Source organism: Homarus americanus, unplaced genomic scaffold (genome assembly GCF_018991925.1).
Source record: "Homarus americanus isolate GMGI-L3 unplaced genomic scaffold, GMGI_Hamer_2.0 scaffold16712, whole genome shotgun sequence".
In the NCBI taxonomy this organism is placed as follows: Eukaryota; Metazoa; Arthropoda; class Malacostraca; order Decapoda; family Nephropidae; genus Homarus; species Homarus americanus.
Genome location: NW_024757794.1, coordinates 10,119,700 through 10,191,788, shown reverse-complemented (window position 1 = coordinate 10,191,788; position 72,089 = coordinate 10,119,700). Strand labels below are relative to the sequence as shown.

Below are 72,089 nucleotides of genomic sequence, written 5' to 3'. Positions count from 1 at the left end.
GAAATATTTATGCTTTCTGGGAAAGTTGGTTATCTACCTATCATAGAAAACGGGAAATTTGTATCATAGAAAATGGGAAATATCTACTTTCCGGGAAAGTTGGTTATCTACTTTCCCGAAAAGTAGATAATCTACTTTTCAAGAAAGTAGATTTTCGACTTTTCGTGGAGGTAGATTATCGACTTTTTGGGAGATATTAACATATTTTCCAAAGCAGATTATCATAGAAAACGGGAAATTTGTATCATAAATGAAATATTTATACTTCCTGGGAAAGTTGGTTATCTACTTATCATGGAAAACAGGAAATTTGTATGCACTAGAAATGGGAAACATCTACTTTCCGGGAAAGTTGGTTATCTACTTTCCCGAAAAGTAGATAATCTATTTTCAGGAAAGAAGTAGATTTTCGACTTTCATGGAAGCATATTAACGACACGGGAAATGTTGCATATTTTCAAAGTAGATTATCTGAAAACAGGAAATTTGTATCTGAAAATGTGAAATATTTATGCTTTCTGGGAAAGTTGGTTATCTACCTATCATAGAAAACGGGAAATTTGTATCATAGAAAATGGGAAATATCTACTTTCCGGGAAAGTTGGTTATCTACTTTCCCGAAAAGTAGATAATCTACTTTTCAAGAAAGTAGATTTTCGACTTTTCGTGGAGGTAGATTATCGACTTTTTGGGAGATATTAACATATTTTCCAAAGCAGATTATCATAGAAAACGGGAAATTTGTATCACAGAAAATGTGAAATATTTATACTTTCTGGGAAAGTTGGTTATCTACCTATCATAGAAAACGGGAAATTTGTATCATAGAAAATGGGAAATATCTACTTTCCGGGAAAGTTGGCTATCTACTTTCCCGAAAAGTAGATTATCTACTTTTCAAGAAAGTAGATTTTCGACTTTTCGTGGAGGTAGATTATCGACTTTTTGGGAGATATTAACATATTTTCCAAAACAGATTATCATAGAAAACGGGAAATTTGTATCATAGAAAATGTGAAATATTTATACTTCCTGGGAAAGTTGGTTATCTACTTATCATGGAAAACGGGAAATTTGTATCATAGAAAATGGGAAATATCTACTTTCCGGGAAAGTTGGTTATCTACTTTCCCGAAAAGTAGATAATCTATTTTTCGGGAAAGTAGATTTTCGACTTTTCATGGAAGCATATTAGCGACTTTTTGGGATATTTACATATTTTCCAAAGTAGATTATCATAGAAAACGGGAAATTTGTATCACAGAAAATGTGAAATATTTATACTTTCTGGGAAAGTTGGTTATCTACCTATCATAGAAAACGGGAAATTTGTATCATAGAAAATGGGAAATATCTACTTTCCGGGAAAGTTGGTTATCTACTTTCCCGAAAAGTAGATTATCTACTTTTCAAGAAAGTAGATTTTCGACTTTTCGTGGAGGTAGATTATCGACTTTTTGGGAGATATTAACATATTTCCCAAAACAGATTATCATAGAAAACGGGAAATTTGTATCATAGAAAATGTGAAATATTTATACTTCCTGGGAAAGTTGGTTATCTACTTATCATGGAAAACGGGAAATTTGTATCATAGAAAATGGGAAATATCTACTTTACGGGAAAGTTGGTTATCTACTTTCCCGAAAAGTAGATAATCTATTTTTCGGGAAAGTAGATTTTCGACTTTTCATGGAAGCATATTAGCGACTTTTTGGGAGATATTTACATATTTTCCAAAGCAGATTATCATAGAAAACGGGAAATTTGTATCACAGAAAATGTGAAATATTTATACTTTCTGGGAAAGTTGGTTATCTACCTATCATAGAAAACGGGAAATTTGTCTAATAGAAAATGGGAAATATCTACTTTCCGGGAAAGTTGGTTATCTACTTTCCCGAAAAGTAGATTATCTACTTTTCAAGAAAGTAGATTTTCGACTTTTCGTGGAGGTAGATTATCGACTTTTTGGGAGATTGTGGGGTAAAGGATGTTTGGTTCACACTCAGGATGGAATGGAGAAAGGAAACTCACAATGTGCTCTCTTATACATGTTGTATTGGATGTACAATGCAGCTTGGTGCTGGGAAGGCAGCATGGTTACAAGCGTGATGTAGAGAGAGCTGGTTGGTGAGGATGCTCAGAGAAGGACAGCTTGTGGGTCGCCATGCTCGCCGGCGGGAGCGAGGACCGCCAGGCAGCGGCGGAGGAGCGAGGGCCGCCAGGCAGCGGCGGAGGAGCGAGGGCCGCCAGGCAGCGGCGGAGGAGGTGTTGCTGGCTGCAGCTGTAGGTAGAAAGAGGCAGGTCACCACGAGGTCAGGTCTTAAATAGCGGGGGTAGGCGTGGCTTAGTAGTTGACCCCCGCTGCGTGATGTATGGCGGCGCTGGTTGACCTAGACCACGAGGCATACACTGGGGAATTGGTGGGGTCGGCTACTCAGCGACAAACAGCGTTTGTAGGGGAGAAATCCACTACAAGATATTAACATTTTCCAAAGCAGATTATCATAGAAAACGGGAAATTTGTATCATAGAAAATGGGAAATATCTACTTTCCGGGAAAGTTGGTTATCTACTTTCCCGAAAAGTAGATAATCTATTTTTCGGGAAGTAGATTTTCGACTTTTCATGGAAGCATATTAGCGACATTTTGGGAGACATTAGCATATTTTCCAAAGCAGATTATCATAGAAAACGGGAAATTTGTATCACAGAGGATGTGAAATATTTATACTTCCTGGGAAAGTTGGTTATCTACTTATCATAGAAAAAGGGAAATTTGTCTAATTGAAAATGGGAAATATCTACTTTCCGGGAAAGTTGGTTATCTACTTTCCCGAAAAGTAGATTATCTACTTTTCGAGAAAGTAGATTTTCGACTTTTCGTGGAGGTAGATTATCGACTTTTTGGGAGACATTAGCATATTTTCCAAAGCAGATTATCATAGAAAACGGGAAATTTGTATCATAGAGGATGTGAAATATTTATATTTCCTGGGAAAGTTGGTTATCTACTCATCAGAGAAAAAGGGAAATTTGTATCACAGAAAATGGGAAATATCTACTTTTCGAGAAAGTTGATTTTCGACTTTTCGTGGAGGTAGATTATCGACTTTTTGGGAGATATTAACATATTTTCCAAAGCAGATTATCATAGAAAATGTGAAATATTTATACTTCCTGGGAAAGTTGGTTATCTACTTATCATAGAAAACGAAATTTGTATCATAGGAAATGGGAAATATATACTTTCTGGGAAAGTTGTTTATCTACTTTGCCGAAAAGTAGATTATCTACTATTCGAGAAAGTAGATTTTCGACTTTTTGGGATATTAACATATTTTCCAAAGTAATACAAATTTCCGTTTTCTATGATAATCTGCTTTGGAAAATATAATATCTCCCAAAAAGACGATAATCTACTTCCACGAAAAGTCGAAAATCTACTTTCCCGAAAAGTAGATAATCTACTTTTCGGGAAAGTAGATAACCAACTTTCCCGGAAAGTAAATATTTCCCATTTTCTATTAGACAAATTTCGCCCTTTCCCAAGAAAAATTTCACATTCTGTGACCACAAATTCATATTTCAGCTCTATAACCAACTTTTCCATTAAGTAGAAATATTTTACATTTTCTATGATATAAATTTCCCATTTTCTATGATAAGTAGCTTTCCCAGAAAGTATAGATAGCCAACTTTTCCAGAAAGAAATATTTCACATTTCTTGTAATACAAATTTCCCGTTTTCTATGATAATTTACCTTGGAAAGCGTGTTAATATCTCCCAAAAAGTCGATAATCTACTTCCACGAAAAGTCGAAAATCTACTTTCCCGAAAAGTAGATTATCTACTTTTTGGGAAAGTAGATAACCAACTTTCCCGGAAAGTAGATATTTCCCATTTTCTATGATAAAAATTTCCCGTTTTCTATGATAAATAGATAACCAATTTTCCCGGAAGTAGATATTTCTCATTTTCTATGAAGCAAAATATAATGTGCCTAACTATTTAAGTACATCCAGAATACTACACAAGCGCTAAGAAATGACCTCGAAAACCCATAAGTGGCGAGTAATTAGCATTGCAAAAGTAATTAAAATTTTCTAAAAATCATTCGAACAAGCAATAATCCAGATATCAAATTTTGGTTAATAGATCCTTAAGCAGCATGCTCATGAGTATCTATACAGAGATTTTGAACAAAATCTATTTTTGGACGAAATGCCCAAAATACTTTTTCTCTCAGAAGTAAAATTTATTGTGCCTAACTACTTAAGTATATCCAGAATAATACCCAAGGGAGGCGGCGGCGACGCAAATGGCTCTCGTTAGTGGAAGCAGTGCCTCCCAAGGCCCTCATGGGGGAAAAGGTACCCCCAGGGGCCCTCGCAGGGGTGGTGATGCCAGAAGGGCCCCTTCCAGGGGCGACGGCGCTCCCAGAGGCCATCCCGGTGGCGGCGGCGCTCCCAGGGACCTTCCTAGGGTCATAGGTACCCTCAGGGGCCCTTGATTTCGAATATAAGGTCCGCGATTCGACTGCGGGGTAATTATTGGTTGTAATGACGCTTGGAAAATTTAATGGGTTTCCTAAGTGCAATTTTGGTGTTAATGTGTTTTTCTGTAAGTACGTAATTAGATAAACCCCTTAAATTTTAATTCTGAGAGAAAAGTATATTCTGGTCGAAAAATTACTAAGGTGTAAGACTTACATTTTCGACAGTTTTGGCCCAAAATTAGATTTTGTTGAAAATCACATTATAGGTACTCCTGAGCATGGTGATGTCGAATATATGGCCCACGATTCGATTGGGGGGGGGGGGTTAGATTAGGGTCGGCGTTGGTTCCAGGGGCCCTACCAGGGCTGTGGCTCCCCCCAGCGGCCCTCCCAAGGGCATCACGCCCATGAGCCCAAATAGAGAAGGCGGCGCCCGAAGGGGGCCCTCTTAAGCCCGGCAGGGCCCCCAACGGGCTCACCTTAGGGGTGGCGGCGCTGCCACAGGTTCTTCTATGGGAGGCGGCGCTCAAAGATAAATACTGCATATAATTTTTATTTATTATTATTTTTTTTTTACGGGGAATAGCCCGCCCGGGCACAGGTCCTCGACCCACAACGGGGCCTAGGGGGCAAAAAAATATGAGTAAAAATAAATTTAAAATAGAAAAGAAAAATATTATATCAATATACACCACGAAGATGCCGGAAAACCAGCTTTTTAAAGTGAAACAGATTGTATGAGTATGGAAACACAGAAGAAGGCAGAACATTCCACAGTTTGGCTGTGTGAGGAAGGGTGCACTATAACGGGTTATTTTAGTGTGACCGACATCCACAGATAAACGGTGGGCACCGCGGGCAAGACGTGTGTTACGAGCCCACGGCCTTGCTGGTGGTACACAGGATGCCAAATCCACTGAACATTGCCCGTTAAAATACCTGTAAAAGAAAGAGTAAAGCAACATTGCGGCGAAGAGAAAGGGAAGAAAGTTTATCAACTAAAGGAGGAGAGCTAATAAGATGAAATGCCTTTGATTCCACCCTATCTAGCAGTTGGACAGAAGAAGAGACACCTCAGATATGAGAGCAGTACACCAAGTTAGGACGAATGAATCCCTTACGTACTTTAAGTAACTGCTCAGGAATGAAGTAGCTACGACAATCTGTACTCGTACAGCATTGCCAGCTTTTGGGAGGCAACTTTAGCAATGTAGAGGATGTGTGGCTTCCATGACATATAAGAGGAAATGGTGAGGCATAGCATATCTACTTTAGAATTTGGCAGAATGATTTCATTCTGAAATGTGATTGGTGGGAGGTCATCTAATTTGAAAAGTGTATTTGGTATAGGCTGAGTTTTTTTTACTATTAAATTTAACCAAGTTTCTACCTCCCCATTCGGAGTTTGAAAATTAGGGGGAAGGGGAAAATGTGAAGAAGAGGGAAGAGTAGAATCATTAGCGTAAGAATGGATAGAATTAGTTGCCGTGTGAAATAAATCATTGATAACAAGAAGGAAGAGAGTAGGTGAAAGAACAGAACCCGGTGGGACCACCACTATTGGTAGAGAAAGAGCGAGATATCGATCCCTTGACAACAACTGTCATGGATCGGTTCTCAAAGAAGCTGGAGATTAGAGAACAAAGTGGGGAAGAGAAACCATAAGAGGGACGTTTAGAAAGCAAAGACTTTAGCCATAAGAACATAAGAATGGGGGAAACTGCAGCGGGCCTATTGGCCCATACTGGGCAGTCCCGTTTACACCCAACCCCTATTGCTCATATAAGCATCCAACCTATGTTTGAAGCTATTCAGCGTATTCGAGTTAATGATGATATTTGGTAACTTGTTCCATTCATCCATTACTCTGTTTCCAAACCAGTGTTTACCTATTTCGCGCCTAAATCTAAATTTGTCTAATTTAAAAGCATTGTTACGAGTTCGCTCCTGGTTAGATAGTTTGAATACCTTTGTAATGTCCCCTTTGTTTAGCCCTGACTTCCATTTACAGTATACACCTCTATCAGGTCGCCCTCGCTCTACGTCTCTCGAGGGAGTGCAAATTAAGATGCTTTAACCTGTCTCTATACTCAAGGTTCCTAATGCCCGGGATTAGTCTTGTCATTCTCCTTTGAATTCTTTCCAAGGATTCTATATCCATTCTGTAATACGGTGACCAGAACTGAACTGCGTAACCCAGGTGTAGTCTCACAAGCGCAAGATACAGTTTTAGGATGACCTCGCTAGTCTTGTAACTAACACTCCTTTGTATGAATCCAAGTACTTTATTAGCCTTGTTACGAGCAAAAACACATTGTTTACTTGGCTTAAGGTTCCTACTTATCATTACTCCTAAATCTCTCTCGCAGTCGGATTTCTCTATGGCATCGTTGTTTATCTGGTTTCCCTGTTTACATCTCCTATACTGAGTACTTTACATTTGTCCACGTCCACCCTATCAAATGCTTTGGAGATGTCGAGGGCCACGACAAACGTTTTCCCATAATCCCTAAGAGAGGATGACCAAAGATGGGTGCACTAAGAGAGATCACCAGTAGATCTCGCCTGGCGAAAGCCATACTAGTGATCCGGCAAAAGAGAATGGGCCTCAGGGTGACGGAGAAAATGAGAGTGCCATCCTCAAGTCAGAAGGTTGGGCCCACCACTCCAACTATACTCTACCAGCCCTCCCAGCCTCACCCTTCCCTTATTTCTCCTATTTTTTATTTTATCCGCTGATATATCTACCAGTACCTTCAATTCTCTAATCATTTCCTCAGCCTAGAAGTATTCATGGGGAGCGGTAGCCGAGTGAATAGAGTGCTCGTTCTTGTATTAAGGGTTCGCTGGTTAGATTCCAAGCCACCCCAGTCCACCCAGCTGTAAATGGGTGCCTAATTGTACAGTTGAAGAAATTAATTAATGCGGGTAGTCACGCCTATGGGACCCTCTTTGACTGTTGAACCTCAGTCCCCTGTGTTTAAGACAATGACCTGCCAGGCAATAGCGAACACAAAAAGTACAGTACATCACTCCTTAGCTGGAAACAAGAGAACGCAGCTGATTAGGGAGAATAATTTGTGTGTGGGATTCTGACACTCACTTTGCTGCACATGTATTTTGGAGGCGCAAGTGCAGAAACTGGTAGGGCAGTGCGCAGCCTCGGGCCACCATACCCTTGAGCAGACCGCCACCTTCAACACAGAGTCACAGACTGTCAGACAGAAAGCTGCCACCACACAGACCAGAAGGCCGTCACACAACTGTTAGCGTACTACGTGATGGACTGAAGCACCAGGCTGCAGGGCGTCGAGGCAAGATGAAGTGTGGAATAGTGCTGGTGTTGGTGCTGTTCGTCCAGGCCCAGGGCGTCTGTAAGTTGTGACGTCTTACTTTGATATTGATGGAATTGTTTATCATTAGTAGTGTGACTGTTAGTGGTATCTTAACTACTGATGGTGCGTCTGTTGACTGTAAGTAATATGTCAACTGTTGCTGGTGTGTCTGTTGACTGTTAACTGTTGCTGGTGTGTCTTAACTGTTGCTGGTGTGTCTGTTGACTGTTAACTGTTGGTGGTGTGTCTGTAGACTATAAGTAATATGTTAACTGTTGCTCGTGTGTCTGTTGACTGTTGACTGTTGCTGGTGTGTCTGTTGACTGTTGCTGGTGTGTCTGTTGACTGTTGCTGGTGTGTCTGTTGACTGTTAACTGTTGCTGGTGTGTCTTAACTGTTGCTGGTGTGTCTGTTGACTGTTAACTGTTGGTGGTGTGTCTGTAGACTATAAGTAATATGTTAACTGTTGCTCGTGTGTCTGTTGACTGTTGACTGTTGCTGGTGTGTCTGTTGACTGTTGCTGGTGTGTCTGTTGACTGTTAACTGTTGCTGGTGTGTCTTAACTGTTGCTGGTGTGTCTGTTGACTGTTACCTGTTGCTGGTGTGTCTGTTGACTGTTAACTGTTGCTGGTGTGTCTGTTGACTGTTAACTGTTGCTGGTGTGTCTTAACTGTTGCTGGTGTGTCTGTTGACTGTTAACTGTTGCTGGTGTGTCTGTTGACTGTTACCTGTTGCTGGTGTGTCTGTTGACTGTTAACTGTTGCTGGTGTGCTTGTTGACTGCTGGTGGTGACTTAACTCCAGTAATAGTACGGTACCGGTGTCTCTTGTTCGCTGCCTAACTTAACCCTACCTGACCTAATCCTACCTGACCTAACCTAACCCTACCTAACTTAACCCTACCTAACTTAACCCAACCTGACCTAATCCTACCTGACTTAACCTAACCCTACCTAACTTAACCCTACCTAACTTAACCCTACCAACCTAACCCTGCCTGACCTAATCCTACCTAACCTAACCCTACCTAACCTGACCTGGCCTAACCATCGCTAATTTGACAGTTTCCTTAATTCGATCTTGATTTCTTGTCTTTTGATATTTACACTGAAAATATTCAATAAAAGAAAAAAATAGATAAAGTACATAAAAAAATGGAGACTTGAAGATTAGCCCTCTAGCTTATTTCACCTATCGTTGCTTGGTGGAGGGGTAGGTTAAGTGAAATTTGATTAGGTTTGGTTATGTTATGCGTGAACAATTTTAGTCAAGAAGTACAGGACATGTATGAAGTATTGGTGTTCAATAGTTTCACAGCGTATAACAACAACCCCACATTGTGTCCTAACTCTTACCTACCCTGATTTTGATGTTATAATGTGTGACTCCTCTTCAACATTAATAAGGGATTCGAGTGTGTGTTGTAGATTAGTAAATATACAAGTCATCGACAATAAAATTCTTTAAGACATTGACTTACGCTATACGCACTTTTAGTCCTTAAAAATTTATGGTAGTTCGTTAATTTACTTAATGAATTACTTAATGAACAAAGGCGTACGTTACTAAAGGTGAGAGAAGGGCGGATCAGCAATCTAGCTTAAGGTCCCCGTAGGTAACAATCCTACAAATGAAAAAAAAAAGTAATCTTGATTATCTGTTCAACTTTGTCTTCGGCGGTAAAAATATAAAAATAAAATCTTAATTTTAATGTAAGCTTCAGGGAAAAAGTCTTGGAAAATTTGCACGGCCATGAACGAAATCTACCCTATCGAAGGCTATTGGTCAATAGGAATACAGGGCTACTCGCGAGTAGCTCTTTACTGCAACAATAAATTGTGTGTACATTAATTTGCTGTCAAATGAGGCCCAACAATCTATGCTCATTTAAGAGGCATTCATAAATTCTTGTGTGATTGTGCAATCAACTACTGATGTTCACTTTAATTAAGAGCATAAATCACGGGTGACACCTCCCGTTGGGCTGACCTATGCAGTACCTCCCAGTAATGAGTCCACCAACATTTAGGTTGGTTTACTTAGTGTCTGGAACCGATTCCAATTTACAACAGACTGAATTTACTCATAGCTCCTGAAGAAACTGTGTAATGCTTACGCTTCCGGCCTGTTCGTAAAACAGGAAAATAAGGCACACTTACAGTATATATTAGTATTGTACATTGCTTTCGGCCGAGTTTGACACTTCATATCAGTCTTGTTGACTCAGTGAAATTACACACGACACGAGACCTCTTTCATTAATGGTAATTACTATTTGCTCATGTTTCGTTTGCATGAACACTTTATACCTTTATCCAGATGCGATAGTTACAATTAATAGCATGATTTCTTGGTGCTGTGCTGTAAGTCATTAATAAAATGAATGTGTTTATCAGATAAAACTATGCTCCTGAATCAAATTTGAAAATGATGACCTAGTTAGGAGACATCACTTATAATGAGCGTTGGGTAAATATGTTTTTAGCGCAATACGTAGCACGCTTAATGGTGGCTTCTATTATTCGGTATTCTCACCAGGCCGCTAATGTTCAGCTTATCCCTGCAGTTTTTGGCCCATAACTTTCTGCAACTTTTTTCCACTACTTCCTATACTGTCAATTAGCCGGAACGCTGCAGCTGGTGGCGCAGAGGCCGTATTATACGGTACTTAATGCATATAATTTTTATTTTTATTTTATTTTTTCATTACACTCCCAGAAGGTTTGCAGTCTTTCATAATATATATACAGAGAGAGACAGAGAGAGAGAGAGAGATCGTTATTAAACATACGAACCGTAAAAGGAACATTTCCTTGGACTTCAGTAATACTGTACTGTATAGATTAAATGTATATTTGTGAAGGTCTTATCCATTAGACATCAAACTTTATCTTCTTTGCTCACTTTTTGGTTTATACTGCATGAAACTAACAGAGGAGTGATAGATAACTGTGTTCAGCTGACTAGTACTGAAAATTTCGATTCTGCTCTAGATATATTGGCCTAGGCTTATATTTATTGAAATTTTCAAGATAATTCACGCGCACACACACACTAATCACCATCCCAACACTAACATCTCACTAGGTGTCTCGTGTTCCAGGGTCGATATATTGCGAACGCGGTAAGGTTTTAGCTGACCTGAGTGACTGTAAGTGGTACTTGAAGTGTGAAGATGGACACTGGGTACAGGAGGAGTGTGAAGGAGGACAGAACTTCAACCCCATCACCGGCCAGTGTAGTAACGCCTACAATTGCAACAGTAAGTAACGTTGTTTAATAAACTTCATCTAACTCTTCATAGTGTTGCATAAACTACCCATAGCTAACACATGAAGCAGATGACTCTCCCATTTGAACATAACTGAAAAGAATAATCCTTGCAGTTAATAACGATTATATCTCTATTAACCGGGTACAGTATTGAGCTTTGTCTGTTTGTGATTATTATTTTTTTTTTACATTTATGCTCTTTATTACTGCAAACCAAATTTATTCTGATCGACACTGCACGATAACGAACACTGAAAGTCCCCTCCCCCCCCCCCACCCCCTCATTATTCGTAAACACCCATTAAACAGTGACATTGTTCAAAGATACATATTGGACTGTATTATTTTATAATACTCGAGAACTTAAGAGCCAAATCCTGGTGCTGACCCTACAATCTCTGGTGATAGCTACCTCGACACGACATGATCATCCATGAACATTCATATAGGCCTATAATGCCCCATGGCCCTCAACGTCCAGGCAAACCAAAAAATAAATAAATAAAATACAGCAATATGTTCGACTATACGGGCACAGAGGCCGTGTGGAGACAACGTTCGCCCTCTGTCCTTACGGGTCACTGGTTTGCTCCCGGGCACACCCAGTCCACTCAACTGTGAATGGGTACCGGGTAATCAACTTTATATCTGGGAATTGAAGACGGTCGAATGCAGCGCCAGCGATACTATCTCCTTGTATACAGGGAAAAAAAAAGAGGCTTAGTCTACAGTGTGTTGTACCAGGACTGCCCCAAACATTATCCCCACAGGACAAAATTCCGTCATCATAATAATATAGTTGGCTCAAGTTTCTTAACATCACAATACCTTAGTTTAGTGTAAGTTAGTGATATTTTGCCCTACAACTCGCACTACCATTCACCGAGTCTCTCTTCTTGCAGGTGACTCATGCAACCCTACTGATCCAAAGAAAGAGTCTGGGTACTGCAACAGATACTGGAGCTGCAGCGACACTCAGCGTTGGGAGATGGAACTGTGTGATGAAGACCAAAACTTTGACCTAATCAATGAAACTTGTAGCAGCACCTCCAGTTGTGACAGTGAGTGACAAAATTTCATGAATGGGAAGTAAGGCGTTGTATATTAAAGCCTTAAAGGATTTTTGGCCAAAAATACTTTTTCTCTCTGAACTAAAATTTAATGTGCCTAACTATTTAAGTACATCCAGAATAATACACAAGCACCAAGAAATAACCTCGAAAACCCATAAGTGGCGAGTAATTAGCATTGCAAAAGTAATTAAAATATTCTAAAAATCATTTGAACATTTTCTAAAAGCTATTTGAACAAGTTATAATCAAGATATCAAATTTTGGTTAACAGATCCTTAAGCAGCACATTCAGGAGTACCTATACTGAAATTTTGAACAAAATCCATTTTTGGCCGAAAATGACAAAAATTGTAAGTCTAAAGCCTTAAAGGATTTTTGGCCAAAAATACTTTTTCTCTGAACTAAAATTTAATGTGCCTAACTATTTAAGTACATCCAGAATAATACACAAGCACCAAGAAATGACCTCGAAAACCCATAAGTGGCGAGTAATTAGCATTGCAAAAGTAATTAAAATATTCTAAAAATCATTTGAACATTTTCTAAAAGCCATTTGAACAAGTTATAATCAAGATATCAAATTTTGGTTAACAGATCCTTAAGCAGCACATTCAGGAGTACCTATACTGAAATTTTGAACAAAATCCATTTTTTGGCCGAAAATGACAAAAATTGTAAGCCTAAAGCCTTAAAGGATTTTAGGCCAAAAATACTTATTCTCTCTGAACTAAAATTTAATGTGCCTAACTATTTAAGTACATCCAGAATAATACACAAGTACCAATAAATGACCTCGAAAACCCATAAGTGGCGAGTAATTAGCATTGCAAAAGTAATTAAAATATTCTAAAAATCATTTGAACATTTTCTAAAAGCCATTTGAACAAGTTATAATCAAGATATCAATTTTTGGTTAACAGATCCTTAAGCAGCACATTCAGGAGTACCTATACTGAAATTTTGAACAAAATCCATTTTTTGGCCGAAAATGACAAAAATTGTAAGTCTAAAGCCTTAAAGGATTTTTGGCCAAAAATACTTTTTCTCTCTGAACTAAAATTTAATGTGCCTAACTATTTAAGTACATCCAGAATAATACACAAGCACCAAGAAATGACCTCGAAAACCCATAAGTGGCGAGTAATTAGCATTGCAAAAGTAATTAAAATATTCTAAAAATCATTTGAACATTTTCTAAAAGCCATTTGAACAAGTTATAATCAAGATATCAAATTTTGGTTAACAGATCCTTAAGCAGCACATTCAGGAGTACCTATACTGAAATTTTGAACAAAATCCATTTTTGGCCGAAAATGACAAAAATTGTAAGCCTAAAGCCTTAAAGGATTTTAGGCCAAAAATACTTATTCTCTCTGAACTAAAATTTAATGTGCCTAACTATTTAAGTACATCCAGAATAATACACAAGTACCAATAAATGACCTCGAAAACCCATAAGTGGCGAGTAATTAGCATTGCAAAAGTAATTAAAATATTCTAAAAATCATTTGAGCATTTTCTAAAAGCCATTTGAACAAGTTATAATCAAGATATCAAATTTTGGTTAACAGATCCTTAAGCAGCACATTCAGGAGTACCTATACTGAAATTTTGAACAAAATCCATTTTTTGGCCGAAATGATTGTAAGTCTATAGCCTTAAAGGATTTTTGGCCAAAAATACGTTTTCTCTCTGAACTAAAATTTAATGTGCCTAACTATTTAAGTACATCCAGAATAATACACAAGCACCAAGAAATGACCTCGAAAACCCATAAGTGGCGAGTAATTAGCATTGCAAAAGTAATTAAAATATTCTAAAAATCATTTGAACATTTTCTAAAAGCCATTTGAACAAGTTATAATCAAGATATCAAATTTTGGTTAACAGATCCTTAAGCAGCACATTCAGGAGTACCTATACTGAAATTTTGAACAAAATCCATTTTTTGGCCGAAATGACAAAAATTGTAAGTCTATAGCCTTAAAGGATTTTTGGCCAAAAATACTTTTTCTCTCTGAACTAAAATTTAATGTGCCTAACTATTTAAGTACATCCAGAATAATACACAAGCACCAAGAAATGACCTCGAAAACCCATAAGTGGCGAGTAATTAGCATTGCAAAAGTAATTAAAATATTCTAAAAATCATTTGAACATTTTCTAAAAGCCATTTGAACAAGTTATAATCAAGATATCAAATTTTGGTTAACAGATCCTTAAGCAGCACATTCAGGAGTACCTATACTGAAATTTTGAACAAAATCCATTTTTTGGCCGAAATGACAAAAATTGTAAGTCTAAAGCCTTAAAGGATTTTTGGCCAAAAATACTTTTTCTCTCTGAACTAAAATTTAATGTGCCTAACTATTTAAGTACATCCAGAATAATACACAAGCACCAAGAAATGACCTCGAAAACCCATAAGTGGCGAGTAATTAGCATTGCAAAAGTAATTAAAATATTCTAAAAATCATTTGAACATTTTCTAAAAGCCATTTGAACAAGTTATAATCAAGATATCAAATTTTGGTTAACAGATCCTTAAGCAGCACATTCAGGAGTACCTATACTGAAATTTTGAACAAAATCCATTTTTTGGCCGAAAATGATAAAAATTGTAAGTCTAAAGCCTTAAAGGATTTTTGGCCAAAAATACTTTTCTCTCTGAACTAAAATTTAATGTGCCTAACTATTTAAGTACATCCAGAATAATACACAAGCACCAAGAAATGACCTCGAAAACCCATAAGTGGCGAGTAATTAGCATTGCAAAAGTAATTAAAATATTCTAAAAATCATTTGAACATTTTCTAAAAGCCGGTTGAATAAATTATAATCAAGATATCAAATTTTGGTTAACAGATCCTTAAGCAGCACATTCAGGAGTACCTATACTGAGATTTTGAATAAAATCTATTTTTTGGCCGAAATTGACAACATTTTTAGTGTTTTAAATGTTTCAGTTAACCTTTGCAATTTATAAATTAGTGATAATAGTTGCTGCGGAATGCGCCCTTGCTTTATTGTTTATACAGTTCGTCGTATTGGCAGTGAAGTCGTAAAATATTAAAGATAAACTTATTCTTTGGTACAATAATATTTATTTTGTCTTTAAGAGCCCTTACATTTGTCAGAAAATTTTAATAGCTTAAATTAATTACACTGTTCCGACTAACATATAATTAGGGTCTTCACTTGATAAAATCAATTTCGCATTCATATGAACTTTTAATAAGATGAAACACCTTGTTATGACCTATGTCAGAGCGGGGAGCATTTTTTGCTGTTCTACTTCTCTCTCCTATCTATATATTTTTCAGTAATTGCAAATCACATTCTCTGCACACTGTACTTCTTAATGCTTAAATCAAGTGTTCAGTCGCCTGCACTTTTACCTGATACAGTGGCTGGTGCGTTCTGGGAATGATTGCGACGTTTTCAATCTTGCCCCCAGGAGGATGGCTATGCACTCCAGACGAGATATCAAGCGACATTCAAGAGTGCAACACGTTCAGTGAGTGCAGTGATTCCGGCCGCTGGTCTAAGGAAAAGTGTCATGTAGGCATATTTGACCCAGGGACGATGGGATGTGGTTCCTACAGAGATTGTGAATGTGAGTAAATTTTCCATCTTTGAGAAATAGTTTCTTGTTATACAGCCAACATTAACAATATTCATAATCCATAGTGAACAATATTTTTGTGATACCAGCTTACAGTTTACAGCCGCACAGCGTAATTGACTTTTTTTTAAATATTCTAAATATCTTTAATTGTTTCAAAGGTCATTAATTTACACTAATGACTCGAATTTTTTATTTGTGAACCTAGATCCTTAATCAGCATGTTAAGTAGTACGTTTGTATGACCATGGTGTGACCCCAAATGCTGAAATCTAAGGTAATAGGTCAGGATTATTACTGACGTCAAACGACATTTTTGGGAAAGTGAAAACTAACGCGCTTATATAATAAAGATAAGTGTATATTTTTAAGAAAATTTATGTAAAGGTGATTTACAACTTAGGGGCACAGTTTACTCATGTAATGGTGTTGAAAGAGGGTGCAGCGGATAAGTGGACACAGCACTCGTCTCCTTTAAAGAAGCACGTGCTGCGTCCACATAGCCATCATCACTACTCTAGAACACATTTGATCACTCTAATATTATATAAACATTACTTATCTACCTCATAATAACATACCCATCATAAACATTAGTATATTATATAAATAGGCCAATTGGAGAGAAATTAACACCAGTTTACATTCTGAATCTTCATATCCATAAAAGAAATGTATAATCACACATGAAAAATCAGTTACCAATATCATGAGTTAAAGCACAGTTGAGCCGTGCGTTACACCAGGCGAGCAAGAGGTGTTTTGGGAAGACTGTAAAGTCTACAGAGTTTGCTGGCATACGAATGTTTGGGTGTACAGGAAATGTCCCAGCCACTACCACTACTATGGGATGCTGATGGGCTGTGTACCCTCTTCACTGTATCCGTGTCTACGTGAGTATTTTGAAGGGCTGTGTTCCTTCATAAGTGTATCAGCGTCTGTGTGAGTAGTTTGATGTTCAGTGTGTCTTCATATAAATTTTAGTGAGTATATAGGGTCTGTAGTGCCTTCCTATGAATTCAACTTTTCGGATAAATTTGACAACTCCTTCTTAATTTATCAATGTATTTTTTTCTTGCCGGATGTATTTAGTTTTGAGATGTGTTCAATGAAAACCTTAAATACTCTTGGTACCAACGACCAGTAGCGTAATATTAATTCGTGATGACAACATTCTACAGGCGACCAATATATACTCTTATCTCTGACAGATAAAGCACCGACGACAACACCAAAGGTGACAACAACACCACAAATGACATCAACAACAACAAAACCACAGATGTCATCAACAACCTCACCACAGGTGACATCAACAACTTCACCACAGGTGACATCATCAACATCACCACAAGTAACATCAACATCACAGGTGACATCAACACCACCACAGGTGCCATCAACAACACCACAGGTGACATCATCAACATCACCACAAGTAACATCAACATCACAAGTGACATCAACAACACCACCACAGGTGCCATCAACATCGCCACAGGTGACATCAACAACACCACACGTGACATCAACACAGGTGACATCAGTAACATCAACAACACCAGAGGTGACATCAACACCAGGTGTGACATCAACAACACCAGAGGTAACATCCACACCAGGTGTGACATCAACATCAACAACACCAGAGGTAACATCAACACCAGGTGTGACATCAACATCAACAACACCAGAGGTAACATCAACACCCGGTGTGACAGCAACAACACCACAGGTAGCATCAACACCAAGTGTGACATTAACAGGGGCAACATCAGCAACAGAAACGACAGCTACGCAGGTGACATTAACAACATCAACGCCAGAGATGACATCGATAACAGATGGATCATCAACATCACCAATAACAGAAGCGACATCAACCTCAACAGTAACAATAACAGAAAGTACATCAACACCAATAAAAACGACATCTTTAATAACAGACACGACATTATCATCAACGACAAAGGTGACATTAACAAAAGAGGCGTCATCAATAACAGAAGCATCATCAACAACAGAGATACCATCAACAGTAACAATAACAGAGGTACCACCATCATCAACAACAGGGGTTACATCAACAACAGAAGTAGTCACATCATCACCAGAGCAAACGTCAACAGAAACATCGTCCCAGACATCAACAACAACGGCAGGTGGGAAATACTGAGAGGCCAAGTTTTCATGGTGCTGGGGGGTCTTAAGTAAGGTAGGGGTCTTAAGCAAGCTGTGGTCTTAAGCTAGCTGGGGTTTTAAGCTAGCTGGAGTCTTAAGCAAGCTGGGGATCTTAAGCAACCCTGGGGTCTTAAGCAACCCTGGGGTCTTAAGCAGCCTCGGGTCTGAAGCAAGTTGGGGTTTAATATAAGCTGAGATTTTAAGCTGAGACAATACCTAAAGTAAGTTGGGATATTAAACCGATGTCTTAAGTAAGCTGGCATCTAAAATAAATCCCTGGTCTTCAGAATGCAATCCCTAAAATAAGTTGGTCTTAAGTAAACCGAGAACTTAAATAAGCTGATACATTCCCTTAAATAATTTAGACCTTAAGTAAACTGGGGCCTTCAGTAAGCCAGGACCTTAAGCAGGGTGAAGTCAGGTCTTCAGCGTGCTGGGGGTCTTCATCGGTGTGTATAACTGTAGGGGACAAGGTTTATGGATTACTGTATAAAGATTCTAGGGTACTCAAAGTTCTAGGAATTTCGAAGTTCTCAGGGTTCTGGGTATATCACGATTGTAGGAAACTCAAAATGGAAGGGATCTGAAGTGAGGCTCCTCGAGGGTTTAGGAACCTTTTTACTATTAAATGTAAAGTAAATTAAAATTTCTAATAAATATTTGTTTAGCTTACAGTTGCCCTTGTATCTGACGTCATCAAACATAATCACCGTATACATCAACAGTGTGTGGTGGTCCTGTGCTATGCAGTGCGGTTAACCAGACAGATAAGGTGTGGAAAGTTGGCGATAAGTTGTTAGTAAACTGTTCTAGCGACCGAAACCAAGGTGGAACTCGATGTACTGCTACTTGTACCGTGGATGGTTGGAGTATTCCGTCACTGTGCCAAGGTATGCTCATTACCTGCTTTTCCTGCTGTTTTATTCTAATTATGTTTTAATGTGTTCCTTGCTATCTAAAATATCTTCCAACCATTACCTATTTTTTGCCGTGTTATTGAAAGTAAGCTCCTCACTCGATGTCCATTTTTTACCCATTGTCAATGAAAAAATTTGGAAGAGTGAGACGAGGAGGTTGAGTCAATGGTAAGTTGAACAACATGATGGCGTTCACGGGAAAAGCTCCGTGTATACAGTACTGTATATGTTTTTCCCCCACTGGTGAGTTCAGCAAAAAGGCTCTATGGCTGTTCGGTTATTTCATATTAAAGCTATATATATATATATATAACACTGTGGGGTTATGAGATATTGGTTCACACTCAGGATGGGATGGAGAAAGGTGTAGGTGTATCGAGATATTAATGTTGTCTAGCACTCAGGATGGAAGGAAACTCTAATGTGGTTTTCTTATATAATATAAGTTATATGATAGACAGTCTGGTGCTGGAGGTGCCGTGTGGTGAGGAGCTGCTCAGTAGAAGACGTTCGGTGAGTAGCGTGTTGAAGGAGGTAGATGTGCAGGAGCTTCGTTAGAGAAGATGTTGCCTGTTGCTGGCCTCCTGGTTGAATGAATGCTATCAGCGTGGCGCTTGCTGGAGGAGGTGTTGCTTGTTCAGGAAGATGGGCAGAATGAATCTCAATGGAGAGACAGAGCTTATATACCCAGCAGCAGCCGCCAGTCCTCTATGAATCGTGTTGGAAAAACCCAGAAAGTTGCCGGTGACTAGTTTCGTTGCTAGGCAACCGTACCATCTGGCGTCAGCTCTCACTTGGTTGCTAGGAGACGGGAGCGCGTCGGAATGCGATATGTAGTTGTAGGGGAGACGTCCACTACAAAGGAAACTCACAATGTGCTCACTGTATACATATTGTATTGGATGTACAATGCAGCTTGTTGCTGGGTAGGTAGCATGGTAATAAGCGTTGAGTATAGAGAGCTGGGTGGTGAGGGTGCCCAGAGGAGGGACACACGGCTTGAGAGACGCCAAGGTCGCTGGCGGGAACGGCAGCTGCCAGGCTGGCGCGGAGGAGGTGTTACTTGCTTGTGGCACTGTGTAGAAAAGAAGAGGGCGGTCACAGCGGTGTCAGGCCTTATAAGGCGGGGGTAGGCGTGGGTAGATAGTTGACCCCCGCTCCGTGGGCGGCGCTGGAGGCGTAGGCTGGGGAATTCGAGAAGGTTCGGTGCTTGTAGGGGAGGAATCCACTACAACACTGCTGTAGGTGGTACCAAAGCGAACAACTACTGTAGTAGCTTTACGTCATATACAGTAATCAAATCTCCATAAACATACATACAATCCTGTCAGTGTTTTTTTATGAGTTACTTTCTTAAAAAAAAAAAAAAAAATTACAGTCCTAGACATTAGCACTTTGTTTTCTCCCAAGTGAGCTCAAATAGTTTAGTTAATATAAACGGTACTTGACAATGTAGTTTGATGAAGTGGGCCTACAGTATGCTTAGAATGGCGTGAATATAAAAGGCAATAAATTTATCTACAGTATATTATACTTCCCGCAAAATATTCATACAGTACCACTTTAATTTTTTAACGCAATGAAAATAGTATCTACCAACACTGCATGCAGTTTCCTTAAAAATTGGAATGACTGATTTTCTGATTTTAATAAATCTTAGATAAAAAAAACCTTCCATCCGTTGTTCTAGTTTTTTAAATACGTTTCTTATATAATATATATATATATATATATATATATATATATATATATATATATATATATATATATATATATATATATATATATATATATATATATATATATATATATATATATATATATCTTGATAAAATCACACAGGGAAAAGGGAAACAATGGAGCACAGAGAGAGGCTTAAGTACACAGGGTGTGATTTTATCAAGATTTATCTAATCCACGTTTTCATTGTGGATCTACATTATATATATATATATATATATATATATATATATATATATATATATATATATATATATATATATATATATATATATATATATATATATATATACCGGTACTGTATTCCATACTTTATTAAGTATGGTACTTTTGTATCTTAAACCTTTGTACTTGCATAAATATAGTCCAATTCTGAAAATACTCATGAATATAGTTTCCTGTTTCCTACAGCTTTGTTTCCCGGAATTCAAAATTTTACCTGTAAAGTCTTCTATATTTTGTCTAATTTCTAATGCCCTATCACTTCTGCCTATTCCGTTTACCTCTTACTGGAAGGGTTCGAAAGTGATGAAAATAATGTGGTATGAATGTTAATTCAGCATTATATTTGTTCATGTGTAGCTAGAGTGGCAGCGATACTGTGTGTGAATGGGTGTAAATGTTGCAAATTTAGCTTATCAAAGAAATAACTTATAAACTGTGACTGAAAGATATATACTGCATATTTGTTAAAATAAAAGCTAAGATGACAGTTGTTTCTTTTTTTCCTTAAAATTATAAAAAGACGACTTCCAATATAACTACTGGGCCCAGTATTACACAAATACAAATTTAACAAGACTTAATTGTGTAAATTATTAATATATTCATAAATAAATTATTTACGACTACCACTTGATATCCCATTTTATGACCAAGAACACTAAATCCACGGGGAACCCAGGCACAACGTAATACATCAGAGGCCGGGAGTAATTAGTTATGCTGACCCGCCACAAGCAAGTACAATTACTGTACGTGCAGGTCTTCAGAACCGAGCCATCAATTTTCAAAGTTTCAAACGACTTTCCTGCTAGGCTGTTACCCATTTTGAGGTACAGGAGAGATGCTGAGTTGCTAGGTTCCGGTGTATGCGTAATAACTTTCGTAAACGCGGGCTAAAAGCTCCCCCAAACCCCAATTACTGTAGGTGAGTGTAACAGAGGACAGTTCGTCCGCCCTACTTTTTACTTTTATCCTCTTCGCCACTGATCGGCTCGTTAGCCGCTTGGGCGATCGGTCACGTCTTTGATTACTTTTCCTTTTCATTTATCCTCTTCACCAAAAGATCGGCTCGCTAGCCGCCCGGGCGATCGGTCACGTCTCTGTCACGCACTGTTGGCAAATACTGGGCATGCACCGGCTCCTGAATGTACCTGAACCCGCTCCAGTGTTGGTCAAGTCTTGTCTTGAAAGAGCTCGCACTCGGTGCCATCACAACACTTTCTGGTAGATTATTCCAAGAGTTTACAACCCTTACTCCGAAAAAGTTTGCCCTCACAGTTTTCTGGACTTGCGGCTTCTTCAATCTTGAGCTGTGACCCCTTGTGGGGCGAGCGTCCGCCAGCTCCAAGTAAGGACACTCGACTGAGTAGTGCCCCCTGAGATGCTTATACACCTTAACTAGGTCACCCCTTGCCCGTCTGTAATATAAGCTAGGCAAGTTCAGGCGCTCCAATCTCTCAGGGTAGCTGAGGTGCCGAAGTGCAGGCACCAGTCTGGTGGCCCTCCTTTGAACATTTTCAACCAACTGACAGTCCCTAGCATATCTCGGGGAATAGACGGGGTGACAGTACTCCTGATGGGGAAGCACTTCACTCTTGAAGATTGTTACGAGGGACGGACCGTCTAGATATCTGAACGACCTTCTTATAAGGCCCAATAATTTATTTGCCTGGTTTACCTTCTTCTCGCAATGGTCCGAGAACTTCAGCTCATTGTCAACATACACACCTAGGTCCTTCTCACATTCCGTCTCAACTAGTGCAGTTTCTTCATCCCGTTGGGACATATGATACGCCTCCTTACCGTTGGTACGCCCCAGGTGCATCCTCTTACACTTCGTGATATTGAATCTCAGCAGCCATTCCTTCGACCATTCCTGGAGCCCACAGAGGTCCTTCTGCAGCTCTTCACAGTCAGCTTGGTTCTTAATTTCCCAAAATAACTTAGCGTCATCGGCAAACATTTGTATGGAGAAGTGTACAACGTCAGGCATGTCATTTATGAAACAAACAAACAACAGCGGGCCCAATGCACTGCCCTGTGGTACCCCACTTGTGACAGGTACGGATGACGATTTCGTGCCATAAATCGCCACACACTGCTTGCGGTCATGTAGAAAGTCTTCTATCCATGCAAGGACATTTCCCCGAATTCTGTACCCTTCAAGTTTGATTTTCAGCCTTTCATGGGGTACACTGTCGAAAGCCTTGGCAAAATCTAGGTAAATATTGTCGATATTACCACCCTGTTCCAGAATATGGGTCCAAATATCCAATACCTTGAGCAATTGTGTTAAGCAGGAGCGCCCCGGCATAAAACTGTGTTGGCAATCCTTTACAAGATTGTTTCGTATTAGATGTTCCATTGCGGCATCTCTGATAATACTCTCAAAGTACCTTACATATTATGCTGGTCAGGCTCACTGGTCTATAGTTGTTCGTGGAGTGCCGATCGCCCTTCTTGAAGATAGGACTCACATAAGCCACTTTCCATTCACTGGGGACCATTCGTTCATCCAGGCATTTACAAAACAGAATGTTCAGGGGCTCTGCAAGCTCGTTGCACAACTCTCTTTGCACTCTAGGATGCTACCCTAACGAGCCCAATGGCGAAGGGAAAGTTTGATACACTTGATGTAGCTTTTATATTTGTATATAATATTGTCCTGTATCTAAAAATATACTAAATAAAGCGATCTTGTACTTTAAGTGTTTAAATTAAATAAAGCCTGTTATCGCCACGCCCAATTGTGCGCGCCGGCCACATGTTAGGTGAAGAGACTGTTTACAACTCAGATAGCTTACTAAGCGAGATGGAGCTTTTGACTTTACTTTTATCCTCTTCGCCACTGATCGGCTCGTTAGCCGCTTGGGCAATCGGTCACGTCTCTGTTACGCACTTTTGACAAGTACTAGTCATGTACTGGCTCTCTGTTACGCACTGTTGGCAGGCACTGGGCATGCACTGGCTCCTGAATGTACCTGAACCTGCTCCAGTGTTGGTCAAGTCTGGTCTTGAAAGAACTCACACTCGGTGCCGTCACAACACTTTCTGGCAGATTGTTTCAAGAGTAGCTGGTGTGATCGCCTGTGGGGCAGACTATCGCCCTCTACTGTAGAGGCAACATCTAGATTCTCGTCAGCCAACATCTGCCTGCAGGACATTATATTTGTTCTCGTTGGTTTAACCCTAGACCCGAAAACGTTTTGACAGAATTATACTCATCGCGTCAACGACGAGGTTTATTGTCCTGCACAGCCACAATTGCTCCAATGAGCGATTACAGTCAAAACGTGGGATAGGACCATCGTGGGAGATGCCGAGGATCACGCCATCGTATGGAGCGGTAGGAAGAGGACCCATGTCAGAAAAGACTGGACTTCATGTCAATATTGTTCGGACGATCGCGCGAGTGTTAGTGTTCATTGCGGATAGCCGCACTGGCAACCACGAGAACTGCTGTCAGAAAAGACTGGTCTCGGTGACTGTCAATTCGCCGAACAATTGTCTCGGGGATAATATTGAGCAGTTAATAGCCAAGCAAGCATTCACTTTCTCGACATTCTCTGTGGCACTTGATGAAAGTACTGACACTACTCTGTGTAAACTGCGGCCCGAGGGCCACATGCGGCCATTGAAGCCTGTCAGTGCGGCCCACTTCTGAAATTACCATGAACCCTGTCTGCAGCCCCCCACACCCAAGGCTTAACATTCAATACATTGGCCTGCAGGATCACATCTACAACCTGTAAACTTGGAACAATTCTCACTCCGAAAACGTTTTGCCCTGACAGTTTTCTGGACTTATGGATTCTTCAACCTGAAGCTGTTATCTCTAGTGGGGTGGGCACCAGCCAGTTCCAGGTATGAACACTCTACTGAATAATAATGCCGTTGAGATGTTTATACTTCTAATAAGTCACCTCTTGCCCGCCTGTGTCAGGATAACCATTGTCCATTGAAATAATCTAGACATCTAATATGCAGGACTGCAATTATAAAACATACAATACTTACTTTTACCTTTTTTATGCTTTTATCCTCTTCGTCGGCTTTTTAGCCGCTTGGGCGATCGGTCACGTCTCTGTTGGCAAGTACTGGGCATGCGCTGGCTCCTGACTGTATCTGAACCTGCTCCGGTGCTGGTTAAGTCTGGTCTTGAAAAAGCTCACTCGGTGCCATCACAACACTCTCTGGCAGGTTGTTCCAAGAGTTCACAATAGTTATTGTACAGTCACCCAAATAAGTCCTGTAGCCTCTCATCCTGAACCACGAACCCTGAGATTCAGACTCGTGAACCCGAAGCAGTAGACACTGATACATTATTGTCCATAAATGCTTCGGATTCAAGAGTCTGAATTTCGGGGTTCATGGTTCAGGATGAGAGGCGACATGACTTTTTTCGGTGACTTAAACAAAAATTCTTCCGTCACCGCTTCCAACTCGTTTACACCACTCATATACAAGCTTCCCAAGGTCAGCATCTAGCTTCATTCACGGTTCAACACTTCGCAATGCCTTTACTTGAGTCATCCAGTTAAAAGTTTAACAGGTTTTCGAGTTACACAGTAACACCACAACTCTCCCTTAAGTTCTGCACAAGCTGTCTTGTCTATGAAGAATTTAAACTTTTTCGGTAATGTTAAGCATAACATGCTTCCTTTACGCATCACTGCTTTCAGCACTACCACTTGAACTCAATAATAATGACAGAATAAGATCAGTATCAATAGAAGTATATGAGTAGCACAGAGCTTAATCACCTTGTATTCAAAATGGTAAACACTGCAACTCGCTGTCAGTAGTCTTGTCACTTTTAGTCGTTAGACGACTGAAGTTTCTAGAGCGAGTGAGTGAGCACCGATTTTCATCGTTGGGAACTACCGCAAAAAATTGTGAATGTGCTGACATTCGAATTATATATATATATATATATATATATATATATATATATATATATATATATATATATATATATATATATATATATATATACAGTATATATATAAACTCCTGATTTCTGATTTACACCAGCAACGTTCAGGGATCAAGGGGGGAATAAGCAAAGAACTATTCCATCACTTGTGGAAGGAGGCAGCATAGGTGGACATGGCTTATGGAAGCTACCTCATCACTGTCAGAATATTTCTCATCCTCGCAAAGAAAGTCACTATCTTCACTTACATATACAGTACAATTGTCACTATGCCGGGAAGGTTATCCTTGTCTTCAGAATCAAATATAATGGCATCACTTTCCTCTTGCTTGGGGTGCCACTCAAAAGCAGATATACCCTGTAATATAGTACTGTATATATTGCCATGGCCATGGTCCATCTATTACAGTACTGTGTTATTAATGGGCATGAGACCTACACCACCTAGTTATCAGAAGTCTCTACAACGATCAAAGATGCTTAACCTACACAAAACAAACAATTTGGGCCCACAAGACATATATAACAACAGTTGTGTAAGATGTCCAGAATAGTGTGACCCTTTGTACCACAAGTGCTGTAGGAAATGTTTGCCAAGGGTTATGATATTAATGCAGCACTGTATATCTAATCTTAAGATAAATTTTTGATGGTCTCCAAAGTTTTTAATACTGTACTGTACTACTGTCAGGAAATAAATCAAGTCAAACATGTTGCAAAAAACATGTTTAAACACACCCATGCACACATTACTTACGTATTCTTGGTCTTCCTTACTGTCCCTGTGTTGTGTATGCATACAATACTGTACTCTAAAACCCACTTCTGCATTGTTTTGCATAGTGTCTCCTTTTGGCCAAATATTTCAAGCCAATACTGTACCTAAGCAACACCAAGATGCCATTGCACAGCTCTGTGGTTTTACCAAGGGTTACATAAGGTACAGTATAGTTAATGAATAAAGATGTCTGATATATCATAGCTTGGGTTGTTTTAAATAAAATGTTAATATCCCTACTTGAAAAATATTTTGCAAGAAATGTAATTGAACAGGCATGTTGTACACATTCAGGTTACATGAATAGAATCCTGTATATTCCATAAGTTAATTTAATTTGTTTATTATTTTCACAACTTTGAGACATTTTTATACTGAACCACAAAGATGTGTAGTACCACTGTGCCTCTAAACATCTGCCTAAGAAAAATAATCACTGGTTCCAGTTACAAAATGAAGCTGTCATTGGCCAGTTGTGAGAGCCAATGAGGCTGAAAATTTCATGTGGATTTGCAGATTCTTGGCTTATCATAGGACTAAATACAGTATTTAAAATAAACAACAAAACATTCTTCCCATCCCTTATCTAAATTGGAGCCCACATGCCCAGCACATGAGAATATAATTATATTGTATACCCATTTTGAGTTTTACACTACTGTTGTGTGATCAGAGGATTCACTCTCACTTACTATCCATGAAGTGCATGCTTGCATTTAGCCTAGGTATATCCTATTGATCTTATGACAATCTAATTGAGTCTGATTACAAATAAGAATACAGTCTGAATGTGAATTACTGAATAGCTATTAAAAAGGCAGTACAGTACAGTACATCTAAACCATTTATGTGCACATTCTTGATTAACATTACTGTAGTATATACGGTACCTGTACTGTATATGGTTTCTATGTTAATTTTGTATGCACATCATTTTTGGAATTGGTTTTATGTCTTTGTACTTCCAAGAATCACATATTTCAGCATTTATGATGGGAAAATATATTGTTATTTGATTTTAATAATGCTTGACATACCCGGTATGTAGATACTGTACAAAGTTATGACCAAGAATTATATGCAAATACATGTACAGTAGAAGTTTACATCCTTTTTTTTTTATTTACAAACCAATATTTCTTTTCTTTTTTTCAAGTATAAACATCTGTGGTCAGTTCAGGAGTTTCACATTACCATAAAATATATTAATGTAAATTTATTAACTTACATTCATGTACACAAGTCATTAAAATAATTTGTATAATCAATGACAGATCCCATTTCCAGCCAGCCAAAAGAATTATTTTATTGTTTTGTACTGTTATTTTACGAGGTAAATATTGGCCTATTTACTTGTAATTTACAGGTGATATAATCTAGCACATACAGTAGAGTTACAAAGATATACAGTATAGTACAGTATAATTGGTGAAAAGTTTTGGGACACATATGTGGGTTTTTTGTAACACCGAATTTACATCAATTTATATTTACTGTATATATTTGTGTGCATGTGAATACTTTATTAATAATAACAGCTTAACATCTCAGGATACTTGGAGGTTTCCTTGTACAAGGCCACAAAAATCAATTGAACTGATCCATCATTAGTCACAATGAGAATTAAGAGTATCCATGATAGCAACTAAGTGATAACATCCCCATCACATCCTGAGAGGATGTAGGCAAGCAGCCTGCAGGGGCCTTGCAGTATTGAAGGGGGAGTTATGAATGGTAAGGCTGCTAGAGCGGATGTACTCACTGTGGAAATATTATAGATTGAGTGTGGAAGAGTGGTAATGTACAATGAATGACAAGAGTGCATAAACTATGCATGACAAGTTAGCAACCCCCCAAAAAAAAAGCATGTGAGCATATATAGTTCCCTGTATAAAGGGAAAGGTGATTGGAATGAATGCAAAAATTTGAGGAAAAAGCCTGTTGAATACACCAGGAAAGATGTGTGGTTGAGATCATTACTGAGAAAAATACTGAAAATACAAAGCAAATTAGGGGAAGAGCAGTGTGGGTTAAGAAACGAAAGAGGATATGTGGTTCAAGTGTTTGTATTAAAGAACATGAGTGAGAAGTTTTTGAACATGGGAAAGTGTTTGTTTGTAGCATTAATGACTCTATACAAAGCAATTGATGAAGGATGATAGAATTGTTTATGTGAAGGGCATAAAAATGATATAGGATAAATGAAAATTGTTGAATACAGTACAGGTATTTAGTTTTTACAGTTAGAGTGAGTACTGTATATGTTTACCTCATGAAGAAGGCTGGTTCTTGATGAAAGTTGGCCTATGTCATGGATGTGTAATGTCACCATGGTTGCTCACTATTTCCATTGATGGTATAGTAAAGGAAGTGAAGACAAGAATAGTGGAGAGAGGAGCAAATTTGGTAAATAGGAATACAGGATGTACTTGGCAATTACCAGTACAGGGGTATTAGAGAATTGAGTTGGGGTGAGTGTGGACTAGGACAAAGTTAAGTGACAGTGACCAAGAGTAAGGTTATGAAAACAATAGAGAAGGGAGAAAGGGAGAATTAATATTACTTAAAATAAAGATAGAATGGAGGGAGTGAGGCATTTCATGTATCTTGGAGTGGAGGTGTCAGCAAATGGAACAAAGAGCAATGAACTGAATTATTGAGTAGCAATCCTGTGTCACAAGAGGAAAGTCTACAGAGGAATTTTTCAGCCAACATTATTGTACAGAAGTGAAGCATAGATTCTCAATGCAAGAGGAAGAAGCAACTGAAATGATATGTTTGAGGGCAATATGTGGAATTCATTAGGTTGTAAAGAATAAGTATATAATAAGAGAAATCAGAGATGTAGAAATTACAAGTGTGTTGCGAGAGCTGGACAAATATTGCAAAGGTAGTATGGACTTATTGAAAAACTGGAAAAACTGTACAGTACTACACATGTACGTATATGTAATTCAAGGGTAGGTGGTGAAGTACAGCACTTGAAATGAGAGGGCTGGACATCCAAAAAGCAGAAGTGCATGAGAATTATAGAGAGCGCATGGCACTGAGTGGTTTATAAGGAGATTTTGCTTGTCCTGAAAATTTTAGGCCATGGGACCGTGGACTGCCCAGGTCACCAGTATACAACCCTAAACCCATAGTTTTATTTCACAGAATTATGCTTATATCAGAAATGATTATGGCAATCTAAAAGTCAGAAATCTAGACTAGTCTGGAAAAAACTTCATGTCTGCAATTGGTGAATGAAGACAGAGACTAAGGCTGCTCTTGATTCTGTCCATCCCACAGCCTAACAGAAAAAAGGTTAGGAAAAAAGAATAGGACTTGATTTTAAGATTTTTTTCTACCTCATGAACATAACCTTCCCACATATTTCCCATTGTCAATTTACTACAGTACTCAATGTTGTGAAAAATGTATTATGCCTTATTAACTGTAAGTGCAATCTAATACAATATGGTTAAGTATTATTTTTGGATCTGTTTGTCAATATAATACCTCCTGAATTATCTCTTATTAATTTCTATTTTCCAAGTACAGTAGTTTCCTGTGTCCAAATAAAAATCCAATCATGAGTGGCTAAAACTTTGTGTAGTACAGTATACATATTATTTTTGTGTCTGTTGACAGCCAGGTAGGTGTACAGTATTTGTGTTTTATGTTAAACAAACTCACACAATTGGATAATAATCATAAGTTCTGTGGTACCAGGCATGATTACCAAGTAGGACCCTCAATACCAATATTGTATCTATCAATGTTCCATCTAAATGCAAATAAAAAATTCATTAGTCATAAATAGAAGCTAAATTAAGAAAAATGAAGTATCATCACAAACAACTGCTTTAGTTGATCTTCATCTCTGAACTCACTTCAGTGATCTTCAAAATACATTGTACAACTATCATGATCACAGTAACATGACTATCTATTTGTGGATCTTTATTTTTTCATCATTACATCATATTGCATTGACCTGGTATATAATGAAAAATCCCATACAAATTGCAAAACATCTAAACTACAACACTCTTGACTCTTCATACAAACAATTTATTTCTTTGACTTCACAAAAATCATAACTAAACAAATAATTCTGAAATGCTATATATGAACCTTCCTTTTTTTGTACAGGTATGGGATAGTTTAACCGGCGTCCGGGTATCTGGAACATTCCCAAAACCAGCTACTGTATACTGTAATGTATTGTAGAACAAATTACTTAAAATGAGCGTCAAAAATAACTCTTGGGCCATGCGGGAATACTTCCAACTGTTCCCCACCTGTCAGCTGCATGTTATGTTATGCTTATTTTTCAACTCGCAATTTTCAAATTTTATTTCAGGTAGTTACACATAATTTTATTTATTTATTTTTTTTTTACTCAGTTACATGCACACATAATCCTGCAAACAGAAAGTGCAAAAGGAAATAATTATCATAAGGTAAAACTTTTATGTATCTACGGGTTTCCACTGTCAAGCTGTGGCGAGTGTGTGGAGGTCAGAGGGTCTGCGGTGGAGCACCGTTGCCAAGGCGAATATCAAGGGTGACTGCGACTTTTTATACTTTCATTATTAATGTGTCTATTTATATGCTTTTGTTATTGCTGTTTATATGCCTATCATTATAAGTTTTAATGTTACAGTGTACAGTTAAAGCTAATTTTAGGGGTGACTCTAGTGATTTAAAAAGAGGTTTCACAGCCAGTCACAGAGGGTCTGTTGTACATTCAAAGCCTGGCGCTCCAAATTCTGGAAAAAAAAAAACTCCGGTAACCCCCAGGTCCCAAGTATGCCAGATAAGTGGTCCCATACCTGTATATGTTTAAAATATTGCAATATATTCAAGGTTGGAAAAAAAGAAGAAAGACTAGTTAGTTATAAGTCAGACCTATACATACGTTGTCAATATCAAATGTTGTATACAGCCTCTGAATCATTACAACTTGTCTCCAAAGGTGGCAAACTGCATTTTCTGACTAAAACAGTTAACTGCTTTGGTAATGGAAGAAAAAGAGAATCTGTGGGAATGTGCAGAGAGTGTAGTGGGGGGCCTGTATGAGTGAACCAGCTACAGGGTAAAGGACATTTCACACAAATATATATTGTACAGTAGACTGGCAACTTATGCGAATTTTTCTTACGTGGTTTCAACTATACACGGATTACCCCGGGGGTTAGGTTAAAATTTCCAATTTCAAGCTCAAAACTTTCAAAATGGGTCTCAAACCTGCCAAAAGCACTCCCCCTCCCTCCGCCGCCATCCCACCTGGCCACCTCTGTCTATCTCAGTTGCCACACTTGTATCATCGGAGTAACAGCTGCCTCTCGTGTGTGTCAATTTAGTGCACTTAAACTTCACTCATACTCATTCATAATGCCCAAACACAAGCCAACATCTGCCCCTGGTCCTCCAGCGAAGAAACAACACTCTGTGATGACCCTGGAAGAAAAAGTGACCGTGTTAGACTTAATAAAAGGCGGCATGTCGATCGCTGCTGTGGCACGGAGGTACGGGCAGGACGAATCAAGAGTGAGATTCATCAAGATTCGGGAGAGGAAAATTCGTGAAACCGTGTCTACAAGTGCCTCATTTATTGCTAAGGTGAGCCAGGTGAGAGACGTAACTCTAGTGAAGGTGGAGAAGGCATTAAACATCTGGGTGGAGGATATGAACCAGAAACGTGTCCCCATCGACAGCAACGTGCTCAGGGAGAAGGCACCAAGTTTTTAGGTTATTTTTATGAGTGTTTCTGACTTTATGCCGGGCCCCAGGAACGTAACCCCTGCGTAAATTGAGAGTCTACTGTATATAAAGAAAAGTAATCCACACATACCAACATGTCTTGTTTCAAAATAAGAACCGTATACTGTACTGAATTGCAAAACTTAATATGACACAAATGAAAAAAAAAAAAGACTTTACAAAACAGTTTAATCATTCTTACACACATTTTTCCCCAGCTTGTAAAAATAACAAATTGTATCATGGGTTTATATAAATAACTTTAGAAACTCATGTAATTCAGGACCAAAGTACAGTAGTCTCAAGTATGCAGGGCATCAGATCAACATTATGAAGTTTATATACAGCACATCCCTTAACAATCAGATGAGACTTGATCAGTAATTTGGACTAACCCCAATTCTACTGATGGATTGCATCATAGGAACATATTTACAAATTTTCTCTTAATTTAGTATCAAAAAATATCAAGAAGTAGCTTATGAACTGCAATCCAGGAAATATAAATAGAATGATGGATAGATGAATAATAGGATGACTAAGTCCTTAACATCTATGTTTATGGGGTAAAAATGTGTCCAGAAAATTCAAAACATTGCCAAGAAAATTTGCAATCTTTTAAAAAATGCTGAACAATTAATTTACAGTACAAAGAAATGAAAAGTTGTCAAATTAACAAAATTATGCAAAAAGAATAATGTAAATGAGCTTTCATAAGAATGGTATAAACTTACATGTTTAGGGTGGGAACAATCAAGGCCGTGTTATATCATCAACACTGCCACTATGAACTGATAAACTGATTGCTGAACATTTATGTTAGATTCAATAATGAGTGTTGAGTAATAAATCTGAATATCCTTAACAAGCTCCACACATGGCTACTTGCTTGATAAATACCAAAAAGATGTACATTACACAAACACGAAAAGTATGCACTTATGGTGTGGCTGAAGAAATTTTCTAGTATTCATTTGTAACAGATAGCCTACTTTGTAACACCTGACAGTTAAATAAATGAAAAAAAATAAAAAATAAAATAAAAATAAAAAATAAATAAATAATACTGTACACAGCTCTGACTGCATTTAATTTGCCCAATGACTACTTTTCAAGTTCAATTAAATGCAGCCAATTGTCATTTCTAAGTCACCCTTGCTTCAATCTTTTAACCCTCTTCCACTATCATGCAGGGTGGTCAGAGCCAAAAACAAACACATTTGCTATTAGTCAATCCCTCTTAAGTATTGATTTCTGGTTTGTTATTGTGTTCCCCTTCCAGTAAATTAAGTGTAGCATAGTGGATTGGTTTGAATGGACAAATTACTCTTAAGACTGTTTCAATTGGAAAATGTATGTACAGAAAAACTTGCCAAGTATCTCTAGACAAAGAGGTAAATAAATATGTAGTAAACTAAAGATAACTCGAATAATAAGTCATTAAGATGAAGACAACCAAGAATGAAGGAAAGCACTTGTACAAAATATACAAAAGGGAAACAATGGAGCACCTTAGCTTTTGTCTTTATTCAAGACATCTTCAGAGGCAGCAGTTGCCTCTGAAGATGTCTTGAATAAAGACGAAAGCTAAGGTGCTCTATTGTTTCCCTTTTCCCTGTGTGATTTTATCAAGATTTATCTTACCCACATTTTCATTGTGGATCTACATGAAACAAGTATCAAATGATGGATTGTGACATGTCAAATGAATCTAGGAATTTTGTACACATACACTGCATTAACAAATTATCCAAAATATAAAATCACTTGAAATATACTCTATGTATAAAGAAATTATACACATTTATATAACACTGTGTGCACTTATGTGTGTGTGTGTGTGTGTGTGTGTGTGTGTGTGTGTTGGCACCCATCAAGTGTATGATATGAAAACATCAAAGACAAGCAACACCACCCAACAAACGATATTCACACTCATATTGCACTTTTGTGACAAGTGTGCTAGTACCTTCCACGTTAAGGACAAGTTTACTAGAAAGTAAAACTTTAAATTGTAGCTTATAAATATATATTCTTTAAATGAACATGCAACTACACAAGCTTCTTTCATAAACTGTAATAATTCAATGATGATGTCCTGCACAAATGAGATGCTCATTTTGTGTCCTGCATAATTTGTAGGCATAGGAACATATTTGTCACTGGGGGGAGGCAAGTGTCTTAAGGTGCTGAGCTCTTGGTGAGAGAAGGGGGCACTGAATGAATAAAATTATTTTTTTCTACATATTGCAGGGGCAAGTGCCCCTGGCACTCCCCTTAGGTTCCAAAGCCTATGTAATTCTATGATATAATTACTCACATAATAGCTGGTACCGGTACTCCTTAAAAATCAAATAATTTAAAGAATGAGGAGTGTTTCAAGCATATTTTCATGACACTGACAGGATAGGCAAAATATACTGAAGGAATTTATGTATGAAATTTATCAACATGTGCTTTCAGTATTAACTTGTCTCACAAACTCAAGAGGATTGAACTATATGCAGGATTTTTAGGGCTCATTCTATTTACTCCTGAGGAGAGAGACAGGACTCAGGTCTACACCCGTATCTGGAGCATTTTCATCATCACCCTTTGATCCTTCATGCAGCAGGATGTATTCCCTTGAGCTATAACCAAATTTTACAACATCTTTCTCCAGCAACTCTACAAATCGGCGAGGATCAATCCTGCGGTTGTTGACATAAGTCCCGTTGGCTGATTCAAGGTCCAGAATATATGGCTTCACTGTTCGACCTACGGAGTGAAAAAGGAATACATAATGTATACACACCATATGATACATTATTAATAATTTACATAAATACTGACCAGCACATTGTGCTCTAGTAATTCAAGCATCTTAATTTGTGTTAAAAATTCCTGAATTTTGTATAAAAGTGGTTGCAAAGTCTCGTTCAAGATTCTTTGAACACTGCTGGAGACAGCTGGCATCTCAAGGCTGTTTGTTAACTATAGTACGTAGTAAAAATTATGAAAGAAAACTGTTTAGCATCAGTTACATACGACTGGATTAATTACCCGAAAGGGATTAAATGTTTGAAGATAATATTAGTATAAATTACTGACAAACAAGCAACCTCATAAACAACCTGCACACAGCTATGCCCTATGCATGATGTTTTTCAACATACTTACCGATTTGTACTTATGTTTAATTATCTAAACATGAATTCACATAGGTTTGCCCATTGCTCTATCCATTTTAAAATCAAATTAACAGTATATACCAGCAGAAAAGTATAATATAATACGAAACAACAAAGCCCAACCATTAATTAAGCAACCGGAAACTAAGTAATCAATCACCAATCAGTTTTAAATTCATTCATAATTTTTACTACGTACTATAGTAAACAAACGACCTTGAGCTACTAGCTGTCTCCAGCAGTGTTCAAAGAGTCTTGAACGAGACTGTACATGTACTACATAATTTATGAAAAACTTCGACCCTTGGAATAATTAGTAAATTTAACAAAAACCATGTCCTCACTTCAACACAGCATTGTAAATACCAACAATCAACAACATCAGTACAGTTTTAAACTTGTGTCTCACCTATTAGTGTGAATGTTTATCATTTACTGCTCAACATCACTTGATACCATGCCTTCTTAACAAGGTAAGATGCCTTCTACACCTGCCTCAAATACAAAGTGGAAGTGAAGTGCCTACACTGTTAATTAAAAAGTAAAAGTTTGAGAATGGCTAAAGGCTGAGGCTACTGCCATGCAGGAGTGGTTGTTAATTATTCACACAGTGCATGTATTACATTTAAACATATTTGTATTTAACCTTTTTTTTGTAACTGATTAGTCTGGGTTTTCTATTGTTAAATCTCAAGGTCAAATGGGCAGAAATTCTAGGTCTGGAACGCATCCCATTATACCTATAAATTATGAACTTTGATTTCCATCGATTCAATATCCATGGAGCTCTCTAGGAACAAAACCTCCATATAAAATGAAAATTTTCTGTATTTCATCACAACAGCACTGTTAAACAAGTAATAACCATTATCAGATGTTCTTCAAGCTGCTCAGAAAAAAATTAACAAAAACATCTTAAATACATAAACAGAATACATTACAACTCTTGCTTTACCTTTGGTTCCATCTTCTCGGTTATATGAGACAAGTCGGTATTGCAGGACGGCATGTTGCTTAGAGCAGGACGGGTGATCTGTTGGAATGTCTGCCACCTTGCGGTCTCGGCCAATGAGGTATGCACTCTGACGGTGAAGTGGGAGGAATGGAAGATCTTCCTCACCTTTAAAAATATACCTGTAAAAGAAAAGAAACATGTAAGCGTGTATATTTAGTCAAGTTTCCATTCAGAAATTAGATTAAAATATTTCCTCCTCTGGCTGGGGGAAATATGGTACAAATGCCCCACCGCTGGTCTGAAAGGATGAAATAATAAGTGTTCCAGCAATATGCATCCATATGAAGGAACAGGAAAACTTAAAAGCAACATAAACAAGCCACTTCTTATACTGCACAGGCAACCTTAAAAGGTTTAATCATCAAAACAAAAATAATCTTACCATGAAGAGAACCCATCTAGAGTTGGTGAAAGAGAAACCAAACATTGCCTTCAAATTAATACAAAAGGCATTGAAAAGGAGGAGACTTTTCCTTTTCATATCATGTTTTTCACATCCAGCCAAGGTCTGATATCTACCTCAATGAAACACAATAAAGAAAGTATTACAATCATTACTGCATTAGTTCTCAGAAACTGTTTGAGTCTTTAAACACTAACAGCTTCAAGCACAGACAGTCCAGCTCTACCAACTGAGGGTCAAGACTAGTGGTTCTTAACCTTTTTGGAGCAGTGCCCCCCCTATGATCCACCTTGAACCCATGCCCCCGCTCCCTCTGGATCCTCAAAGTGCCTAAGAATACATTTTCTTCAAGGTCCAGTTTCACCACCTTTATTTCCCTTTTAGAACCAAGAAAACAAACAGGGGTTGGGTTAACAGGGGTCAAGATGACAGGCAGATGAGTTGACTGGGGGTTGGATTGACCAGGGGTTGAATTGATTGACCACCAGATACAAAAAGGGAACCCCCATGCTATGGTAATATTGTCTCAGCTCAGTCAAGCAGAAATGTAGCTCTGATAGGCATTCAAACACCAGCATTGTCTTTGCATCTCATATTTATGTTAGTCTTTCTATTACTCCTTCCTATTTCCAAAAAATTTTCACATTATACTTGTGGGGGAACCAATGAAAAAGAATGATGTCTCTAGCAATACTACATGAAGTTAAATTTGAGATTAATGAATGCCCTACGTTGTTATAAATGTTTGAATTGTTAATTTATTTTGGTGGGAATATACAGTATATTCTGAGTCAGAAATATGTTCAATCCTTTGCACCCCCCCTAAATGATTGAAACATCCCCCAGGTTAAAAACCACTGGTCAAGACTATGGTATCTTCAAACCTCCCATGCTGCCTAAATGAAACAACCTTCTGAGAGAGTTGTGAAGGGAGTCCATGAACTTTCCTAGGAGACAGACCTACATACTTTTTCTAGAGTTCCATAGTAAACCTAAACATCGAATCTCTTCTCTTGGAAAAAAAAATAAGACTTCTCCCTTTTCCATAAATCCTCCTTAGAAGGACCAAACATTGGCCCATCATCATTAAAACCAAAGGAGACTTCATTCTGTCGAGACCAAGTCTTTGAAAAGAGATCTAGAGAATCAATAATCACCATCTGAGGTAGAGTTGTGAGTTGTAATGTCACACCAGCCTGTGCAGATTTGTGCCTGTCGCATGACTCAGCCACAAACTGTCATTACAGGCTCAGTCTTCAGTTCCAATCACCTTCAACATAACCCACTAGGATTAGAGAGAATAATTAAGTCACCTAGTTCAGGCTCAGTCATTAAAAAGGATTTCATGGTGAATCCTCCAATTATGACCTAAAGCTTGAACCTGGCATCATACATCTCTGACACCAGCTAAGAGAAAGACAATGGCATAAAAATCTCCTGGTGCTAGTGAGTAGTGACAACCCACTAAGGGAATTAACCCAGCTCCGTGAGCACGAATGCACAAGGCACTAAGCAGTCTGTTTTGCTGTCCAAATAATAATTTACAAATGTTTAGCCATGGTCCAGCCCCTCATTGCAGGAAGCCACAGATGTACACTCTGGTTGCTCCATGCTTTGACATGTGGATCAGAAGTGATGATTGCTGATTAGTGTTTGATAATCCTAAGACAAGAAATGACTACCATGATTGGACATAGAGGATAATGAGACCCATTTTGATTTCCAAAAACAGAAAATGAAAACCATGAATTCTAATATTGGGAGTCTTATGCTTATACAAGAATTTTAGACTATGAGAAAGACTTATTCATGATCACATAATAAGAAAGCTTTGTAAAGAAAATTTACATGATTGCGAAAAAAATACCTAGACAGAGTACGATACAGTATTGTTCTAAGCTGGTCCATTTAGTGGAATGCGAACACAACAACTGAAAAAAGTTTTTATTTCAGCATTTTCCTATTTCAAATTGTTCAATGCTTTAAGGAATGTTAAAAAACATTTATGATAACTTAACAGTAATATGACTACTGTATTATAAACATCATAATGGAAGTATAGTTCTGCATGATCAAGGCTACCATCATTTTAATCATGGGAATTTACCATGGCAACCTTGCACCTGACTGTAATGTGCCACGCCTAGGTAAAGGGACATAGCTTCAGACCTTGCCTGTAAACTCTTTTCCCTGCGTTGTTTTATCACTTTTCAATTTTTTTAGTGCTGTAATCAGTATACGTATTAACTTTCTGAAGATTGAAAAAAACAAATTATATTCCATTCTAGACACAAAAAAAGAGTTTATGTATAGGCTGCTGCTGAATAAAACTAAATTTTCCCAGTTAAATGTGAAGACTTTTAACCATGGTTTAGTAAATCATTAAGGGGCAAAGACCTATTATTGCAATACATGCAGCTTCCAATGCAGAGGGATGTTGACTCCAGTGGTTAATATCTAGTGTCCATTTGCCTCCAGCCAATAAAAGTTCCTGTACTTCTATTTCACATCTCACCCAGGAATTCTGTAATTTCGGGTCAGGCACTCTTATCAAGTACAGTACAGTACAGTACTGTCATATGATAAGATGAGTAACTAACTTTCTATGATACAAACACAATAAATGTTCAAGTACTAAGGTGAGGAGAGTTGCTCCTAGCTTTATGTAGATGTTGCTCAGTAGAGAGCCAATTGTACCAGCTGATGTAACATTACAACTCATTGCTTTCTAATTTATATGACAGCTGTTGTTTCAAAAGGTTCCTCTCATATAATTGATGATAACTGAAAGGCATAAGTATTTATTACATTAGTCTCAGCCACTATTGTCAAGGGCTGAGCTGGACTTTTGTGTTGGGAGTTTCAATCTATAGGCCTGGTGGTTAAATGTGCTACTCCAGCCATAAGATCACATTTGAAACAACAAGTATAACTTCAAGACTGTCTTACCATCTCCACCGCCGTTTAGGTTTCCTGGCCTCAGGTGGTTGTGAGTATTTTATAACAACACCATTGAATGTGTTGGCATCTTCGGTCAGCTTTCCAGAGAGTCCCAAGTTGGGCTTTTGCCGATCTTCCTCTGCTCCTGAATTGTCTTGTTTTATATTATTTACTCTCTCCCAATCAGGCCTAAAACAAACAAACAAAAAAACACATTTATAATAAAGTGTAACTACAATCTAATTTAACCCATAGATGGTCAATTAATTTAACCTAAATCATGCCCAGAGGGTCAAAGATTTTCTACATTCATTTTGTTGGCTAAAACAACCCCATAGGATCCCCAAAGTCACATGGTAGCAGTGAAAATCACACCAATGAGCTCCTTACCTGGTTTAAAGGTTCCGGGCAGTCGGGTGTTGCCATGCACGTAGTGCCGTTCAGAGGTGCCAGCATGTCTGCTTCCACTTCCTTATGTTATTACATACCAATATAACTACAAAATTAGTTCTATAGACACTGGAGGCAAAAAGTTGCATGTCAGATAGTGTCCTGAAAGTTTTCAGTGGGAGATGTGGCAACACCGCTATATGGAAGGTGGGAACGTCGCATTCCCACCTTCCACAGGTAGTAGGCAGCTACCAAACAGGGAGGTACTACCACCTGGGAAGATATTGGAAGCATAATGTATTGTCTAATGGTAGACCCTGTTGCCATATGGCACCACGAAAATTGTGACCAAGTCCCAGGTTGCTGATCTGACTTTCTGCCTCATTTACACACAATTGCAGGGTCTCAATTGTTTCTCTTACTATTGACAACACAACATACATACAATATATTGTTTCTAATTTTTTATTTTTTTTATTTCTTTATTATTATTATTACAGTGTTGTTATTATTATTATTCTCATTATTATTAATTTATAAATTTATTTTCAATTTCGTATTTTTTAGTATAAATTTTATTTACTATGAATTATTATTATTATTAATAGTATTATTATATCATTATTACATTTTCGTCCCCCAGGCCCCGATGTGGGTCAGTGACCTGTGCCCGGGTGGGCTAATAAAAAAAAAAAAAAAAAACCACTCCGCCTTGTCTCTGTCTTTGCGGCCTCCACACACGCATCTATTTATAGCCATGAGTTGCCAAGCCATATAAAATGAGTTATTCTACAGATGTGAACCCATGGGAGCCCTTAGCAAAGGCTATGGAACCCTAGCTTAATGTGATGAAAGCTACGCCAGTGACCAATTAGGGTATGACAAGGGAAGACGTAATCTGTCAGTGACCACCATTAAGAGGTTAAACATAACATTGTGGCATGTTTAATTTTTTTCCAAGTTAAATTTTTTTACTATTTCAAAAAAATTTCTGAAAAAAAAACATGAAAAAAAAACTTTTAGTAAACCCATCCAATTTCATACTTCAATATTTGGCTTATTTTGGACACTTTGGGGGCAATCAGACACTTATGCATTATTTCAGAAACAACCCAAAGTCCTGTCCACACATGTGATAGATAACCGACCAATGAGTGCATTACTTACTTCATTTGCAATGGATGCCAACATCTCTGGAATAAGCATGTAAAGTAGTGTTACACTTTCCTTACCGGCCATTCTCAGATGTCTGTTCGCTGTCAACTTCCTGCCTTCCCCTTTCATCATCTTTTCTTGTTTTGTGTCGCCTTCGATCATCCTCTGATCTTTGATTAGTTTGACCCCTACCATCATCTTCATCTTCATCCTCATCCGATTCTATTTTGATGCGCTTGTTCGGATCATACTGAGTGTCCTCCTCTTCATCCCACTTGCTTTTGACTTGCCTGATGAAAAAAAAGAGCTGTCATAGAGCTGTAAAATCCAGCAAAATAAATAGAAAATTTCATGTCAAACTGCATTCTTTGTTGAGCACAAGGTTGGCTGATCATTCATGCTGTGTAACTAAAATCAGACACATCACATATAATTACTGAAAATACAACAAAAGGTGTGAACAAGTACAGTAAAGTATATGGATACAGTATTGATACAGTATTATGTATTAACAAGGTGTACAGTAAGGGAGGGGCCATGTGTTCAGTATAAATATAACAATTCAAACATCTGTTCTCTGTGTTTTTGTGCACATCATCAAAATACAGTACTGTATATTGTTATATTTGTGTACTTAAAGCAAGCAATATTTCAACAGAGAAAATGGAAAATTACTAAAGGAATTAATGCAACATGTTCATTCAGGCCTCCTATCCTATATCATGTGAGGAAAACTCCTGCCCTTGATTTGCCTCCTCTGGATGACAAAACGGAGGTATACTAATTATTGATGTTACTCCCAACCACCAATGTCAGTCAGATTTGCGAGTGAAGGGCACCCGGTAATAATGCGAAAAGTAAGACCAGATTAGTAAAATAAAAGGGTAACAAACCTGCTTTCATATCTTTCTTTATGTTTCTTTTCTTCTCTTCTATCTCTTCTGTCAGTCTCTCTGTCCATTCTTCTTTCTCTATCTGGTTTCTCATACTCAAGCCTGTCTTTATACTTTCTCTCTTCCCCATCTCTTCCTCTTCTCGTTTCACTTCTATCTCTTGACCCTTCTCTTCTTCTCTCTTGCTGTTCTTCACTACGATGGCGTCGGTGGTGTCGATGCTTGTGTTTGTGCTTGCGGTGATGATGCTTATGTTTCCGACTACTTCGGTGCTTTCGTTCCTCTCTCGTTTCATACTCATCCATGTATCTGTCATCAGCTTCACTCTTGTGCTTAGAATGTTTCGCCCTCTTCCGCCGTTCTCGTTCATCATACTCTGCTTCCTCCTCCTCTTCACTCCCAGCGCTTGTATTTCTTTTGATTCTTTTCTCTTTCTTTAGTTTGGAGCTTTTCTTTTTCACATGTTTCTTTTTTCTCTCCCTTTCACTGCTATTACTGTTTTCACTGTCACTGGACCCAGAATCACTGCTGCTGCTACTTGAGGAACTGTCCATTGTGTTGCTGCTGTAGCCATATGACTCCATTTCATCTACATGGTATTCTTTTCTATTCTGAAAGAAAAAAATTCTATAAACAAGTGATCATATCCATACTTACTGTACACACAACTCAATTTTTTTTTACACATCATTTACTTGTGTAGGAACATGTTGATGAGAGCCACACAAATTAAGAGAAAATATCTCAACAAATGATTCCTAAGTATTTTCTTCAATTGTGTAAAGTAATAGAGGAAGGACTCACAAATATGTATAATGGTATTAAGCATTATTTGTTTGTTAAAACATATGATAGCTAATACTGTAAATGGTTTCTGCTATATTCCAATACATACCGGTAATTATAAAACACATCACCTCACCACTTATCACAATCTCCTCACCACCACCACCTCAATATCACCACTATCTCTATTATGATCACCTAAATCATAATTTCAGTGATGCAGATGGATTAACCTCAGCCAAAGCAGAGCCAAACGATATTCACTACCACCCGCCTCTCTCCCACTGACACGCTACCCCTCTCACTAATTCTAATCGTCACTACTATTTATGAAACGACTGTCATTCATGATATAATATTGTTTATTTGCTATTCATTAATTATTAAAGACATAACTGTAATAATTGGTGTTTATTAATACCTGTACCCTTCACATACAATACTGTATTGCATATACAGGTATACAATACTGTACTGCATATACAGGTATACAATACTGTACTGCATATATACAATATTGTACTGTACTGTATACACGTACAGTAAACCCTCGATAACTCAGCATTTGATAACTCGGCATGGACATGGTCTCGGAATGTATTATTATAACTCGGGAAATGCCGAGATATGTAAAATTATCTGGGGAAATCTCGGCATATCTGGCCACCTGCATCACCTACCATACTTCTGTGTCACCTACCATGCATCGCATCTGTGTCACCTATTATGATGCTTCATTCTTTGCCTGCAGTGCTGGTAAGTGTTACATTTTTACATTTGGTAAGTACATGTACAAATACATGGGTCGATAATTTTTTATTGTTGCGTACAAATATATGGTCGATAATTTTTGATTGTTGTACTTTTGTAGGGGGGGGGGTGCCTCAGTAAGTTGGAATTTTGGGATAACTCAGCAAGGCCAGAGCCCCAGCATTGGTTTGGAAATAGAGTAGTGGACGAGTGGAACAAGTTACCAAATATCATCATTAACTTGAATACGCTGGATAGCTTCAAAAATAGGTTGGATGGATATATGAGCAATAGGGGTTGGGTGTAAATGGGACTGCCCAGTATGGGCCAATAGGCCTGCTGCAGTTTCCTCCATTCTTATGTTCTTAAGAGACTTATAACTGGGCAAGAGTTTTTTGTCTTAGCCAATGAACAATGCATGGGTGCGTCGGGAGCGGAGATTTGATTTTTCAATACCAGAATAACCAGATATGGCTGAACAGGTGGAAAGAGCTGTGCTGACATTGTGATAGAGATTATTTTACGTCAATTGCAGAGTTTCATCAGAAAAATAGTGTTAGGTTAGGTTTGGTTTTGTTGTTTTTTTTTATTTGTGATTTACTAAAAAAAAAAAAAAAAATTTTGTTAAGATTGATGGGTAGGGTGGGGCGTTCTCAAAAACTTTTGACTTCCGGATAAAATGAATATAAAATTCGTCCGAAACTCATCAAATAACACAGGAAAAACATATTTTTAATATCCAAACAGAGACCAGTGCATTAGTGAAAATTAACCATCTTCACTACTAACGGTTTCGGTAATGGTGGAGCAGACCGTTAGCATCAGTAGGACTTTACAGAAAAAGCACCAAATTTTCAGATGTTGTTTGGATGATACTAAGATAGAAAATCAAAATGACAATGCACAGAACCTATTAGAACCTTCCCTAACCTCACCTAACTTCCTAACCTAAGCAATGTTATTTCGATTTTCTTAGTTAATATTATCCAAACAACATATCTAGAAAAATGAACAAATTCAATCCAATATAAATCTTAATAAACATGCCCGGTGAGATCATCGTTCATTTCTTGACGAGTAAACAAAGATCACAGACGCTCCCACATAACAAACAATGTGAACCAAAACACGATCTCCGTCGGATTTAATCACTGTAAAGATGATAAGTGTTCGCAGCGTTTTTACCTCGTATTTCCCTCGTCTCATGTCATGCCCACTAGCAAGTAATTTATGATCAAAAGATAAGCTAAAAGAAAACATATACTATAATTTTGTAGTTTGAATTTTATTACTGTGTAGAGTCCCAAAAAACAACTGTAGGAAAAAACGAACGAAATATATAAACACCCTCAGGTGCTAACCATCTCCTCCACTTTTACCAGTGTTCTAGTCTGACAAAAACTTGAAAAAAACTTTACACGAGAAAGTGTAATTTTACACATACTTACATCTTAATGTACACCATGTACAATCCTAATGAGATCCATTCCTTAGCTTGGGTACACAGCTGAAGCTATGGTTAGTATATCATATAGAAAGTAAAATTGTGCATAAATAAAAGAATAATCATGTATCAGAGCAATCACTGAAAGCAATGTAAGCCCCGAAAAAGAAAATATCACCTCAAATTATTTAACGTACAAAGAAAAATAAATCACCGTCAACCAAATCATCAAGACAACAACCATGTAATGAAACTTTCTACCCTAATTCAAAACATCCAGACTGAATTCAGATTTCACTTCCAAGCAATAATCTGAACTGAAGAGCTACATCATACTCATTACCTTCCCCATTGTCGTCGTAGTGAGTTAGTAGGAAAAACGTTGAGGTAACATGTAAGAGAAGCTGTTGCCCATGTTGAAGGTCGAGGGTAAACAATGAGCACAGCTTCTACAGTGTTTATTACTCTTTTATCTCTTATCTACTATACTTTCTCATTTATTTAGGATCACTGAGATGTACTTGAGAGCGAATTATTTATTATTATGATAATTTAGTGTCTAATTTTGTCTTATATGACGGGAGGTTACGTAATTATTAAAAATGAAATACCACTTTGAAGAAAGATATGAAAAAAAATGTTCATTCTTATCACAATATGTAGTAAAAATAAAGAAATATTTTCAATATTCTCTTTCATGAAAAGTATATATAATAGCTAAAAGGTGATATTAATAAGAAATATATCAATGTATAATATATCATAGAAATAATTGGTGTCAGGCCAGGTGCTCCAGACGAGGGTTGAGGCGGCGTGTGTGAGCCACCAGTGTTGCACCACAGTATACTACAGCATAATACACTATAATGGTAATCCTTGGGTTGTTTATATTAAGTTTATTCGGTGTTTAATGCCTTGATATTTAACATGCTTGATATTTAACATGCTTCCTATCGAATGAAACAAATTTGCCGCAATTATATTTCGGGGAAATTGTCGAATTTGTTTCGATAATAGAAATTTATTCAATGAAATCACTATACAAATTTACATTGATTTAACGTGTATATAGACAGTGCAGTGGTGATTTGTCCTTTTGTAAGGACGAAGAGCTGAAAGTTGTGTGGCCGCCTGGTCTTTCAAGCATCTTGTGGTAAAGGTTTAGAGGACTCCACTTCAGTATCTACTCAGAATTTTTTGATGGGATATTTAATATTACCTGGCACACTCATTGGTAAAATTTTCGTTTCGGTCATGCACCTATTTGGAAGTCGTTCAAATCACACACCGGAAAACCATAATTTTCAACCAAGCCTAACCTACCCTAACCTAACTATTAATGGTGTAAAAACATGAACGATCAGGTGTTTATTGTACTGTGTATCCATATGTAAGAGTACAGTATATACCTGTACTGTGAATAACTATGAAATCATTTTGTATTGAGTAATGTTTCTGAATAAAATATTTCATTCAAATTGTAGTACAGGTAATGATTACTACTGTACAAGTACTTTATACAGTATATACTGTACTTTGAATCACTTAAATTAAATTCTCATTACCTGTACAGTACTTATTCGGTATTCATCTGTGTATGTTGGTAATTATTCTAATTTGTGTTTTCTTCCAACAGGCACGGAATGCGGAGAAGGCTATGTAAGTATGGTCCCACATATTGTATTATACAGTACTGTATAATTATTAATACTGTATAGTATTGTTTGATAAGCTTTCATCTTTTTTCATAGGCTGTACATCTACAGTAGCTACAAATACTTTTCATTGGCTTTGGGCATAATTATGACAATTAAGTTCAGTTTAGTTAATACTTGGCACATTGTACAGTTATGAAAATTTCACTACAGTACTCTGAAACCCTGGGTAGTAGAATAACCCGATCTGCATATACTGTACCTTATAAAGTTGAGGAACTCGAGCTTTCTCTGCTTGACCTCAGCATGTTACTTAATTTACTTAATTTTTTTATTAATAGAAAATTTGTCTGCGCTGTAGATTCTCAGTTGTCCTCATTGTAAATATAACTGCAAATATCAGTAATCCTAATTTTTCATTGCTTTCCCATCATGTCCACAGTGTTGAGAACCGTAACTTTATTCTCAAAGACAAGAGAGTTTGATATTCTAAGTTAGTTTTCATATTCATTTCTTATTCATAAAAATGTCCCAGACCATTATGCAGCAGCTAGAGTAACTTGATGTAAGTATTGAAGACAATTTGTAAACCATTTTAACAAGATTTAACACACTACTGGACCAGCTTAAGAAGATACAGTACACTTTACAAAACCAATTTAGCAAGGTTTGACTCTCTATAGGTCCAGTTTAACAAGATAGTTCTGTATGGTACACTACAGAACAGTTTAACAAGATTATATACTTTGTGGGATTAATTCAACTTGAGTGCACATTTGCAGCACCATATTATACATTTTGCAGGACCACATTGGCACGGTGGCGGGCAGCACAAGAAGGAGGCACACAGCAGCAGAAAGTCCGGCGACCTTACCTGGCCTCCGAGTGTGAAGATCTCCGAGAGGCTGAGAAGTGGAGGAATCAAGTCATCTCTGAAATTGCACGAAAAGTCTCCCAGATACAAAATGGTATGATTTAAAATAGTGAATGAACATATGAAAGTATTTTTCAATACAAATTTGGTATTTCTTTAATGCATAGTATACAGTAATTTATAAAATACTAATGCAGGAAAATACTAATTTAATTACTACTGTAATACCAAGAATTAGGTACAGTACAAATACACTATACAGTTTGCAAAACCTCAGCTGCATTCAGTGATTTAATGACATTACTGTGTTTATATTTTTTGCACAATAAAACAGTGTAGTTTTACTTACATAGTTCAGTTTTCCACCTGTAGTATTGCATTTACTAGTACCCATACAATACTGTACTGTACAGTACGGTTTAAGGTATTTTAATGTCTTAACAGATCTTTTGGCCCCTTTACTGTTTTGAATTTGTTGCTTAGTGTTTTACATTGAACATAGCAGGTATAAATTTGTTCTTTAATGCTTTCAGCTTCTTGCTTGACTTTTGGTCTTTAATTAAATTTGTCTAGAAGAGATACAAACCCTTTTTCTGTTACACAGATACTTAGCCTTTTACAGGGAAGGTGTTTCTGCTGAATAGAATTGTCTGGCATTAGCCAGAGTAAAATACCCAAGTGCACTGCTGCCCTTTAAAGGGTTAACTTAAGTTATTTATGCAAATTTTGTAAGTAATTTTAATCTATTGTCTTACTTTACTTTCATAACTACCAGCTGGCTTAGGGGAATTCCGAATTAGAGATTTGAATGATGAAATCAATAAACTTCTTCGAGAAAAGGGTCACTGGGAAGTACGAATTAAGGAGCTAGGTGGTCCAGACTATGTTCGTGTTGGACCCAAGATGACAGATATGGATGGTCAGGAAGCCCCTGGCAACAGGTATAATATTTTATTTCTCTGTAGCAAAACATCCTTCTTGAGCATAGTACAGTACAGTACAGTACAGTATATTCAATCCAGACCTCCCATTTTATAGCATAAGTATTCCTAGTCCCAGTCACCTTCAGTCACATTCACAGCTTTTCAATTTTTTAGAAACTTCCTCAGAGATTTTGGTGAGCTTTATATAAAATAAATGAGTGAACCGTTAACTTTTGGTCCACTTAAGAACTGAGACACCATTGGGCCCCCTATTCTAATAAGATCCAATTTTATTGGAAAATGAAGATTGAGTCCAAATTTCAGAGACCATTAACTTTAAGATCCATTAGGACAATGGATGTGCCATCAAGAATGTGGCTCATAATCTTACCATTTGAAAATACAGTACAGTGGTCCCTCAGTTAACAAGCACATTCGCTCCAGAAGGTTGCTCGTTAACCGAAAAACTCGTTAACTGAAACCATTGTTTCAATGGGTTTTCGGGTAATTGGTTCCAGCTCACTGAAAATTGCCTAAAATCAACAAAAACGGTAGTAAAGTACACTTACTTTGAGGTGTGTATGTAGAAGGCTCCTGGATGATGATGATGGGAATTAGAATGGGGGTGGAGGAGAAGGCATTGGGGTGGAAGAGAAGTCACCCCATGGTGCCATTTCACCCATAAAATTTTAGTTCTCTTGGTGTAATTCAAGATTATTTTCTTTAAATCAACACTGCACTGCATTATATATTGTCAATATGTAAAATAAATTTCAAATTGACCAATAATTTGCTTGGAAACACAGAAAAAAGCTTTTAGTTGAAGAGTCTCTCAAGCAAGATGTTACCTCCACTGAAAAGACACAGACTGACGCCTGTATGGTGTGTTGACAGGCTGTTTGGCGTGCAAAAAACTAGCTTCCTATACTTCAATTATGTTCAATAAGTGTTAAAATGACTAAAAAATTTAATATAAAACTTTTAAAATTATTGAATAGTACAAACTTCTCGATATTTACTAAAATAGTAAGGAATTTAAGCCCTAGAACCAATTACTGTATTGACGGACTAATACTACAGCTGGTGGACCGCCAAATGCAAGCGAAAACGTGTGGAGGGGCGCTTGTTAAAAACTAATTAATCGGGGGATTGCTCGTTAACCGAGGGATCACTGTACATTTATAATGATTTGGGGATTGAAGTGAGTTTTATGGAAATATTTTGTGATGCTGGGATGTGACTAAAATAGGGGAGATATACTGTATGTCTATGTATACATGCTGTATAACTAATGTATTTGACATCAGCTTGTCATGATCAGTGTTTGAATAGTGGATTTAAATGTCCCCTAGTTTACCCCACTAAAGGGGATCTGTTGTCCTTTCTCTTTTCACATAGTTGAGAATATATAGTTTAAGTAAAGGATAAAGCAGATATACATACAATTCTTCTTGAATTGTTACTACTGCAGTTTTTTTCTCTCTTCTTTCCAGAGGTTATATGTATTTTGGTGCAGCCAAAGACCTGCCTGGAGTTCGAGAACTGTTTGAACAAGAACCTCCACCCCCTCCTCGCAAGACCCGCGGAGAGCTGATGAAGGATATTGATGCTGATTATTATGGCTACAGAGATGATGATGATGGTGTTTTGATACCATTAGAACGGAAAGCAGAGAGAAAAGGTAAAAAATTATTACATTATATTTTCTATATTTTTCCCAGACAGTTAAAAAAATATCCATGATTTTTAGGTGTAGAATTTAATATTGCATGTTCCATGATATCCCAGGTATCTGTGAGTGAGTAATGTATGTAAAAATAAAATTATAAAGCCAAAATATACCATATGGGTGCATGATTTAAGATCCAAACAACTATCACAAAATTACTTTTTAAATTAACACCGAGAACTTCCTGTGGTATTGATAATTTAAGAGATAAGGCACATGATGTTTTGTGGATCTTGTTACTTTGTACCAGAAAGACAGGTTAGAAGAAAAAGGTGTAATCATAGTCTAACTGTTGTTATTCTGTCTTCACTAGCAATACAAGCAGCAGTGAAACAGTATACAAACAAAAAACTGGCAGCCATTACAGGAGAGGATGAGGAGGGTGAAGAGACTCAAGAGAATGGGGTGGAAGATGAAGATGATGTAGAGAGTGAAAATGAAGAGGTAAGGTTCTTTTTTCCATTTACTGTATTTCATCATACTTTTTATATAAACTTGCTGGAGTTCATTCAGATCCAAGAATACAGAAGTTGACCTTAGCCTGCTGAGTGCTATGTGGACAGTCACGGCTCTGTAAGTGTAATTGGACCTTCAACCTTTTAGGATAGTTCTTGTTAACAAATAACCCACCATGATAAGAAAAAACAGAAGAATGTATTTACATTCAACTTACATTATAGCATGATTGGATAGTTGATGAGCAGTGTCAAGTGATGAAAGATGTTTTGTTTGAAGCTGCTGCGCACAGCGAGCGTCATGTTATGTTGACACGCACTTGCAACACATAATTCTTACTTGAAGGCACTTTTATATAATATTTCTTTCTTATAAGCTACTACAAAACAAAATATTTCTATTTTCACCCAAAGAACTATAAAATATTGAAAACAGGTCAAAGGACATGCATGCATCATGAGAGCTGGCGGGTTACCCACCGCGAGGCACAAATCTTGAGACAAAGATTACCCATGTATCGAGTTGCTAATTAAACATATATCCCATACAAAGTATTTTGTTTCTCTTGGACATTCAAAATATGCCACATTAATTAAGAACGTTGAGGAACATCACTCGGGGTCGCCTTAGCTAACGTAGAGGAACGTCACCTCGGCTGTAAGGGAGTAACCCTGGCACACATTAATTGGGCTGATCCCTAGGACAGAAAGCTCCTTATGTAATCATCCTGTCTTCAAGAGCATCTTAGCTACAGGCTCTTCTAGAAAAGGGGATTTTAGGTTGAACTTTCCATTTCTATAATATTAATGTAAAATATTGATGGGGAGTCGACTAAAGATTGCTAGATTTGGCAAAAAATGCAAAACTGTACAGTAGTATATGGAATGAAAAATAAAGTACAGCACATAGATGCACTTAAGTTATGGAAAAATTGTTAGCTGTGTATGGAGATAGTGCTGAAGGGAATGCAGGTTACTGAGGCTTATGACAGAAGAACAGAATGGTGAAATTCTTTAGTATACTGTACTTGTGGAGTCTTACTTGAAGTAGGGATTTAACCAGCTATTATCACAAATAAGAAAACCTGGATGTATTATTAAAGGTTAACAGCAAAGTTTAAGATGTTGGGAAGTAATGAACCAAAGTCAGTTTAATATTCTAGGCAAGTTTAATCGTGTTACTGTAGAGTGAGTATTAGTTTTTGTGTAACTTGATACTTGGATTTATAAATACCCTACTGTACAGTATATGGAAAGCTCGAGTATGGGAAGATTGATAAAATAAGTATACTTGGCTACGACGAAAGATTTATTAGGTTTAGTCTAAGGAGGGTCATTGTAAGTTCTCTGGCCGAGTGCAAAAAGGGCCAGTGTCAAAAAATGACAATTTAGACTGGCCCATAAAACCCAGGTTTCAAGGGCCAAAGTCTAAATTGGCATTTTTTGACATGGGCATTTTTGCACTCATCCAGTGAGTAGTAATTGAATGAGCCGAGATACTCCTATTCAGATGGTTGTAAATGAATTGCTTAGAGGTTAATGTGGGAAAGGACTATTGTATTTAGAGAGATTTACATTTTTCAATATAAAATTTCTTTATTAAATTTTTGTAATTCTCCCATACAGATATCCCTGGATGAAACAGATGAACGATCAGAGGTGCAGCGTTTTATGGCTCATGTGCCCAACATCCCAACACAAGCAGACATTGAAAATGCATTGGTGGAAAGGAAAAAACGTGAACTGCTTCAAACATACCTTGGTGATTGAGGTAAAACACTACTAAAAAGTACCTGAATTTATGAAGTACAAGTGATAACACAGCTGGAACAGGAATTGTGGGATGACCATTCATTGTCTGAGATCAGTCTCATAGATGTGGCTTTATTAGAGGTAGTTACTAAGCGATCTGTTTTCCCCTTACACAATTTGTTACTCTTATTGCGAAAGTTATGAGAGGTTTTTTAGCATGTGAGTCATATGCAATAGTTATTCCCTATTGGTGATAAAGATTATTAATGGGTCAGTAGCAGAAAGTTGACAATGATCACATCAGATTCAGCTCTTGCACCTCACCTTTCATTTATAGACATTGGAGAGATTTTACTTTGTCAAGAATGTAAATACATCAGTAAGAGTAACCTAGACTTTTCATTAATGACCCCCAAACACCAGTTTCCTTAAAGTTGAAGCTCTGAATATAAAAAAAAGGGGCGGAGTCCTGAATTAGATTTTCTGAATCCACCCTCAGCTCTACTGTATGGAAATGCCAACCTATTCATTTTTAATTATGACTTTATCTTTACTTTTCTTCATATAACTGAACTAATTAGTTTTCAAGTACTGTACTACTGCACTTATGTATAATTTGCATCAATTGTCACCAAGGCAGAATTTATTACAAGCAGCAATTACAAACTGCTAATTAATGATGTTATGCAGGATGTCCAAAAAGTTAGGAATTGATAGAAATTTATTCTACATAAGCAAGTATTTATACATACTGTGCTGTATGTACTCCAAATGTTCACCACCATGCTTATAATGTGTGTAAACCATCAGTGGTTCCAGTGACCTGTGTACTGTACTGCATTGATGGAAATGTCCAAATCCCAAATTTGTATCTATTGATACAAACTTTTTGGTTATGCTGTGATTTTATACATCTTATAATTTTCAAATCCTGTATTCAGAAAGCATAGATAGACATTGCTTAAGTCATTCATCATAAAGAGAAAATGTACTAGATAATCCATTCATGGATATCCCAATAATATTGTTTTGCAGGGAAAATCAAAATGTTACCCTGGCCCATTGATTACAGTGATTGTTAGTATGGGCTTTCATTGACTGAAGCCCTTGGTAATAATCAAGAAAATAAAGGTTAGTGGAATATACTTATAAATGGACCATCTAGGGTGAACACATTAAATAAGTCTATTTTATATATCTGGGCTGTATTATCCATCAGAATTGTGGGAAAAATAATATATATACAGTATGTAATTTTTTATACTACTTTTAAATAAAATAAAGTTGTTCCTTGGGTATTTCTCAACCCGTGGGACATGTGATAAAATATCCATTAAGCTTATTTCCATGTAGGCTATACAGTATCGGTACTATCTGCCACCTACAGAGCAACCTTTCACCTAACCTCCACTCTGTCAATACTGTATTACCTACCTACTTACCCCACACCTCAGACATGTAGTCCAGTACAGTAGTTGTTTGTTTTTGTCTTGGTGGTGGAAGTAATTGTAATATTAGAGGTAGTATTTGTAGTCACATTTAATTTAAAGGAAATGGCCAACTTCAGTTTTCTTAGTTTTTATTATAACAAATTACATTTTTGTTTATGCCCATTGTAAGAAGTTTAAACTATTTAGTAGCTAGATTTACAACATTTACAATCATTCATATTCAAAAATTTGCAGCCTTTTTTCTACACATTTATAATAATGTACATACCACATTCTTTCAACAGAAATCTTTCCAATTACAAGAATACAACTAAAGAACCGGATAAGGAATTGTAGAAAGTTAGTTACAGCAGAGAAGAGTTTAGAGTAAATGTATAGATGTTATTGCAAATGTTCCTTTCTGGGATGCTAAAAGCTGCAGTAAAAAAAAAATATTAATACAGTACTGTATATAGTGATATCTCCATTAGCAGGAACAATTGGTGCAGAGCACTTCCAGTAATGAAAGATTTCCCGGTAACGAGATGACTCTCAAAGCCGGAAAAAATCCCTCGTCCCCAGAATTTTCCGTGCAACGGAAAAATGTTCTCGGAAGTTCCACAAATTGCCTATTACATCGTCTCTTAAACCCAGAAAAATATCCTATCCCCAGAATTTTCCAGGTGCCCAATCAAGAAAATTTTCTCGGAAAATCATTCCCAAAACCAGAATTTTCCAGAAAATTAAGGCTTAGGGAATGATTTTCCGAGAAAATTTCAATTTCGGCTATTGGAGAGTTCTAGGTTTGAGGGATTCCGGCTAATGGAGATATTACTTGTATATGGTATACGCATTGGAGTAACGATATTACTCGTTCAATATTTCCCCAGAGTTTATAAAGTACAGTACTGTACATACTGCACGGTAATCTGAAATTATAAAGTTTAAAATGTGAACTTATGTTACTATACATGAACCTTATATGAAAGATATTTATGTATCATATGCATACTATACTATGAAGAAGTACTGTATTTTAAAATTATAATTTGGAACTAAATTTCTCTCTATTTAAAATTTTTAATGTTCCAGAAACGATATGATTGACTCAGATGAAACCTACATCTACAAATAATATTTTTTTCCAATATACTGTACATTAGTACTCCAAAATTGACAGCATATCTAACATATTTCAAGTAAAAAGTTAACTAATCACCATCAATGTTTTAAGGCCAGTTCCATGCTTGTGTGGGTTAGCCGTGATTACCTGATGGCAGTTGTTGGGTGAAACTAGAATGGAATGCTCCCCTGCTCACCACCACAAACCCAGGGTGCCAGCTCAGAAAAAGCAGCAGAGACCAGAGAATGGCCACAGCTCTGGTGACCTAGTTGCCATCAGGCATGTTGAAGCAAAGTTTTACAGCTGGACGCCCTTCCTAACGCCAACCCGCAGGATGGGAACAGCTGACAAGGCAGGGTCACAACTCGAGGTAATCAAATACTACCCACTTACCTATACTAACAATGATTATTGTAAAGGAAATACCCAATATAAATATATTATGAAAAATGCATTACTGTACAGATAAATACAGGCTGTTTCAAAAAGTTAAGTTCACCCTCTTCCTCATCACCTTACACCTGACACCCAAAGTTTTAAAACTTGGCCTTATGGGAGTTGGGCTCCTTGGTTCCAGTAAATCAGTCTCATTACTGGAGAAGAGGAGGGTAAAGTGATTTTTGGAACACCTTGTATATTGCCTTACCTTATGCAAGCCAGTGTTATGAAACTTACAGTACCTTTATTATACTTGATTTTATTGTACACATTACAGTATTTTAATTCAAAGATATTAGAGAAAGGGCTATCACCCTTATAATGAACATGAAAACTGTGTATGGTTATAACTGCTTCTAAATAAAACAAACTGGTGAAACTGATGGGTGCTTCCAAGAGTTTGATCTTGACCTTCAGGATTGGAACATGGAAGTATTTCAATGCACACCTTATTTTGATTCCCATTACAGCAAAATCCCAAATTTAAGATTTGTCATCTAACAGTTTCATTATGATTTGTAAAGATGATTCACAGTTATGGTCCAGACAAAATGCGAGATGGACAGAAGTACCGATATGTACACACAGACAGAGCGGCCGCTATTTACTCCCCTTTTAGGGAGCAAAATTTGTTTGAAAAATTATTTGCTTAATGTAAAAAAAAAGGGGCAAGAGAGAGAGAGACTTTTGATGAATATTAAGTTGAAATGTTTTTCAGTCCCATTACAATATATTAAACTGTACTTTTGGACAATCTCAGTGGCTGCCAGAAAAAAATGATATTTAAGTACTGTATTATATTTACTGTAGTTTTATAACTGCACATCTCGGATTGAGTAATTCTGTAATTCTGAAATTCTATTGGTCAAAACCCCAGACCCCAAACCCATGACTTCTGTGATGTAAAAATTTCATAAATATCACACCTTGTACCCTTCTTTTTTTCTATTAACCATTTATTCATATTCCTCCGTACAAACTTGTTCAAATTCTTATATACAGTAATACAAAACAGTTTATCCATTTAATTCTTTTGTGAAGTACCAACTTTGTTTAGCTTCATTCCTATTTGAATAACAAGGAAAATGTGCAAAATAAATAAAAGAAGCAGATGGGGCACATACCTTGACACTGTGGTGGGACACTCCAGCCATTTGTGGTACACGTAACAATACATTGGACATCATCCTGGGTGAGGTCATTTGAACACTTCACCAAGACTTTCTCACCATCACTCCATACCTTGTTTGTCTTGTTCAATGGGTTGCATGGCACAGGACCACCACATACTGTTAACATATAATTGAGTAATATCAGATATACTGTACAAGTGAAAATGAGTCTAATAGGCCTGACAGCTCTTTAGAAGCAGCATAGATATATAACACTAGACTAAAGCTTTTTTCAATACACAAGGAGGCAGTGTGGCCAGCACTGTACAGGTGGTATTTAACTATCTTTACTTTTTCCAACTATTGAGTACCCATTCATGGCTTGGTGAAATGGGGGTGCCCAGGTGCAAACCAGTGACAAATTGAACAGGAAGTGAGCACTGTGCCCACTCAGCCACTACACCCCATCAGATACAAGTACTGTGCAGTCCCCCAAAAAGTATCATTAGCCATGGAGTCGATGTGATTTGAGGTTTTCCGAGCAATGTTACTCGACCTGTTTCTGAACAGTTGGTAGTTCTACATCCATGACCTTTGAGCATGAAAGAGTATACACATTTTCGAAGAACAGTATCTAGTATGCCATACAAGGATGACTCCCTCCCCCAATCCTACCCCCCATTTCTAGCTGTTGCTAACATGGCAAGCAGGCATACCAACTTATGTTGATGCATTGGGGATCATATCAAACCATTTCAAATTGTAGCGATGGAAAAACTAACGATACTTTTTTGGCAATTATACATATATAAATGGACAGAGTTACTTCTTTGAAGGGAGATCAATTCACACATCACAATACTGTACTGTACTGGACATAATATATCATAACTTGCAGTACTGTAATTCTAAAATGTTAAGAGTACAATACAGAACAGTACTAAGTTTTATTTTCCTCTACTTGAGCAAGAGAAAAAAGTAACTCGGTATCAAAACAATATTTGATCATCATCAGGACCCCAACTACTGTAACACTGATGATACCTAGCAACAGGACATCCCTCAAACCCTAAGGTTCTTAGAACTTTGAAATCCTTAGAAAGTTCAGGAACTCCAGTGAAGTGCAGTATGACAAATGAGACAAGAAGCTTATACTGTATTCTCTACAGTACCATACCAGAAAACTACCATAACAAGTAATATTTACTTTAACAAAGATATGGTGAACTCACAAAAATCCCTTACTATCACATTACGTACTTGAATCAAACTTTAAAAATTCCCAGATTCTTTCATATAAATTTGTCTTAACTGGCCATGAGGAAATAAATTTCCCCAACTTCTGCAAAAACCGATTGAGGACTTCTGCACACTGAGAGCCACCCACCACACTGAAGACCTTTAACACTTTTGTAGTACTCGCCTTCTGCTGTAGATGTCATTATAGAGGGCACTGATGTTGTCTCTAATACAGATGGCACACCAATATCTGTTACTGATGTGGTCACTTGAGATGTCTGTGGTGAAGTCACCTCTCCTGATGATGTTGCTGTGATATCCAATGCCATCTCGGTTGTTGATAAGATTGCTGTTTCCATGCTTGTTATTGATGTCACTTGTGGTGTTGTCACTTCAGGTGTTGGTGTTGTCACTTGTGGTGGTGGTGTTGTCACTTGCGTTGGTGGTGGCGGTGTTATTGTTGTTGCCACTTGTGGTGGTGGTGTTGTTGTCACTTGTGGTGGCATTGTCACTTGTGGTGGTGGTGTTGTTGTCACTTGTGGTGGCATTGTCACTTGTGGTGGTGGTGTTGTTGTCACTTGTGATGGTGTTGTTGCCACTTGCGGTGGTGTTGTTGCCACTTGCGGTGGTGTTGTTGCCACTTGCGGTGGTGTTGTTGCCACTTGCGGTGGTGGTGTTGCCACTTGCGGTGGTGGTGTTGCCACTTGTGGTGGTGGTGTTGTCACTTGTGGTGGTGGTGTTGTCATCTCTTCATCTGGTAGATTTAGGTAACGAGTACTGTATTAGACAAGTAAAGTATAAAGTATTCTGTAACTTAAAAATTCTGGTTCAAGATTATCAGTGGTGTGCCCTCAAGGTGTCCTGAATCTCCTAGAGGGAGGTGTCATGCTCTTACCACACCTCAGAGGGGAATGTAACTTGCTCTTTTTGTTTAAGTATTACTGGACAAGGTAATCATCTGCACTTTGTCCCCAACAAGGTATACAGGTACTGTACTGTATTTATCACTCCTTTTACTCATGTTCTTTACTTTGGTAACCATAATGAGTAAGATTATCGTTTTTTGTCATAAGAACCTTTTGATAAGCTTAAATCACCTCCTTAAAACAGCAGTAAAATAGACAATAGAGAAGTGATTACCATAAAGTATTAAAATAAATATATAGTACACTGATGAAGGAAAGTACACATCTCCCAAAATACTCACAAAGACAAGGATACACCGATGAAGGCACGCAACCCTGCAATCTCTCGTCATAATGGTACTTTCCAGGACATCTCTTGAACACCCAGACACTGATGTTCCAGCAAATCTTGTAGACTTTACAGTCTTCCGAAACTATTTCTATTTCTCCAGGTTCTTGGCACTCCTCAACTGCAGAGAGTTTTTAGTAATTTAATTACGGAATTATATTAATGGCTGAATCCTAATTCAAATTTGTTAAGCATTATGTGGACTTGAATATTAAGCATGAAATAACATTTTCTTTCACTTGTAAATGTACAGTGGTGTGTATGACTGCTCTTTCAAGAAGTTTTATTGTAAATTAAATTACTTTACTTCTTTTCACCTGTATTTTTTTTAATACTTTAAAGATGAGCAACATGTATTATTTGCAACCAGAGAACCAGACATATGAACCATCTGAGATGACAAGAGACAGTGCTCATTCTGAAACCTGTTATGCCCAGCTGTTCGTGAATTTTTTTTTGTTTTCCGTATATGACATGATATTTAGAACACAGTGAGGTTGATACCAGTGTACTGTACATCACCACCATCATCAGTATACTGTACCATAAGTTGATATAAAAAGATGTACTGTACTTGTATAAATTATGAGCACTGGGAATAATGTAACTGTATTTCATGACTTATTGTTTCTAAAACATTGAGGATTCACCCATCCATGTGTAATTAACTTACTTATGCAAGCTTCATATCTTTTGTCACACTTCATCTTTCCTGGGTCAAACTTTTCATTCAATTTACAAACTTTCTCAAACCAGCTGCCTGATTTACTGCACTCCCAGAACTTGTTGCAGTTGTCAGCATTGCTTGATATTTCCTTAGGAGTGCATGACCATCCTCCTGAGAGCAAATTGAAATCATTGCATTAATTTGGTAAGACAGACTTAAAGCCCTATACGTACTGTACTTTATGTTTATTGCCTGCTTATTGTCTGCTGACAGTCATTGACACTGACTAGTGATGAGAACCAATGAGAAGGGAGGTCCATAACTGTGTACATGTCGTGAACGCTGAAGGTGTGTGTTGTATTAAAGTTATGAAATCTGGAAATCTATCATAAAAGCTGAAGTCACTTTGTGGTGTTATCATAAAGGAAATGAAAGTGTGTAATGCATCTTGACCTACTGTAGATCCTGTGGAACCTTGGGAATTTGTGACCTCTCACTTGAGGTTCAACAAATAATTTTACCAATATTCACTTCATCCAGAGAGAATGGGCTAAATACTGAATTTTTAACACTTCACTTACTGTACTTTGATTTGATGATAGGAACTATTAAGATTAGAAAATACTGTACAACAACCTGGTGTCAGTATTAATGGAAGGATAGATTGGATTCATGAAAAGTTTCATACAAGATCACATTCGTTTTTATTATGTATTCCTTTATCATTTCTGGAGCCAAAGTACTTGCCAACAGTGCATAGCAGAAAACTGACGAAACACCCAACTGGCTAGTGCTGACCAGGAGTAAAGAGGATAAAGTTTATGGCAGGGCTCCTGCTCTGTGACATCTTAAGGCAACCCTCTAATTAGGGAAATAACTTGTCAAATCACTGCTCCTTAATTAGGAATACAGTACAATATCAATTAAACATGCTTTATTATGAATGTCCCAATATTAATTTTCAAGAAAGTATATTAAAACCAATCTACTATCACATTATGTATTATGAAACTAAAACAAAGAATGTTCAGTTTCACTTCATTCCTTGATATGTACAACACTTCAATTACAATTAATGAAACTGGTCACTCACTGTCACAACTGTAGGTGCTGCTACAAGTTTCATTGATTGGGTCAAAGTTTTGGTCTTCATCACACAGTTCCATCACCCAACGCTCTGTGTCGCTGCAGCTCCAGTATCTGTTGCAGTACCCAGACTCTTTCTTTGGATCCGTGAGGCTGCATGATAAGTCATCTGCAAGAGGAGAGACTCAGTGAAAGCTAGTGTGAGTTGTAGAACAAAATACAGGTATCACTTAACTTTCAATAAACTAAGTTAAGATGTTGAAATGTAAAGAAACTTGAACCTGTAACACTACACTATACCAACTTTATTATTACGATGATGGAATTTTGCCCCATGGGGGTATTCTTTGGAGTGATATTTTCCTGAAATTTTGAACAAAATCCATTTTTTGGCCGAAAATGACAAAAATTGTAAGTCTTATGCCTTAAAGGATTTTTGGCCAAAAATACCTTTTCTCTCTGAACTAAAATTGAATGTGCCTAACTATTTAAGTACATGCAGAATAATACACAAGCACCAAGAAATGACCTCGAAAACCCATAAGTGGCGAGTAATTAGCATTGCAAAACTAAATATATTCTAAAAATCATTTGAACATTTTCTAAAATCCATTTGAACAAGTTATAATCAAGATATCAAATTTTGGTTAACAGATCCTTAAGCAGCACATTCAGGAGTACCTATACTGAAATTTTGAACAAAATCCATTTTTTGGCCGAAAATGACAAAAATTGTAAGTCTTTTGCCTTAAAGGATTTTTGGCCAAAAATACCTTTTCTCTCTGAACTAAAATTGAATGTGCCTAACTATTTAAGTACATGCAGAATAATACACAAGCACCAAGAAATGACCTCGAAAACCCATAAGTGGCGAGTAATTAGCATTGCAAAACTAATTAATATATTCTAAAAATCATTTGAACATTTTCTAAAAGCCATTTGAACAAGTTATAATCAAGATATCAAATTTTGGTTAACAGATCCTTAAGCAGCACATTCAGGAGTACCTATACTGAAATTTTGAACAAAATCCATTTTTTGGCCGAAAATGACAAAAATTGTAAGTCTTTTGCCTTAAAGGATTTTTGGCCAAAAATACCTTTTCTCTCTGAACTAAAATTTGAATGTGCCTAACTATTTAAGTACATGCAGAATAATACACAAGCACCAAGAAATGACCTCGAAAACCCATAAGTGGCGAGTAATTAGCATTGCAAAACTAATTAAAATATTCTAAAAATCATTTGAACATTTTCTAAAAGCAATTTGAACAAGTTATAATCAAGATATCAAATTTTGGTTAACAGATCCTGGGTTGTTAATATCCAGAGCAATTTGTTATAATTGAAATTTTGAACAAACCATTTTTTATTGAAATGACAAATTTGTAAGTCTTATAGCTCAGGATTTTTAATAAAATACTTTTTTCTCTGAACTTAAAATTAATGTGCCTAACTATCAAGTACATATAAGAATAATAATAAAGCACCAAGAAATGAGATCTCGAAAACTCCATATGGTGAGTAATTGCATTGCAAAACTAATTAAAATATTCTAAAAATCATTTGAACATTTTCTAAAAGCCATTGAACAAGTTATAATCAAGATATCAAATTTGGTTAATAGATCCTTACAGCACATTCAGGGAGTACCTATACTGAAATTTGAACAAAAATCCATTTTAGCTCTGAAAATGACAAAATTATTGTCTTACCTTTAAAGATTTTTTTGGCCAAAAATAATTTTTCTCTGAACTAAAATTGAATGTGCTCAACTATTTAAGTGTAATATGCAAGAATAATACACATAACCAAGAAATGACCCTGAAACCTTATATGGCTAGTAATTGCATTGCAAAACTAATTAATATATTCTTAAAAAATCATTTGAACATTTTCATTTGAACAAGTTAAGAATCAAGACATATCAAATTTGGTTACGAGATCCTTACAGCACATTCAGGAGTACTTCTATACTAAATTTTGAACAAAATCCATTTTTGTCAAAATGACAAAATTGTAAGTCTTTTAAAGGATTTTTGGCCAAAAATACCTTTTTCTCTGAACTAAAATTGAATGTGCCTAACTATTTTAAGTACATGAATAATACATACACCAAGAAATGACCTCTAAAACCCATAAGTGAAGTAGTAATTAGCATTGCAAAACTAATTAAAATATTCTAAAAATTCATTTGAACATTCTCTGGGGTGCCATTTGAAATGTTATAATCAAGATATCAAATTTAATAATAGATCCTAAGAAAGCGTCATCTGTGAGCACTATAATGGAAATTCTTGAATAAAAATCCATTTGCCGAAAATGACAAAATTGTAAGTTCATTTTATAGATTTTTGGCCAAAACACTCTTTTCTCTCTCTGAACTAAAATTGAATGTGCTTCCAATTTATTTAAGCACATAATAACATACAAGCACCAAGAAATGACCCTGAAAACCCATAGTGAAGTAGAATTAGCATTGCAAAACTAATTAAAATATTCTAAAAAATCATTTGAACATTTCAAAAGCCATTTGGAACAAGCTATAATCAAGATATCAAATTTTGCCAATAGACTTCAAGTACATTCATGAGTAATTCATACTGAATTTTGAACAAAATCCATTTTTTGTACGAAAATGATAAAATTGTAAGTTTATGTCTTCAAGGATTTTGGCCAAAAATACTTTTTTTCTCTGAACTAAAATTGAATGTGCCTAACTATTTAAGTACACGGTAGAATAATACACAAGCAATTCAAGAATGACCTCGAAAAACCTATAAGTGGCGAAAATTAGTATCAAAAACTAATTAATATATCTCTAAAATCATTTGAACATTTTCAAAAGCCATTTTAACAAGCGCAATCAAGATATCAAATTTGGTTAATGCAGATCCTTACAGCACATTCAGGGAGTACCTATACTGAATTCTGAACAACCATTTTTTTGGCCGAAATGACAAAATTGTAAGTCTTTTGCCTTTAGCGATTTTTGGCCAAAAATACCTTTTCTTCTGAACTAAAATTGAATGTGCCTAACTATTAAGCACATGAATAATATACGCACCAAGAAATGACCCTCGAAAACCCATAAGTGGCGAGTAATTAGCATTGCAAAACCAATTAAACATTCTAAAAATCATTTGAACATTTTTCTAGTGCTTATTTGAATGTTATAATCAGATATCAAATTTTGCTAATAGATCCTTACATAATATCTATGAGTAATTTATACTGAATTTCTTAAATAAAATCCATTTTTTACCGAAATGACAAAATTGTAAGTCTTATGCCCGCATTTTGGCCAAAATACTTCTAAACTGTTCGAATGTGCCTAACTATTTAAGTATTATGCAGAATAATACATACACCAAGAAATGACCCTGAAAACCTATATGGCGGTAATTAGCATTGTAAACTAATTCATTATATTCTAAAAACTATTTCAGAACATTTTCTAAAAATATCGAAACGCTATAATCAAGATATCAAATTTTATTACGAACTCATGTTACATTCAGAGCAATTATATCGAAATTTTGAACAAATCCATTTTTACCGAAAAATGACAAAAATTGTAAGTCTTTTGGCTTTAAAGATTTTTACCAAAATACTTTTCTCTGAACCAAATTAATGACTAACTATTTAAGTACATGCAGAATAATACATAAGCACCAAGAAATGACCTGAAAACCCATATATGGCGAGTAATTAGCATTGCAAAACTAATTAAAATATTCTAAAAATCATTGAACATTTTCTAAAGCAATTTGAATGTTATAATCAAGATATCACCTTTTGGTTAATAGATCCCAAGCAGCACATTCAGGAGTACCTATACTGAAATTTTGAACAAAATCCATTTTGCCGAAATGACAAATTGTAAGTCTTTTGCCCTTAAAGGATTTTGGCTAAAATACCTTTTTCTCTCTGAACTAAAATTGATCATGTTTTAACTATTTAAGTACATGCAGAATACACAAGCACCCAAGAAATGACCCTTGAAAACCCATAAGGGCGAGAGTAATTAGTACTTGTAAAAACTAATTAAAATATTCTAAAATCATTTGAACATTTTCAAAAGCCATTTGAAACGTTATAATCAAGATATCAAATTTTGCTAATAGATCCCAAGTGTTATTATTCAGTACCCATACTGAAATTTTGAACAAAATCTATTTGCTGAAAATTATAAAATTGTGGGAAGTTCAAGAGTGCCTTCAAGGATTTTTTAATAAAAATATTTCTTTTTCTCTGAACTAAAATTGAATAAAAGCTTCAATATTTAAGTATTATGCAGAATAATATACGCTACACCATGAAATGACCTCGAAAACCTATATATGAGTAATTAGCATTGCAAAACTAATTAATATATTCCTAGTAAATCATTTAAGAACATTTTCTAAAAGCCATTTCCGAAACAAGTTATAATCAAGATATCAAATTTTTTGCTAATAGATCCTAAGCAGCACATCTAGGAGTACCTATACTGAAATTTTGAACAAAATCCATTTTTGGCCGAAAATGACAAAATTGTGTTTTTTGGTTCCTTAAAGGATTTTGGCCAAAATACCTTTTCTCTGAACCAAATGAATGTGCCTAACTATTTAAGCACATGCAGAATAATACACAAGCACCAAGAAATGACCCCTTGAAAACTCCATATGGCTTAGTAATTAGTATTGCAAAACTAATTAAAATATTCTAAAATCATTTGAACATTTTCTAAAGCAATTGAACAAGTTATAATCAAGATATCAAATTTTGGTTAATATCCCTATGTTGACATTCAGAGTAATTATACTGAAATTCTTAACAAAAATCCATTTTTGGCCGAAAATGACAAAATTGTAAGTCTATTCTTTAAAGGATTTTTGCCAAAATACTCTTTTCTCTGAACTAAATTGACTGTGCCTAACTATTTACATACAGAATAATACATACACCAAGAAATGACCTCGAACCCATATGGCGAGAGTAATTAGCATTGCAAACTAATCAAAATATTCTAAAAATCATTTGAACATTTTCTATGCCATTTGAACAAGTTATAATCATATCAAATCTTGGGTTAACAGATCCCGTTGTTAATATTCAGGAGCAATCTATAACGAAATTTTGAACAAATCCATTTTTACGAAATGACAAATTGTAAGTTTCACTTAAAGGATTTTTAACAAAATATTCTTTTCCTGAACTAAAATTGAATGTGCCTAACTATTTAAGCACATGCAGAATAATACACACCAAGAAATGACCGAAAACCCATAGGCGGCGCAGTAATTAGCATTGCAAACTAATTAATATATTCTTAAAAAACAATCGGAAATATTTCTAAAAAGCCATTTTATCGTTATAATCAAGATATCAAATCTTTTGTCAATAGATCCAAGCAGCATATCTATAGGAGTACCTATACTGAAATTTCTGAACAAAATCCATTTTGGGCCGAAAATGACAAAATTGTAAGTTCATTTTGGAAGGATTTTTGGCCAAAAATAATTTTCTCTTAACCAAATTTGAATGTGTTTAACTATTTAAGAATACACAAGCACTAAGTAATGACCAAAACCCATATGGGCGCAGTAATTAATATTATAAAACCACTAAAATATTCTAAAATCATTTGAACATTTTCTAAAAGTAACGGTATCAAGTTATAATCAAGATATCAAATTTATTAACAGATCCTTACAGCATTATCCAGGAGCACCTATACTGAAATTTTGAACAAAATCCATTTTTGGCCGAAATGACAAAATTGTAAAACTTATGCCTTAAAGGATTTTTGGCCAAAAATACTTTTCTGAACTAAAAATTGAATGAAACAATCATTTAAGCACATGAATAATACACACACCAAGAAATGACCGTTCCATATGGCGAGTAATTACATTAAAACTAATTAAATATTCTAAAAAATCATTCTGAACATTGCGCCATTTGGAATGTTATAATCAAGATATCAAATTTTGGTTAACAGGATCCTAAGCAGCAGCCATCTAGGAGTACTCTATACTGAATTTTGAACAAAAATCCATTTTGGCCGAAAATGACAAAAATTGTCATCTTTGCCTTTTAAAGGATTTTTTGGCCAAAAATACCTTTTCTCTGAACTAAAATTGAATGTGCCCAACTATTTACACATGCAGAATAATACATACACCAAGAAATGACCGAAATCTATATATGAAGTAGTAATTAGTATTGCAAAACTAATTAATATATTCTTAAAAATCATTTGAACATTTTCTAAAAATATTTGAATGCTTATAATCAAGATATCAAATTTTGCTAATAAAGGATCCTTAAGGCACATTCAGGAGCACGATACTGAATTTTGAATAAATCCATTTTGGCCGAAAATGACAAAATTGTAAGTTCCGGGTAATCTCAAGGATTTTGGCTGCACATTTTTTCTTCTGAACAAAATTGAATGTGCCTAACTATTTAAGACATGCAGAATAATATACTGCCACCAAGAAATGAATTGAAAACCCATAAGTGGCGAGTAATTAGCATTAAAATCCATTTAATATATTCCTCAAAATCACGGAACATTTTCTGAAAAGCCATTGGAACAAGCTAATCAAGATATCAAATTTTGCTATCAGATCCCACATATCTAGAGTGTTCAGGTTTCAGGCTCTTTTGGAACAAAATCCTACTTTTTGGCCAAAATGACAAATTAAAGTCTTTTGTCTAAAGGATTTTTGGCCGTAAATAATTTTTTCTCTGAACTAAAATTGAATGTGCCTAATTATTTAAGCACATGCAGAATAATACACAAGCACCAAGAAATGACCTGAAAACCCATTATATAGTAATTAGCATTGCAAACCAATTAAAATATCTTCAAAAATCATTTGAACATTTTCTGCAGTGCTAATGGAATGTTATAATCAAGATATCAAATCTTGTTAATAGATCCTGCTATAATATCTAGGAGTACCTATACTGATTTTAAATTAAAATCCATTTTTACGAAAATGACAAATTGTAAGTCTTTTTTTACCTTAAAGGACTTTTTGGCCAAAATAATTTTCTGAACTAAAATTGATCAGCTTCTAACTATTTAAGGTTATGCAAGAATAATACATACACCAAGAATGACCTCGAAACCCATATATGGCGAGAGTAATTAGTATCAGTAAAAACCACTCAAAATATCTTAAAATCATTTGAACATTTCAAAAAGCTTATTTGGAACAAGTTATAATCAAGATATCAAATTTGTTAATATCCTTACAGCATATCTCAGGAGTACCTTATACTGAAATTCTTGGAATAAAATCCATTTTTTTTTGGCCGAAATGACAAAATTGTAAGTTCTTTTTGGTTTTAAAGCGATTTTTTTTGGCCAAAATACCTTTTCTCTGAACTAAAATTAATGTTTAACTATTTATGGCACACATGCAGCAATAATACATAAGCACCAAGAAATGACCTTGAAAAACCCATAAGTGGGCGAAAGTAATTAGCATTGGGTAAAACTAATTAAAATATTCTAAAAATCATTTGAACATTTTCAAAAAGTAATTTGGAAATAAGCAATCAAGATATCAAATTTTACACAGATCCTAAGCACATCATAGAGCACTTGTACTTAAATTTTAAACAAAATCCATTTTTGGCCGAAAAATGACAAAATTGAAGTTCACCCAGCTACTTTTTTTTTTTTTTTAATAAAAAATATCTTTTCTCTGAACTAAAATTGATCAGCCTAACTATTTAAGTACATGCAGAATAATACATACACCAAGAAATGACCCTGAAAACCCATATGGCGAGTAATTAGCCAAACTAATTCAAATATTCTAAAACTATCGGAATATTTAAAATATTTGAAATGTTATAATCACATCAAATTTGCTAACAGATCCTACAGCACATTCAGGAGTACCTATATCGAAATTCTTGAACAAATCCATTTTAATGGAAATGACAAAATTGTAAGTTCTGCCTTTAAAGCATTTTTGGCCAAAATAATTTTTCTGAACTAAAAATTGAATGTGCCTAACTATTTAAGCACATGCAGAATAATACATAAGCACCAAGAAATGACCCTGAAAACTCCATATATGAGTAATTACATTGCAAAACTAATTAAATATCTTCTAAAATCATTGAATATTTTCTGTGCTAATTTGAAATAAGTTATAATCAAAGATATCAAATTCTTATTAATAGATCCTACATATCTAGGAGTATGAACAAAATCTATTTTTATAAAATCCTGTAAGGCAAAGACTTACAATTTTTGTCATTTGCGGCCAAAAATAAGGTTTTTGACAAAATGAAAATCTTCTGTTTGATGAATCTGATAATATACTTATTCAAATGACTTGTAAAATTAATTAAAAGTTTCTAAAAGCCATTTGAACAAGTAATAATCCAGATATCAAATTTTGGTCAACAGATCCTTAATCAGCATGTTCAGGAGTACCTATACTGAGATTTTGAACAAAGTTGATGCTATTACTGTTAAACTATTGTACAGTACTATACTTGAGAGACTAGGCTGAGAAACTGCAGATGTTGTTAATGATTCACTGTGAAATTTTGTTTGCATTTTCTCATGATAATCTATTTACCCTGTTAGTTGTTGGCATTTTTCAGAATTCACAAAGTCTTGTGAAGTGAAGCTAAAATGATTGATTGATTTAAGTTAAACTTACCAGTACAGTATACACTCTACATCCAAATACTGCATAGTACTGAAACATGATAATGTACTGAGAACTTGTCTGTGCAGTACATTAGAAGTAAACGGCATTTATAACCATGAAATGTGATACATTCAGGAGCGCGCATGCCAAGTACTTACCAACAGTGTAAGAAACATCCGATCGCCCAAGCGGATAACGAGCCGATCAGTGGTGACTGGTGAAGAGGATAAAAGTAAATAAAAAGTAAAACACTGCAACTCCTCTACACAACACTTTGACTTGGGTGTGTCACTACAATTGCCAATGTTCGGATCAAAGTTGGGATAAACGTGATCACATTTTCTTCTCCCATTTTCCTTTGTTACACTCCAGGTATTTTTTACAGTCACTCAGTTCATTTAAAACTTCACCATCTTGGCAAATCAAGGAGCCTGAAAGAGAAGGTGTTAAATTATTCATGTTTTTTCCTGTCAACATTATGAATCACTGAAACAACTGGAACAACAACAGAACAGTACACTAGAACCGAATCCAGGAAAAAAGTTACAAGAAAAAAGTCAGATAAAAAGACACGGAAAAAACCTAACCTAAGCTAAGCTAACCCAACTTAACCTAACCTACGTGCAATGCCATCATATATATATTGTGTTGTCAATGTGTACAAGTCATGCGACTTTTTTTCCTGTGGACATTATTTCCGTCCACCCTAGAACCAACACACTGGACAGTATTAAAATTCTTCACGAAAGCCAAATTATAATATACCGCTTTTGTAGATATTCGGATATAATGTATTTGAATATTTGTTGTGAGTTGTAAACTCCATCGATTCTTTTGTTTGAACAATTGACTTTGTTACCAATATTCTTTGTTTGAACAATTAACCTTGTCACCGATATTCACAGATCATTTTAATTAAACGTCTCCTTCAAGTGTTATCTAAAATTTTGGACTCCCAATTGAGTGAAGCAGAGAAGCCTGTACAGTAGTTCCAGTATTACTATTATATTGAAGAATAAGTGATGAGATAAAGTGTGTTTGATTATTATGAAATGTGCACATTAGGACTAGGTACATAGTAATATTTCAAATAGAATCTCTCTTCAGATACACTTAAACACACATCTTGCCAAGACCACCTCTGATTTATGGCTAAATTTTGTTTGTTTGTTCCTGCTGATATATGGACTTGATTACAGTATAGCGCAAAATATTCAGGCGATTAATAACAGTGATTTTATCTGATCCAGTAACAACATCGCAAACAAACAATACAAATGAGTAAACAGTAATAATAATTAATCTTTGGAAAATGAGATTTAGTGACCTTCCTATTTTAAGATAACGTTGAAAGAGGCTAATACTTTGTACAGTATACTTACAATACAAGTAAATGCAGCTATTTTTGTGAATTTGAATCTGTTCCAATTCAAACTAAATCAGCTGTTAACATAATACAAGATGTAATACAAGGAGGCGCTTTGGACGAAGATTGGTGCAGGGGGAAGTGTCAGTCTTTATATATTTGCCTGATTATAGTCACCTCGGTGGTTAATTGCACGACCAAACAAGTATTGATTAATACTCATTCAATGAACAAAGATTGATATACCACATCAGAACACAAATTAATGTACATTCAGACAATCTATTGGTACAATAAAAAACAGCTCGTGGGAAATTGACTTGCATGTTTGCACTCTCCATTTAAGCTTCGACAGAATATTTTTCGTTTTGGGAGAGTTTTGGTAATACTTTTTACTTTTTACTTTTATCCTCTTCACCACTGATCAGCTCGTTAGGCGCTCGGGCGGTCGGTCACGTCTCTGGAACAATCTACCAGAAAGTGTTGTGTCGGCACCGAGTGTGAGCTCTTTCAAGACCAGACTTGACCAACACTGGAGCAGGTTCAGGTACATTCAGGAGCTGGTGCATGCCCAGTACTTGCCAACAGTGCGTAACAGAGACGTGACCGATCGCCCAAGCGGCTAACAAGCCGATCATTTGGTGAAGAGGATAAAGGAAAAAGAAAAGTAACAGACACGTGACCGATCGCCCAAGCGGCTAACGAGGCGATCAGTGGTGAAGAGGATATAAGTAAAAGTAAAAAGATACAGCGATAGCGCGCGTAACTCTCACCATTAGGTCAAGGGTTCGAGGCTCGGCCCGACACACTTGAGAAGGGTGTTTGTTATCCAGTGTGACCCTTCCAAACATCACAGGTTTCTCGGTCCCCAGTTTCCCCCTGTACTAACACTGGTCAGACCAACCGCCCGAACGGCTAGTAAGCTGATAAGTGGCGAAAATTATATCAAATGGTGTACTGTGCGTACCGTGGAAGTATAATTGTCAATGTACTGGACATCTCCAAAGCATTTGACAGGGTATGGCACAAGTCTT

At 36.5% G+C, this 72,089-nt stretch overlaps 2 protein-coding genes across 5 annotated transcripts; one reads left to right on the top strand and one right to left on the bottom strand.

Annotated features, from left to right (window-relative positions):
* Positions 1–34,347: 34,347 nt before the first annotated feature.
* LOC121857800 (smad nuclear-interacting protein 1-like) lies at positions 34,348–45,768 on the bottom strand. Of its 3 annotated transcripts, none has more exons than XM_042354023.1 (6): positions 45,625–45,768; positions 42,302–42,912; positions 41,486–41,698; positions 39,873–40,052; positions 36,461–36,639; positions 34,348–35,092 (listed from the first exon to the last, which is right to left on the bottom strand). In XM_042354023.1, the coding sequence occupies exons 1-6, from the start codon at positions 45,631–45,633 to the stop codon at positions 34,860–34,862; spliced, it is 1,425 nt and encodes a 474-aa protein (XP_042209957.1). In that variant the 5' UTR covers positions 45,634–45,768; the 3' UTR covers positions 34,348–34,859. The 3 variants fall into 3 exon arrangements, with proteins under 3 accessions (XP_042209957.1, XP_042209959.1, XP_042209958.1); XM_042354025.1 differs by having other exon boundaries at positions 42,302–42,907; positions 45,625–45,746; XM_042354024.1 differs by lacking the exon at positions 45,625–45,768 and adding an exon at positions 45,286–45,371.
* A 272-nt stretch (positions 45,769–46,040) lies between these two features.
* Positions 46,041–56,043, top strand: LOC121857799 (pre-mRNA-splicing factor ISY1 homolog). 2 transcript variants are annotated; one of them, XM_042354021.1, is made up of 8 exons: positions 46,041–46,150; positions 46,918–46,940; positions 47,741–47,904; positions 48,586–48,751; positions 50,227–50,414; positions 50,776–50,906; positions 52,544–52,688; positions 55,334–56,043. In XM_042354021.1, exons 1-7 carry the CDS (start codon positions 46,148–46,150, stop codon positions 52,685–52,687), a joined length of 819 nt encoding a protein of 272 aa, XP_042209955.1. In that variant the 5' UTR covers positions 46,041–46,147; the 3' UTR covers position 52,688; positions 55,334–56,043. The 2 variants fall into 2 exon arrangements, with proteins under 2 accessions (XP_042209955.1, XP_042209954.1); XM_042354020.1 differs by having other exon boundaries at positions 52,544–56,043.
* The last annotated feature ends 16,046 nt before the right edge of the window (positions 56,044–72,089 follow it).

What these genes read in the sequence shown, in the direction of transcription:
- LOC121857800 (XM_042354023.1), bottom strand. An exon ending in AAAGAAAGATATGAAAGCAG is followed by an intron (nt 41,699 to 42,301) that starts GTTTGTTACCCT and finishes TTTTTTCATCAG; the next exon opens with GCAAGTCAAAAGCAAGTGGG. An exon ending in CCTAAACGGCGGTGGAGATG is followed by an intron (nt 36,640 to 39,872) that starts GTAAGACAGTCT and finishes TTTCTTTTACAG; the next exon opens with GTATATTTTTAAAGGTGAGG.
- LOC121857799 (XM_042354021.1), top strand. An exon ending in CGGAATGCGGAGAAGGCTAT is followed by an intron (nt 46,941 to 47,740) that starts GTAAGTATGGTC and finishes TACATTTTGCAG; the next exon opens with GACCACATTGGCACGGTGGC. An exon ending in CAGGAAGCCCCTGGCAACAG is followed by an intron (nt 48,752 to 50,226) that starts GTATAATATTTT and finishes TCTTCTTTCCAG; the next exon opens with AGGTTATATGTATTTTGGTG.